Source organism: Erythrolamprus reginae, chromosome 5 (assembly GCF_031021105.1).
Source record: "Erythrolamprus reginae isolate rEryReg1 chromosome 5, rEryReg1.hap1, whole genome shotgun sequence".
Taxonomy (NCBI): Eukaryota; Metazoa; Chordata; class Lepidosauria; order Squamata; family Dipsadidae; genus Erythrolamprus; species Erythrolamprus reginae.
Window position 1 is genome coordinate 91,294,651 of NC_091954.1, and position 72,089 is coordinate 91,366,739.

The 72,089-nt window shown below is 38.0% G+C and overlaps 1 protein-coding gene across 1 annotated transcript; it reads right to left on the reverse strand.

Annotated features, from left to right (window-relative positions):
* Positions 1-757: 757 nt before the first annotated feature.
* On the reverse strand, positions 758-44,467 carry GPR149 (G protein-coupled receptor 149). Its single transcript, XM_070754124.1, has 4 exons — positions 43,517-44,467; positions 41,213-41,405; positions 32,868-33,319; positions 758-1,330 (listed from the first exon to the last, which is right to left on the reverse strand). The coding sequence occupies exons 1-4, from the start codon at positions 44,465-44,467 to the stop codon at positions 758-760; spliced, it is 2,169 nt and encodes a 722-aa protein (XP_070610225.1).
* Between the last annotated feature and the right edge of the window lie 27,622 nt (positions 44,468-72,089).

The window sequence follows — 72,089 nt, forward strand, 5'->3', positions numbered from 1 at the left end:
TTTCTCTTTTTTTCTCCCTTTTTCTATCATTTTTTTCTCTCTCTACCTTCCACTCTCCCCTCTCTTGCTCTCTCTCTCTTTCTCCCTCTCTCTCTCCCTCTCTGTGAGAACGCCTGCCCCACCTCTCCTGCAGCCCCCTCGCTGATAGCTGGGACGAAAGCGCTCTCAGCTAAGGGACTGCGAGAGGGGCAAGGCGGGCATTCTCAAAGCGCTCAGAGCGGCTACCGGCCAAATGAGGAGGATGAGAAGCCGTAGCCGCCAGCGCTGCTGCAGGAGGACCCGTGTCCCAAGAAAGCCGGTGAGAGGGGTGGATTGGGTGGGCGGGTGTTAGCGGCAAGGGAGCCGGAGGTGCTGGGGGGGTGGGGGGTAGCTGACATTCAAAACAAACTTTGCCGGCCTCCGCACTTTTGTCGCTCCCTGCCCCCAACTTCAAGCCCGGCTCCTTGCGCTGCCTTGAAAAAGGGTGCGTGGGGGTAGTTTTTGGCTGTCCATAGCCAAAAATGGTGTTTTTACTTCCGCACCGCTATTTTGCGGAAATTCGACTTTTCACGGGCAGTCTTGGAACGCAACCCCCGCGAAAATCGAGGGAACATTTAAAACAGCTTTTGAACAAAGTGTATGTAATTAATGCATTCTGTTATGAATGCATTTATATTAACCAATTGTTTCCTCAAATGCTATGAATAAATGATTCAAGGTCCAAGCAACCTTAAAAAATAAGTTTACAAATGATTCACAGTCCCATTTTTCCTCCATTTTAGTTGCCAAGACCATCTTCTTCTCTTTTCCGGTATGCTTTGTTTAACATTTGTATTTCTTCTTGATAACCTTCTTTTTCAAAGTGCTGTCTTTTACTGTTCTGTCTGTGAGCTTCGACAGTGTCAGGAATGGATATGTTGAGATCACTGTTGGGGTTACTTGACGGTATGAAGAGCGAATAAGACGCTGTTTCTCCTAAATCACATGAGACAAATCTATTTTCTTTCCGAGAATAACGTAAGGATGGAGAGCGGACCTGGGCAGAGGATTGGCTAATATTACTAATGATGGAAACAGTGTCCATGGCTTCTTCATTGTCACAAATTTCAAGCACCTCTAAATGAATCTTCACATTGGTGTCAGTAAATGTGGTTGGAGAATCCTCGGGATTTGGCTCATGGCCCACACTTTTGGAGCGATACACTTCAATTTTCTTGGACGTGGGGGTGATTTTTTGTCCTTCTGAGCTTACCTCATATGTAGATAAAGAGAGGGTTTTTCCTGTGGGAGCTTGGAGAGACACAGTTCCTTGAAATGCACACAGAGGAATAGCTAAGGCACCGCCTGAACGCTGAAATGAGAAAAATAGTTATTATTTAATGTTGCTTCCACAAGCAAAAAAAAAAAGTTGTCAACAATCCAATTATATCTTATTACTTTCACTGCTGTGTGGAGAATATCTTTTAAAGGCTGTAGATGTCATTTACAGTATAAAAATATATGCTGCTTTTTCACAGTTTTTATTCTGAATGTGTAAAAGAGAATTTATTTATCATGTATTGACTCCTTCTGTTTCCTACACAGTTGCACAAAACTCTCTATTCCTTTTTATGTTTTAACCATTGAGACAATTTTGTCCATGCAAGTATCAGCACCTGTTCTATGTTTATTTATTCATTCATTCATTCATTCATTCATTCATTCATTCATTCATTCATTCATTTATTTGATTCGACTTCTATGCCACCCAATCCCAATGGGACTCATTGGGATTGGGTGGTTGTTTAAATTTAGAAGCTAAGCAGAATTAGCCCTGGTTAATACTTGAATAGAAGATCAAGACTGTACACGATTTGTGACATTTTTTGTCAGTTTTCAACTTTTGCTTCTGTACTCCAGCAAAAAATGGGGCAATAAATGTCCCAGGTTTGCTTTACATTTTTGTTTAATGACTGTTGCAAAAATGTAATTTTTAATCTGGTCATGTGATGCTTTGACTTACGATCATAATGACTTATGACTATAATTTTGGCTTTGAAATAATTATGTTGCAAATTGATCACTACCTGTATCTCTATAGTAGAAAAATATGCAAAATATATTTGCAGTAGAAAAAATATATCAAAGATGGATTCATTTTCATTTTATTTTTTCATTACCCAGGCTGTTGAAAGCGCAGAAAGTTTTATTATTTCTAAAGACAGGAAGAGAGAGAATCAACTTTATGAGATCAAGGCTACAATCTGATACACATTTTTACTGAAAGAAAAACATCTCAATCTACTCCTGAGTACACATAAGCTTAGTTTATAGAAGACATGAATATCAAGGGGGAAAAATAGCCAGATTTCCATGCTATAGGGAATCAAAAAATTATGTTCCTTTTTCCCAGAAAAAAAATAATAGTTTTTTTCTGTACTGAGCGCCTTGATTATGATGACCAATACATTAGAGAAACACCTTTCAGCTGTGGCGAGGAGGGCGTTCGCCCAGGTTCGCCTGGTGCACCAGTTGCAACCCTATTTGGACCGGGAGTCACTGCTCACAGTCACTCATGCCCTCATCATCTCGAGGCTCGACTACTGTAATGCTCTCTACATGGGGCTACCTTTGAAAAGTGTTCGGAAACTTCAGATCGTGCAGAATGCAGCTGCGAGAGCAATCATGGGCTTCCCCAAATATACCCATGTTACACTAACACTCCGCAGTCTGCCTTGGTTGCCGATCAGTTTCCGGTCACAATTCAAAGTGTTGGTTATGACCTATAAAGCCCTTCATGGCACCGGACCAGATTATCTCAGGGACCGCCTTCTGCTGCACGAATCCCAGCGACCAGTTAGGTCCCACAGAGTGGGTCTTCTCCGGGTCCCGTCAACTAAACAATGTTGTTTGGCGGGACCCAGGGGAAGAGCCTTCTCTGTGGTGGCCCCGGCCCTCTGGAACCAACTCCCCCCAGAGATTAGAATTGCCCCCCCTCCTTGCCTTTCGTAAGCTACTTAAAAGCCACCTCTGCCGCCAGGCATGGGGGAATTGAGATATCCTTTCCCCCTAGGCCTTTACAATTCTATGCATGGTATGTCTGTATGTATGTTTGGTTTTTTTTATATTAATGGGTTTTTAATCATTTTTAGTATTGGATTATTATTGTACACTGTCTTATTATTGCTGTTATCCGCCCCGAGTCTGTGGAGATGTGCGGCATACAAATCCAATAAATGAATGAATGAATGAATGAATGAATGAATGAATGAATGAATGAATGAATGAATGAACCACCGATACATGGATCCATTTTGTCTTTCTGGTGAATGTAGAAAAGCATGTCAAATGAAAATGTGTGAAAAGTATATCTAGTTTCGCCAATAAAATCAGTAATCCAAATGGTGAAGAAGTTATGAAATGTTATTCAGCTCTAGTGGTGTAGTGCTTAGAAAGCGATATTGCAGGCTGATACTTTCCCCAACCAAAAATTGACCCAAACTTCCATCCTTCCAAGTTTAGTAAAATGGGGACCCAGATTGTTGAGGGCAATATGCTGACATCTGAAACGATTTACAGAATGCTATAAAGCACTATGAAGCAGTAGTACTATTGCTATTGTATCCTAGACAGATTGACGCGTATTGCAGTGTATGGGCTGCCATTTAAGGAGAAAGAAATGCCGGCTGTAAATGTTGAAAGATTCTTCTGCACTTTATTTTCTTTCTAAAATACTTTTGTATTCATGTCTGCAGCTTGGAGCCTCCATTTAAAATCTGTTCAGGACATACACCTACTGAGATGAAATGTTCAAACACCCGACTGGATACAAAGGGAGATTTTGACTTCAGGCTTACTAATTAGATTTCTGGCAGAAAGTAGTCACTATTGCAGGCTATAAAAAATTTCTGGAGGTATTAGAAGCAGTTCAGGCAGAGTGAATCTTGTTGAACAGAATGGAAATCTAAAACCATCTGTGAAATGGATCTCTGATTCAGTTTCTGTGATGGAATATGTATATGACCGTGGAGGATAAGGGGGTAGTTACTGCCTTGGACAAGAGTCCGAAACCCTCCACTTCACTCCTCCACTCGAAACAGAATACCCTATGAAAATAGACTAACAATCCTGGGTCTAGAAAGCTTAGAACTACGGCACCTAAAACACGATTTAAGTATTGCCCACAAGATCATATGCTGCAACGTCCTACCGGTCAATGACTACTTCAGCTTCAACCGCAACAACACAAGAGCACGCAACAGATTTAAACTTAATATTAACCACTCCAAACTTGACAGTAAAAAATATGACTTTAACAATCAAGTTGTCGAAACGTGGAACTCATTAGCGGACTCAATAATGTCAACCCATAACCCCCAACATTTCTCCCTTAGACTATCCATGATTGATCTCTCCAGGTTCCTAAGAGGTCAGTAAGGGGCGTACATAAGTGCACTAGTATGCCTTTCGTCCCCTGTCCAATTGTCTTTCTTTTATTTCATATATCATGTATATTCTCTTCCTTTCATATATCTTCTCCTCTATTTTTACATATTATCTTTATATGTATTACTTCATGTCTATTCTCTTCCATATGTATTGTGTATTGGATAAGTAAGTAAGTAAGTAAGTAAGTAAGTAAGTAAGTAAGTAAGTAAGTAAGTAAGTAAGTAAGTAAGTAAGTAAGTAAGTAAGTAAGTAAGTAAATAAGCAAGCAAGCAAGCAAGCAAGCAAGCAAGCAAGCAAGCAAGCAAGCAAGCAAGCAAGCAAGCAAGCAAGCAAGCAAGCAAGCAAGCAAGCAAGCAAGCAAGCAAACCCACCAACCAACCAACCAACCAACCAACCAACCAACCAACCAACCAATCCCTGGTCTGTGGTCTGTTTGAAACCAGTCCATGAGAGAAATGGACAAGCATGCATGCATGAAGCTCCAGTCGTGCAAATGGACAAGTGTGCACACACACGTGCAAAGGTCCCTCTGCACATGTGAGTGAAGCTTCATGTGTGACTGCAATTGCCTGCTGCTGTGCATGAGTAGAGCTTTGCACATGGACAAATGGATTTCTGCACACTCATGTTCACCTGCCACTCGTATGTCCCCCTGTGCCAGACTAGGCTGGGTCAGGCCTCCAAGCTGGAAAGTTTGGGGATTACTGGGCTAGGAAACAATCCGACAAGTGAAGGATGAGCCTCCAATGGATTAACAATCAGAGAAAGAAATTAAGGAAGTACCTGCCCGAATTAATCAGGTGGTTACAAGGAATGGTGGGGAGTTGGACCTTTAGATTTGCAAGCTTCTGTTAATGTAACCTTACAGTAAAGTAGAATTAGCTCATCTAATCATGTATCCTGTTTAGTTTGCACAGGTAGGCTGACAGTTTCTAATTATGGAATTATGTGCAAGACCATAATTAGGCAAGAACTAACAGATATGTTTGGGAGATCTGTTTTTATCTCTTTCTATTGTTAACCATGCCCTTTCATTGCTTTTCCTTTTTACTTTTCTTCTCTCTCCTTGCAGTATCTCTCTCCCCAGCAAGAAAAGAAGGAGGAAGGGAGGGAGGAGAAAAGAAGACAGGAAGAGAGGACAGGAAAGAGACAGAGAGAGAGAATATATATATATATTTCTCTGAAAAAGAATTATGAGCAATCATGTAATGAAAAGATCTATGGAAAACAATGACAATGTCTATGTGGAACAATTTAATTTAAAGAACATCTTTCATTTTCCCTGGTGTTGAGTGATAGTCTTAATTCAACTCCCCCCCCCCCCCACATACAGTGATACCTTGTCTTACGAACTTAATTGGTTCCGGGATGAGGTTTGTAAAGTGAAAAGTTTGTAAGATGAAACAATGTTTCCCATAGGAATCAATGGAAAAGTGATTAATGTGTGCAAGCCCAAAACTCACCCCTTTTGCCAGTTGAAGTGACCATTTTTGCACTGCTGGGATTTCCCTGAGGCTCCCCTCCATGGGAAACTGCACCTCCGGACTTCCGTGTTTTTGTGATGCTGCAGGGGAATCCCAGCAGGGGAATCCCAGCAGTGCAAAAACGGGTGCTTCGCTGGTAACGGAAGTCCGGAAGTGGGGTTTCCCAGCGAGGGGAGCCTCAACGAAATTGCAGCATTGCAAAAACACGGAAGTCCTTGAAACCCCACCTCCGGACTCCTGTGTTTTTGTGATGCTGCAATTTCACTGAGGCTTCCTTCACTGGGAAACTCCACCTCCGGACTTCCATTGTCAATGAAGCACCCGTTTTTGCGCTGCTGGGATTCCCCTGCAGCATCGCAAAAACACAGAAGTCCAGAGGTAGTGTTTCCCATAGAGGGGAGCTTGAGGGGAATCCCAGCAGCATAAAAATGGACGTTTCACTGACAACAGAAGTCGGCAGGCGGGGCATCCCAGTGGCAGCGGCTTGAGTTTGTAAGGTGAAAATAGTTTGGAAGAAGAGGCAAAAAAATCTTAAACCCTGGGTTTGTATCTCGAAAAGTTTGTATGGTGAGGGGTTTGTAAGATGAGGTATCACTGTATTTATCACAAGGACATACTGCAGTGCCACTCAGCAAGAGGTAAAAAAGAACTTGGAGAGAAGATGAATGGAAAGAATAAAGGATGAATGCATAGATGAGAGATTGTTTGGATATACTCAGTAATGGGCAGCCAAAATTTTTACTGCCACACTGTGGGTGTGGCTTATTTTGTGGGTGTGGCTTAATGGTCACGTGACTGGGTAGGAGTGGCTTGCCGGCCATGTGACCAGGCGGAAGTGGCTTGAACAATCATCATCGTTCAAATGAACTGTTAAGTCCTCAACTTACAACCTTACTAGTGTTGCTCGCTAGGGTGACAATTTGCTTCAAGTTTCCCATGCTCTCCTTCCTGGGTCACCTTCCCACCCCAAGCTGGATAGCTAGGCAAACAAGTGCTGCCAGAAGCATAAATGCTGCCAGCACCGCTTCCACCCAGGCCTTCTGCTTGCACCTCAGGCGTGAGCTGGCCGTGTGAGGCTGGAGGGGAGACGGGCAGGAGAGATTGAAGCTCGTCAGGAAGGAGGAAAGAGGGAAAAAGCAAAAAACGCAGCAGCAGGGAGGGAAAGGAGAGCCGAGACGAGACCAGTAATCCATGAAGTGACAGCTGCCAATCAGCTGGAGTTGCACACACCTCTTCATTTCCACCAGTGGAACTGCATTCCACCCCATTCTGCCTGCTACCCATCCCTAGATATACTGTATATTAATGCATTCACAAGCTAAACACTTTCCACTCTTGCAATCTATATATTATCACAAGCTCACATTCTTGTAGGATAGCTAGAAAATGGGACTATGTAGCAAATCACACAGAAGGAAGCATGGAATTGTACCGTTAAAAGCCTATTTCAGTTTCAAAGGAACCTACCACAATCTGGGTTTAGTTCTGTTCAGCCACTACTTGGAAGGAAAACTTTTGGTCTGAGGGAGAGAAAAACTCTATCAAACACCAGAGTGATTATTCTTTAGGTTACAAGTCTGAAGACCTACATTGATTTGTTCCTGATGAGAATTCTGAAAATGTCAAAATGAATCCTTGAAGAATATTTACAACTTTGTTCCCGCAACACTCTTTATTTCCATGTGTCTTCTCACTTGCCTCTCCCACAAATCAGATCTTCACTATTTTCTTGTTTGACTGTTTCAAAAGGATATTTATTATTATTATTTATTTATTCATTCATTCATTCATTCATTTGTCCAATACATAATACATATGGAAGAGAATAGACATGAAGTAATATAAATAAAGATAATATGTAAAAATAGAGGAGAAGATATATGAAAGGAAGAAAATATATATGATATATGAGATAAAGGAAAGACAATTGGACAGGGAACGAAAGGCACACTAGTGCACTTATGTACGCCCCTTACTGACCTCTTAGGAACCTGGAGAGGTCAATCGTGGATAGTCTAAGGGAGAAATGTTGGGGGTTAGGGGTTGACACTATTGAGTCTGGGAATGAGTTCCATGTTTCGACAACTCGATTGTTAAAGTCATATTTTTTACAGTCAAGTTTGGATTGACTGAATATAATATTGACTGAAATGTATTTATTTATTTATTTATTGGATTTATATGCAGCCCCTTTCCAAGGACCCGGAGCAGCTTACAACATATAAAAGGAAACAATGAAATACAGTAGCTAAATCAATTAATTAAAACTAGGCAAACTAATCTAAAATCCCCAATTATGTGAAAAATCAACCATGCACAGTATCATTACTTCTGTCTTTAGATCCTTTTTATATAAAAAAAGTATTCTTTTTTCCTGAGAACTGCCTAGATTTCTGTGATGATTGGCAAGCAATAAATATCCTAAATGCAACATTTTAGAGATGGAGACAGATGGTTTTGGAGTGATGTGCACCATAGCCATAGTCGCACAGTGGTTAGAGTGGAGTACTGCAGACTACTTCTGCTGATCACCAGCTGCCAGCAGTTTGGCAGATGGCATCTCACCAGGCTCAAGGTTGACTCAGCCTTCCATCCTTCTGAGGTGAGTAAAATGAGGACTCAGATTATTCGGGGCAATATACAGTGGTCCCCCGATTATAGCGAGGGTTCCGTTCCAGGACCCCTCGCAATGATCGGTTTTTCGCGAAGTAGCGGTGCGGAAGTAAAAACACCATCTGCGCATGCACAGATGGTGTTTTTACTTCCGCCGCAGCAGCGAGGAGCCGAAGATTGAGGTTTCCCCGCCGCCCACGCAAACTCCTCGCTGCTGCCGCGCCCGCCGCTTGTCTGCCCGCCGCTTGTCCACCGCCTGCCCGCGCGCCCGCCCTTCGCCCGCCCACGCCGTTCGCTCGCACCGCTTCCCAGCTGAGTCCTGAAGTGAACTTCCGCGTTTGGCTTCAGGACTCAGCTGGGAAGCGGCGCTGGGGTTTCCCTGCCGCCCACGCAAACTCCTCGCTGATGCCCGCCACTCACCCTCCCGCCAGCAAGAGGGGGAAGACCCAGGGAAGCCGCCCAGCAGCTGATCTGCCCGGCGCCATCTACGCATGCGTGGCCATAGAAAAAAGGGCGCGCATGCGCAGATGGTGTTTTTACTTCCGGGTTGAAAAATCGCCATATAGCCGTTCGCAATGATCGGGATCGCGATACCCGGGGGATCACTGTATGCTGACTCTGTATGCCACTTAGAGTGGGTTACAAAGCACTGTGAAGCGGTATATAAGTCTAAATGCTAATTCTAATTACTCCATAAAGTAGCTACTGTAGCCACAATTGGGTAAATGAATGAGACAAAAACAAAGGTAAAATTTAATGAAATGTATTTGATGTTTAAATTAATTGAAATTATATCAAAGAACTCCTGTGGAGTTAATTTTTTTTCTCCTTATTAGGAAAGGATGGAAAAAACCAAGGGGAGAGAATCAGTTGGACAGCTAGTAGTTATTGTAGGAAAGTATTAAAGGAACAAAATTGATTTCTTTGTTTAGGAATAGTGGGAGAACCCAACAGTGTTCGGGTTCGGCATGTTTGGACGAACTTTAGGCAAAATTCGGCCGAACCTAAACCAAACCCGAACCTGAACGGGGAATCCCACCAAGAGATTCCAGGGGCAGAGCTTTGACATCACGTATACCGGCAGGTTGCTAAGAATGCCAAGGTTATCAATTCCTGGATATCCATGGAATCCAGGAAGTGATCACCTTGGCGTCCTTAGCAACCTGCCGGTGATGTCAAATCTCCAAATGCCGAACACGACCCCCAACTTTGCCTGAAGTTTCAAAAAATTTCGGGTTCAGGTTCAGCATACTGAACACTGCAAAATTCAGTACAGACCCGAATTGTGCGGGTTCGGGTCGCCCATCACTATTTAGGAACCCAAATAATGGCTTTGTTTTAGTTTGCTGAAGAGGAGAAGTTCGAAGTAATTCAATAGTTAATTTCTCATAGAAAGATATTCCCACAGGAGAAGAAGGATTTGTTGAGCTGGCATCAGAGGTGGAATTTTAAATTACAAGAGGAAAGCAAAAAAAAAAGAACAAGGAGTGAAGAAGAGATGTAGCATCTGGCAACTAAGATGGACCTAAACAGCAGTGACTGTTATAGATTGATGGTTTTAATAAAGAGTGGAGACGGCTGTTAATCTAAATGTGACTAGACAGTGCTATACTAATTAAGGTTTGTTTTGTTTTCAGGATATTGGTTCAAGGTGAATGTGAAGCCTCCCGAAACAGACCTGGCTATGATCCAGAAAAATGTATCAGACAAAGAGCATGAAACTTTAATCATTAATTACCAATGAGACAAATATTTAAAATCATCAATGAGATAACATTTGTACATAATTTCTATTTTGTATACTCAATTAACTTTTTTGAGGAAGGAAGTACATTTGATTGAATGGCCCAGTGTTGCACAATTATTTGCATCCCAAAAGTGCTTTTTAAAAGGCAACTGCATTTGCTTGCTTGCTTTTTTTTCCTCCTTCAAAATGTTATGCTTGTCATTCAAGAAACTTTTTCAGTTACTGAAGAATAAAAGAGTGATATTGCATCACTAAGGAGACATCTCTCCGATATCTTGGTTGACCCCCAGATAGAAAAAAAAAATGCTAGGAAGGCCACAGGACCAAGAGAAAGGGGTGAAGGAATGTGTCAGGAAAATTAAGAAGAGCAGGGTTACCGAGTACAGTCACATTTTTAAAATTAAAATTTCATGGCAACACTTACAGCCCCAGACTTAGATGAAAGGATAAATTTTTGAAAGATATATCATATATGGAAATTATTTGTGGGCGAAAGACATTATTCTACAAGAAAAATAAACAGAAAATGGACATTTTTAAAAAATAAAGGTAAATTGATTTGATGATACTTTGCTCTATCAAAACAAGGATGGAACTGGAACTCTGGATCCAACCTGAAAGTTTTCAAAGCATTTAGTTTGGAATGTTGACTTTTCTGCTGCGTATGGCTTTGTAACCAGTACATGCAAGTCTCTCCTTATCTCATATATCATATATCTTTTCTCCCTTTCCTATATTTTCTCCTCTATTTTTATATCTTTTCTTTATATATAATACTTCATGTCTATTCTCTTCAATATGTATTGTGTATTGGACTAACTAACTAACTAACTAACTAACTAAATAAATAAATAAATAAAATAAGTTTGCAAGATCAATTTCTTATGTAGGGAACGGAGGTGGGTTCCTCCTGGTTCGGAACAGTTTGCCTGAACCAGTAGCCAGCCGCTGGTGGCATCACAATGGTATCACTATTTTTTATAATACTTTTTATGGGGCTTTAGTTTGTTATGTTTTAACTTTAGATAATGTTCGACTTCTTTTACTGTTTTGTATTTCGTTATTTATATTCTTCTCATACTATTATTGTAAGCCACCCTTAGTCCTTCGGAATTGGACGGCATAGAAGTCGAATAAATAAATCACACAACCGGTTTTGTTGGAGCCAGTCTGTACACGCCACCATCTTTTGGGGAGGAATTTTTTCCTGTATTTTTTTTTCTTCTGTGCATGTGCAGAAGCTGGGTTTCTGGCACTGTGTATGCATCACCATCTTGTTTTCAGCTTTTAAATAAAAAATTAAAAAATAGCATTGCACATGCAAGCACAAACAAAGCTCACATGCGCCCATGAGGCGTGGCCACGTGGTGTGGGAGGAAGTGAACCGGCAGTGAGGTAAGTTTGAAACTACCCCTGGTAAGGAACACAAAGAAAGGCAGTTGATTGTTGTGGCAGACTCAGCCATACAAGTAGCTGGCCTGTGAACTTTACTTTAAGAGACATCCTTGAAGAACTATTTGAGGGATGGACATTTTTTGTTTGTTTCTGCTTCTATTTTCTCACCTCACTTTAGTTATTTCATTTTATTTTATTTTTATATTTATTTATTTATTTTATTTTAGTCTTTGGAAAGGGGCGGCATACAAATATAATAATAATAATAATTATTATTATTATTAATATTTTATTTTATTTTATTTTATTTTATTTTATTTTATTTTATTTTATTTTATTTTATTTTATTTTATTTTATTTTATTTTATTTTATTTTATTTTATTTTATTTTATTTTATTTTATTTTATTTTATTTTATTTTATTTTATTTTATTTTATTTTATTTTATTTTATTTTATTTTATTTTATTTTATTTTATTTTATTTTATTTTATTTTATTTTATTTTATTTTATTTTATTTTATTTTATTTTATTTTATTTTATTTTATTTTTTATTTTATTTTATTTATTTATTTTATTTATTTTTATTTTTTTAAAAAAATTATTCTATTTTTTTTATTTTTTTTATTTTTTTATTTTTTATTTTATTTGCCGCTCAATCAAAATTGGACTCAGAGCAGATTTGTTAAGATTTGCTTGCTGTGCAGGTTAATCTGCTGGGAAACGGGGAAAGGGGGAGAAGGAGAGGAAAATGGAATAATTGAACAGTTATTTGGTGGGGTTTTGCTTGCTCATGTCTTCTTATATATGATCATACATTCCTCCAAGTTTATTTATTCAGATCTTATTTTTAACTTATCTAATTTTTTGTTTATCTTAGTAGGTCTGTCTAGACTGTATTATTTCAGTTCCTCATTCATTTATCTTCATTCTTCCAACTCATGTTTAATTCCCTTTCTAATTCATTTGCTGTTTTCCACTTGTACATATCTATCTTGAGTAAATGGGCCCAAGACATGTGTGAGATTAGGTTACTATAAACTGAATTAGAATTAACTATGTTTTCCTTTGTCATGTCTTTAATTATTCTGTTATTTATTTGATTTCTATGGTACAAGAAATCTGAAGCCTAAGTTACTCTGAACAGTATACATAATTTAAAAAATATGATCTGTCACTAGAGCCACAATGGCAACACAATTTGATTGGAGCTGATTTCAAGGAGAAAACTATAGGCTATAGTAGTAAAATTTCAGTATTGGAAGCTATTGATTAAAATAGTGACACACATCATGTTTCTTGCTCCCTTTCTGCTTTATTATGTTGCTTATCTGGAAAAGAAATAGTTTGATTGGTGTGCATGTTGAATCTTGAATTTTGAATCTCCAAGTGGAATAAGGGCTGGTTTACACCTAATAATTTAAATTTCTGAAAAGAAGGCAACATACGGAAGCGTTTGATTTTCTATTTATTTTTTCGGAACCTCTGCCACTTCAGAACAGCACATCTGCCTGTTTAGTATCACTGTAAACAGATAAAATCTGAGCTCTGTTGGATTGTGAAATGATTTTTTTTTAGTCTGCTGCCCTATGAGAAATCTGAGAGATGAGAATACAAATCATCTTTTTTAATCACGAACCCCAAATTATTAGTTTTTAAAAGGTATGCCAATCTGATTTAATAGGTAATATTTAGCCACTCTGATCCGTTTCCATGATCAGTTCCTATTAGCTCTTTGTTTTATAGATCCAAGCCAAAACATACTCCATCATAGAATAATAGAATAGATGAACTGGAAAAGACATTATAGATTATATAAACCAACCTCTTCCTCTGCACAGGAATCCATTAAACCTTTTCTGACAGCTTCCATTTGAAAACCAAAGTAAGAGTGTCCAACTGTTCTAGACAGACTGTTTCTATCTGTGGGGAAGTTCTCCTAATTCTCAGACTGAATCACCTTGCATGACCAGTTTATTTAACCATTTTGGACTTAGTGTCCAGACCGTTTAACATCTTGGTCTCTCTTCTGACCTCTAACTAATTCAGATCTCTTGAAACACTTCGTCCATGATAGGATGTTGCTCAGTGGTGGGATTCAATTTTTTTAACTACTGGTTTTCTATCTATCTATCTATCTATCTATCTATCTATCTATCTATCTATCTATCTATCTATCTATCTATCTATCTATCTATCTATCTATCTACCTATCTACCTATCTACCTACCTACCTACCTACCTACCTATATATCTATTTAGTCCAATACACAATGAGGGTTTTAGTGGGTATGTATCTATATACACATAGTAAAAATACATGATGAAGGTTATAGAGGAGATATTCATAATAAAATAATAGAAAAGAAGGTATAGTAATAGAACATATCAATGAAAGAATAGAAGAAGAGATATAGGAATAGAAGAAAGGTATAGGAGATATAGGAGAGCAATAGGACAGGGGACGGAAGGCACTCTAGTGCACTTGTACTTGCCCCTTACTGACCTCTTAGGAATCTGGATAGGTCAACCATAGATAATCTAAGGGTAAAGTGTTAGGGGCTTGGGGATGACACTATGGAGTCTGGTAATGAGTTCCACACTTCGACAACTCGGTTACTGAAGTCATATTTTTTACAGTCAAGTTTGGAGCGGTTAATATTAAGTTTAAATCTGTTGTGTGCTCTTGTGTTGTTGTGGTTGAAGCTGAAGTAGTTGCTGACAGGCAAGACGTTGCAGCATATGATCTTGTGGGCAATACTTAGATCTTGTTTAAGGCGTCTTAGTTCTAAACTTTCTAGGCCCAGGATTGAAAGTCTAGTCTCATAGGGTATTCTATTTCAAGTGGAGGAGTGAAGGGCTCTTCTGGTGAAGTATCTTTGGACATTTTCAAGGGTGTTAATGTCTGAGATGCGATATGGGTTCCAAACAGATGAGCTGTATTCGAGGATGGGTCTGGCAAAAGTTTTGTAAGCTCTGGTAAGTAGTGTGAGATTGCCAAAGCAGAAGCTGCGTAGGATTAGGTTTACAACTCTTGAAGCCTTCTTGGCTATATTGTTGCAGTGGGCTTTGGCTTGGTGGGTGTGGTGTGGTGTGGTGTATCTTGGTGGGTCTGTCTTGGTGGGTGTGGCAGGAGAAGGATACTGAGAGTCATCAAAATATATTATATTGAAGATGACACAACAGAACAAGAAAAAAAGAGCTACAAGTAAATGTGAATATGTTCCGCGTACGTGTTTCAAAGTAGAAGCCATTTCTTGGAGCTCTGAGAATTGAGACTGTAGGTTTCTTTTTCAAGGTGAATTCATTCACATAAGAAAATCAATTATTGTACAACTTTTGTAACACTTTTTATGGTAGGTTTACAGTAAAGTTCTTATGTATTTTTGTATGTTTGAATTTTTTTTGTATTATGCTGTCTAATGTCTGTTAATAAGTTTTTTAACATTTATATTCAATTAAATTTTTTAAAAAAGAAAATTAATTATTGTAACTGAAGAGTAGATAACCTCAACAAGATAAATATTGCCATTGTTTAGAAAACCCCATTGTAACAGTGCCACTCATAGAGAGCCTGTCCTTCAATTGCTTCAGGCAGGATGCCTAGCTACTCAAGCTTAATTCTTTATTATCGCACTAAAGACATGGTAGAAAATTGTGGAAGCAAGAATAACAGCTTCCCTTTCTCTATGTCCTTCCAACACAGAGAATGCAAATACATACATATCAGACATGATTCTCGATTCATGAATAAAAGCACAGGAAGAAACTCTCAAAATAATTTGGTAGATAATATAATAAGCATGGATTTTGACCATTCCATAATTCAAAGGAACAAAAACTATAATTGTATTTTTGGATAAAGAAAAGCATGCATTTCTCCCCCTTTTTACACCCCCCCTGCCCCCCTGGTTAGTATTTCAGACATTCATCCAGCTTAATTACTGACATCTCTAAAGAGCCCAAAATATATGCGGATCTTATTCAGAACTGGAAGAAATATTTCAGGCTATCCCAAATCATGTTACAGTAGCGATCAAGCAAAACAGTAGCAATCTGTTTGTATTTATATCTCGAGCCACATTCATGTTAAAATGGAAATCAGATGCCAAATTACATGCCAAGAAAACTAAATTTACCTCCTATGACATTTGCATGATTTGTATATTTTTCGTACAGAATTATTAGCTTATTCTTAGGGTATTATATTGGCCTTAAAAGTGCTTCTAATGGACAGACTGTTCAGTTTTTAGAACAACACATAATAGGGATGGAATAAGTAAACTATCCTGGGAAATCATAAACTCCATTTTAAGAATGCAATGTACATAATTCAGGCTGAAATATGACAATTATTCTAGGAGAAGTTGAAGTTGATGAAATTTTAATTTTTATGTAGTGGTTAACTATATTACTTGAACATCCTGGTTTAAGAGCCAGGACATTTGGGAATCTATTCACAGAGTCACTTCTTAGCATGCAAGTATAAGCTGGAATGGCTGAAAACGTAATGTAGCATATTAAGATAGAATAAAAAGTAATTTACTACAGTTTCCTGGTCTACTCCTTGCCCCAACATAATATTTTCTTACATTTGTTGGAATTCATTATGACTTTTATTGTTTTACCAATATATAAAATATAAAAATAAAAATAGGAAATTAAGGGAAGGAAAAATAGGGAGGGGAGGGAAAGGAAAAAGGGGAAGGCATAAGAGAAGAGGGAAAAAGTGTTGACTTTCAACTCTTTTTAGCACAGTACAAGATAACATTCCATCTTTTTACTTACATTTGTTGAGCTAAAGAAGGCTGTATTGTGTGCGTGAATGTGAGTGTGAATGTACATACATTGGCAGTTCTGTGTTAGCAAAAACTTCAGAAGAGAAGGATTTAGGGGTAGTGATTTCTGACAATGGGTGAGCAGTGTGGTCGGGCAGTGGGAAAAGCAAGAAGGATGCTTGGCTGCATAGCTAGAGGTATAACAAGCAGGAAGAGGGAGATTGTGATCCCCTTATATAGAGCGCAGGTGAGACCACATTTGGAATACTGTGTTCAGTTCTGGAGACCTCACCTACAAAAAGATATTGACAAAATTGAACAGGTCCAAAGACGGGCTACAAGAATGGTGGAAGGTCTTAAGCATAAAACGTATCAGGAAAGACTTAATGAACTCAATCTACATAGTCTGGAGGACAGAAGGAAAAGGGGGACATGATCGAAACATTTAAATATGTTAAAGGGTTAAATAAGGTTCAGGAGGGAAGTATTTTTAATAGGAAAGTGAACACAAGAACAAGGGGACGCAATCTGAAGTTAGATGGGGGAAAGATCAAAAGCAATGTGAAAAAATATTATTTTATTGAAAGAGTAGTAGATCCTTGGAACAAACTTCCAGAACACGTAGTTGGTAAATCCACAGTAACTGAATGTAAACATGCTTGGGATAAACATATATCCATTGTAAGATAAAATACAGGAAATAGTATAAGGGCAGACTAGATGGACCATGAGGTCTTTTTCTGCCGTCAGTCTTCTATGTTTCTATGTTTCTATACAAGTAGTACTCGATTTATAATAGTACATTTAGTGACCATTCAACATTCAAAAAAGTAATTTATGAGCATAGTTCACACTTATGACCCTTGTAGCAACCCCAAAATGATGTGATCAAAATTCAGATGCTTGGCAACAGGTTCATACTTACGCCCGTTGCTATGTCCTAAGGTTGTGTGGTCACCTTTTGCAACCTTTTGACAAGCAAGTCAGTGGCGAAGCCAGATTCACTCAACGGAGGGTTTACTAATTTATCAACTACACTGATTCACTTGTCAACTGTGGCAAGAAAGGTCATAAAATGGGGCAAAACTAACTTAATAAATATCTCACTTAACAACAGAAATTTTGGGCTCAGTAGTAGACGTAAGTGTCTATTTCCACATGCGTGCAAGCAAAAAAAGGTTGCTGGAAAACGGGCGCATCTACGTTTCCGTGCACAATTTCACTATGTGCAAGGGCACAGCAGCGTAACTCTGCTGAAACTCATGGAACTTCCAGAGCCGTGGAAGGGAGCCCAATTAGGCATTCCGGCTAGTAGCCCACCCCTGATGAATCCGTAAGAAAATACAACGTTCAGTTCATTTTGTTTCTATCAACTTTGTGAATATCTGGGTGAGTTTAATTTGTATAATAAGCCCACTGAACTGTTCTGATGAGCTTGTAGATGAAGAAAAAAAGGGACAGGGCTTTTTCCAGCACCGTATGAATGCTTCAAAGTCCTGATAAGGCAAGAACTGGAGAATCAATCAATCAAGATTTTTCATTCTTGGTTGCTTTTGCTCATTTGAAGGCAAGTTCAATTCAAATGGGAGGTTTTTCTTCTTTTAAGGACAGTATTAAATGTCCATAAAAGAAGGAGCAGATTTCATCAGTAAATGTAAATGTATTTTTGTTGGCAGTTTCCCAATTTTCAAATATCTTTCTCTAATGTAATATTATTTTTCTCTATTATTTTCTCACATATGCATTTTAGCACATTTTGCTCTAATGCATCTATGAATATTATTTGTTTTTTTTTAAAAAAATAGCAAGCAGCATTGTAACCTTTGGAAAGTTATTATATTCTGATTTGAGTATTGGTAATATCTGAATAAAATAAAATAAAACCTTGTATCCAAATGCAAACTAAATAAATTGATATCTTTTCCCCCCCAAAGGATTTAGCTTGAGTCTAAATCGGACAAAAATATATTTGTTATCAATCTATCTGGCAACATAATCTATTATTTTAAATAGTGGAATGTTTTTGTAGATAGTACATAGATATGGAAGAGAGAGGGGGGAGGGGAGAGAGAGAGAGGAGATAGATGGTAGAATAGAAAGAATAGCATAGCATAGCATAGAATAGCATAGCATAGAATAGAATAGAATAGAATAGAATAGTTGGAAGGGACCTTGGAGGTCTTCTAGTCCAATTCTCTACTTAGGTATGGAACACTACCCCATTTCAGACAAATGGTTAGCCAACATCTTCTTAAAAATTTCCAGTGTTGGAAGATTCACAACTTCTAGAGGCAAGTTTTTCCACTGATTAATTGTTTTAACTGTCAGGAAATTTCTTCTTACTTCTAAGTTGATTATCTCCTTGATTAGTTTCCATCTATTGCTTCTTATTCTATCCTTAGGTGTTTGGGAGAATAGTTTGACTATATCTAGATAAATAGATAGAGATATATACTGTATATATTGATATTTTGATATGTCGCTATGTTGATAGATGGATGGATAGAGGGGTGGATAGATGGATGGATAGATGGATGGATGGATAGATGGATAGATCTGAGAGAGATAGAGATAGATAGATAGATTGATTGATTGATAGAGAGAGAGAGAGAGAAAGAGAGAGAGAGAGAGAGAAAGAGAAGGAATATTCCAGTTGCACAAAAGAAAAGTAAAAACTCAAAACAATGTACCGTTCCTCAACAAATTTGTGAATACAGACATACTTAAAAGTTCCATGTACAAAAGGCCTAAATATATTTGTCATTTTGTCAAACTTTAATGTTAAAAATGATGTTAGGTAGAAAAAGTAATACTAATTTTTAATGTGTTTAATGTGATGTTTGGCATATTCCCAGTGTCTAATAATAGGAATGCAATGTGCATTTTCTGCTCTCTGGAAAATATCTATTTAGATGGAAAAGAATTTTAAACAGAAATGCTTTTCTTTCTACGATATCCTTTTATGCTACTATTTTAAGAGACAACTATGAAGAAAAATAGGATAGATTGTCTCTTTAAAATTGAACACTCTAATTGGATGAATTCCTCTGGCAGTCCTAACAGCACATTTTCAGAATGGTCCATATGAATTTGACATAAATAAGAGAGGTAGCATTTCAAAATGTAATACTTATCTCATATTGCATTAAAGTAATAGAGTGGAATATTCTAAATGGCTTGCTTTTGCTCTAACACAATTATAGCACAATTAAATTAAATTAAATTATATATAATCATATGGGAATTAGAATATACTGTATATGGACATTGTATATAATTATCTATGCATTTATGCATCTATCTATCTTTTATTTATTTATTTGTTATACAAATATAATATTGTAGTATGTTTAACATAATACAGTGGTACCTCTACCTAAGAATGCCTCTACTTAAGAACTTTTCTAGATAAGAACCGGATATTCAAGATTTTTTTTGCCTCTTCTCAAGAACCATTTTCTACTTAAGAACCTGAGCCTGGAAAAATTTCCCAGGAAATTTGAGAGCGGCACGAAGGCCCAGCCAGTGTCCGGCCATTCCCCCTTTAATCCCAGCCATCTCGGGCTTTTCTGGGCTACCAGAGGAGCCTTTCGGTGGCGATTAAGGAGGCTTCGGCAGTCCAGAGCGAACAGAGCGTTTTCCTTTCTCTGGACGCTTGGAGAGGGAACAAACCACTTCACTATGGTGACTCCCTCACACTGCCTCCCATACACCGGGCACGAGGTTCCCTCCGGGGAAAGGCAAAGGGGGGTGCTTCACCCCAACTGGATCAACTCGGCTTCAGCCAAACCGAGAAGTCACCACAGTGAAGGAAAGGCACTGGGTACAAAGTGAATGAGGGAGAGGAGAGGGGAACCCTTCAGCATGGGAAGGCAGAGGAAGTAGGTAGCAGCAGCAGCAGCAGCCGCTGCCTTTCGGTCAAAGGAGTGGGAGATTCCCTCCTCTCGCCCACCTAGGTTTCTCTCTCTGGTGCAGTGTATGGGAGGTGCTGCTCCTCCTCGCCCCCTCAGAGTCCCTCTTTTTTTTTTAAGCCTTAAAGTTTTGGATTTTTTTTTATTCCCCTCACCTCACTTTCTTCCTTCGGCAGTGACTGTCCTCCTCCTCCTCCTCTTCCTCCTCATTCTCCCACCCAAATCCTGAGCTTTTATTTCTTTCCTAATGGGTTTGCACGCATTGTTTGCTTTTACATTGATTCCTATGGGAAAAATTGCTTCTACTTACAAACCTTTCTACTTAAAAAACTGGTCATGGAATGAATGAAGTTCTTAAGTAGATGTACCACTGTATAAGTATAAAGTAGAGATAGAAAAGATCTATCTATCATATCACTTTATGCATTCTAATAGTTTTGGTAGCTACTTTAAATTTAAAATCATTGTTTGAGATGTGAATCATTGTCTGACATATAGAAGATGTGGCTTGCATACTTTTTTACCATTTCATGTATTCTTTTCTAACCTTGAGATACCAAGCTGAATCCATTGGGAGCCACTTCATTTAATATATTGTAATGACATTCCAAATGTCAATACCTTTGTTTCCTTGAATATTTTCTTGATTGTCTGGGGCTCATATTGCTTCTCTGTTATTGTTTCCTACTAATGGGTTTGTTTTGCTTTTAGAATATTTGTGCATTCTGTGTTGAAAATGTGAAAAACAATAGGCCATTGCTTTTAGCCTTCAAAGCCACATGATTGCAGCAACTGAAATGGGTGACAATGATAAGTGTTTTGTTACTATCTTTCTCAAAAAGAAAAAAAAATAGGCATTGTATCTCCTGTAATTGACTTGTAGGAGAAGTGAGTCCAGAGCTGCTATCCTATAAGAATACAAGAATAAAGCATATTAAATTGAGACCTGTTTCTGAAAAGGCATATATAAAATTTAACAATAGTTCTGAAAGAAATAGGAGATACAACTTTCCTGATCAAGAAGTATGTAGAAAACCGAAGCCATCTTGGAGCTTCAGTGTTGCCACGCTGGAGCGGGGGATAGGCAGGGAGGATTAGAGATAGCTGAGGTTATATAGCCAAAATAAAAGAATTTATCTTGGGAACCAAGGAAATTCTCCCACCTGGTTGGAGGAAGGAGGATGGATGAAATACTCCTTTTAAACAGATGCAATTCTGATTTTTACAAAGCATCTGCCCTATGCTTTATTGAATCCAGGGTTTCAGATATTTAAAGCAGACAGGATTGTAGAACTATCGGGGGGGGGGGGGGAGAAAGGGGTGAGGCTAATGTATGTATGTATGTGTGTGTGTGTGTATATATATATATATATATATATATATATATATATATTATATATATATACACACACACACACACACACACACACACACACACACATATGACGGTCTTGGTATATTTGGGTTTCTTCCCGTGTAGGATTTGGACATTTCTGGCGACGTTTCGACGAGGTCTCACTCGTCATCTTCAGGCTGGTGTTTCTGTCCTTCTTCTCAGGCGAAGAGAAGGACAGAAACACCAGCCTGAAGATGACGAGTGAGACCTCGTCAAAACGTCGCCAGAAATTTCCAAATCCTACACGGGAAGAAACCCGAATATACCAAGACCGTCATACCTGTACCCGTGAAAATCTACGAAAACAAATATATATATATATATATATATATATATATATATATATATATATATATATATAACAGCTGGTTTCAGGCCATAACTATAATATACAAATCCTGTGATGAAGTTACTTATCAACTGCAACCATGTGAATTTACATCATTTCTACTAATTGCAGTATATATCCTGCCACAAGCCTGTGTAAACAAGGCTTTATGAACTCTAGCTGATCAGATTATGGAGGCTGAAGCCAAATACCCAAATTCACTGGCCATTATTTTAGGCGATTTTTACAAAGGTAACTTAAGCAAAGAGCTTCCAAAATACTTTCAGTATGTCAATTGTCCAATACTCTAGATAACTGCTACACAACCCTAAAAGATGTTCATTGGTCCTTACCACGAGCAGCTGTGGGCCACTCTGATCATTCCATAATTCACCTTATAATTGCTTATAGACAAAGATTTAAAACCACAAAATCAACAATTAAATCAGTGAGGACATGAACTGAAGAGGCAGAGTTAAAGCTACAGGCTTGCTTTGACTGCACAGACGGGAATATTTTTGAAGATACCTCTGCAGACCTGGATGAACTCAAAGATACTGTAACATCAAAAACCTGTTTCTCAAAAACAGCTTTCTGGATTAATCTTTCCTTAATCTGATGCTCCCTAGATGCAACTTCTTCAATTCTTCTGCTTCTCTTTGATGCTTTCTCAAAATGCCCAAAATTGCCCCTCAAAGTGTTAATTTCATACACACCCTCGCTTTCCTGGAGAGTGAAACATATTTGGCAAAAGACACTGCTGTGCAGTCAATCACCATTACATATAAAATGACAAATATTAAAAGAAGAGTTCCCTAGAAACCATAATCTTGAAAAGATTATGTATCATAATTTTTATGAATTTGAGCATTCAAAACAGTAGGAATGACATATATTAAAGATATGGAAACAATATCAATAAACAAACTTGCTGTTGACAAATATGACTACTATAGTAGTGAAATGCAAAGTTATTACTATTATTTTTTTAAGTAAAGAAAACTCTTCAAGGCTATTTATCTTTAATAAATTTTTAAAATGCCGGCTAAAGTCCTAAGATTTTAAATTATTTGTTATCTTTAATAATTGTTTGATGGCCTACTGGGAGAAAGAGTATAATCACTGGGAGTTGGGCAGCACATAAACAAATTATTATAAATTCAATATAGGAAAGAGTTGTAAACCTAATTCTATGTAGCTTCTGCTCTGGCAATCTCTCACTACTTACCAGAGCTTACAAAACTTTTGCCAGACCCATCCTCGAATACAGCTCATCTGTTTGGAACCCATATCGCATCTCAGACATTAACACCCTTGAAAATGTCCAAAGATACTTCACCATTCACTCCTCCACTAGAAACAGAATACCCTACGAGACTATACTTTCAATCCGGGGCCTAGAAAGCTTAGAACTAAGATGTCTTAAACATGATCTACGTATTGCCCACAAGATCATATGCTGCAACATCCTGCCTGTCGGCGACTACTTTAGCATCAACCACAACAACACAAGAGCACACAACAGATTTAAACTTAATATTAATGGCTTCAAACCTGACTAAAAAATATGACTTCAGTAACCAAGTTGTTGAAGCGTGGACTCATTATCGGACTCCATAGTGTCATCCCCAAACCCCCAACATTTTACCCTTAGATTATCCACGGTTGATCTCTCCAGATTCCTAAGAGGTCAGTAAGGGGCGAGTACAAGTGCACTAGAGTGCCTTCTGTCCCCTGTCCTATTGCTCTCCTATATCTCCTATACCTTTCTTCTATTCCTATATATTTTACTATGAGTATATCCTCTATAACCTTCATTATGTATTTTACTATGTGTATACCCACTAAAACCCTCATTGTGTATTGGACAAAATAATAAATAAATAGATAAATAAATAAACCAACCAACCAACCAACCAACCAACCAACCAACCAACCAACCAACCAACCAACCAACCAATCAACCAACCAACCAACCAACCAACCAACCAACCAACCAGATATAAGTAAATGTAATAAACAAATAAGCAAGCAAATGAGAAAATTGCTTTTTTTTCTTTTTTCCTTATCACCAGAACTGTGAACAAAATGTGATGGATCTGCACTTTCGTTTTTTGAATCCCTGTGATGAACTAAATTGAATTGTTTGCATGGACTTGTTTTCATGATTGATAATATGTGGGGCTTCAATCTACGTATATCTCAGTAGTGTAAGAAGTAGTATTTTTATGTCGTCACATAAAGAGTCCTGCACAGAAGATGCCATTCTTACAAGTCTGGGTGATGTAGCTTCAGGTAGAAGTCTGCTGAAGATTAATTTCTGAAAATGAGTGAAAGATCCCCCTGAGACCAAAGTCACACTAAGGAATAGCTAAATTTCAGCGAAAGCTCCTTTTGATCAAGCCTTCTTGTAGCTAAAGCTCTACTTGAGTGAATAATTGCTATAGTATAATAAACCTTTCTGAAAGAATAGAGTACAAGGCCCAATCAAATTCATTTTGCCTAATGTATATGTACTGAATGAATTTTGCCATTAGAGAAAAATGCTACTGAATAATCATGAGAGGAGCACTAACAGCATCAATTTTGCAAGTTCAAGATGACCCTGAGAGAAGGGTGAAGGAAAAGGCTGGTAACACAGCCCATTTCTTTAGTAAAATGCCAGGTTCTTTTGTTGTGATTTAGTTCAGTGCTGAGAAGGGAATGCACAATACCCTCTTCAGAGGGCAAAGTCTAGTATTTGAAAGTCCCTTAAATAAGGGAGCTCCAGGCAAGAGTCAAGTGGACAGCTGAGCCCTAGGAAGGAATCTATTCTCCACCATCCTCTAATAATAAACTTATTGAAGCAAACATGAAGTACGTTACTATTTGTTCTGTTGGGCTCCCTGGTAGAATCCTCCCGAAAATTCAAAGGTACAAATTTCAGACACACACACGTTTGTAAATTCAAAACAATGTTCTTTATAATGGAAATTCAAATAAACTAAGCACTCTTTTTGTATAGCAAAGAGCACTCTTCTCCAAACAACCTGGTAATTTGTACAAGTCCCTTATCAGTTCTTAGGTACTTAGCTTGCAGCTGTGAGGTAATTCACAGTCTTTCTTCTTTCACAAAGTGAAACACACTTTGCTCTGCTTTAGTTTCAAAGCGGGAAAAATCAACACACAAAGGTCAAAGTCAGCAAGACAGGCACAAAATACAATGATCAAATAATCCTCCACAATGGCAAAAACCACACGCTGCTATTTATAGCAGCCTCACTAATTACAACAGCCCCACCCAACCACAGGTGGCCTCATTTTCTTTGATAATAATCTCTCAGTTGTTGCTGCCTATGCATCGCTCTCCTCATGCGTGGCTATATCATTAACTCTTGTTCTGAATCTAAGGAGGAGACAGATAATTGATCTCCTTCTGAGCTGTCTGCCAAACTTTCCTCCTCCCTGTCACTCATGTCTTCTTGGTCAGAGGAGCCTTCATCAGCAGATTCCACCGGGAGCAAAACAGGCCTGCGGCATGTGGATGTCTCCCCCACATCCACAGTCCTTGGGGCAGGAGCTGGGCCAGAGCTAACCACAACACTATTTTTGTTTCAAAACCCTCTAACAAGTAAAATATTACCATGGGGAAATCTATATGCTGCCTCGTATGTATGTATGTATGTATGTATGTATGTATGTATGCGTGCATGCAGGCATGTAGCTATCACTAAACTTCAACCAGATAAAAAGAGATAACAAAAATATTCTCATCCTCCTTTGTAATGGCCAAAAGTAGCATTATGCTGAAGGAGTGGGTCAGCAATAGCATGAAGCTTTTGGAATTAATGCTGAAAAAGATGTCCATATTCTTTCAAGTTAACTAAGAACATGTATAGTATGTATTGACTAGAATATGGTTTTGACATTTATTTTTTAGAAGGCAAATTGGTGAGGCTAGCAGGAAGTAATTTGCTTACCTTCCTAAGCAGAAAAAAACCCCGAGCTCCAATTGCAAAACTACATATTTCTGCTTCTAACAAACTGTTATTTAACAGCAAGAAAGAACAAGCAAGGGAGAGAGATTGGCCTGGAAGGCAATAGGGGCAATTGCAGTATTTATTTATTTATTCATTTGGTCGGATTTCTATGCTGTCCTTCTCTGCAGATTCAGGGCGGCTTACAACAAAGGAATACAATACAATATAATGCAATGAGTGAAATCCACCCAACACTAAAAACTAATAGTTAAAATCCAGTAGTATAATAAGCATTCATTCAACAGCCATCACACAATCGCATCTATGACCAGTGCAAAATCTAACACTCATTAAGTCGTCTTAGCCATAATGTTAGCAATATGTAAGTTTAGGTTTATATAATCAAACATAATAGTCTTTGAAACTGCAAAGAAAACTAGAGGAGCAGAGAGATGAATTTTATACCATGAAGAGGTTCAAATTTATTTATTCAATTTTAATTTCAAAACTTCTTCCTATATTTTCCTCAAGCTTTCATGATGATTTAGTCCTAGTGGATTTAATTAAAAGTCATTAAGTCAAGCTCTTGATGAGGTTCCTTTAAATGAAATGGATCCGTACCATTCTTAAACTATGATTAAAGTTTAAAAATTCATGGAATATTTCAAAATCAGAACTAGTCCCAGCTTTAATTTCAATTTTATTTAGCACTATTAGCAAGAGAAAATGCTGTTTATTATTACTATGTATTTTATTCATTAAACATGAAACTCAGTCAACCAAACATTTTATAAAGTGTCATAAATACTACTGATGATATTCTGAGTATCACAGGGTTTTTTTCAGTTTCTCTGTTGTTATTGTAGGAAGCTGCAATTTCTTGATGTGTTTTGTGAAATTCTTGGACATAGTACCAAGTGCTCCGACGACAATGCGTATCACCATTATTATTGTTGTTGTTGTTGTTGTTGTTATTATTATTATTATTATTATTATTATTATTATATTCACAACCCCCCCCAGTAATACACAGAAATTGATATGCTTGGTTTTGTATCACAATATCACAAGTCAAACACTTCCCAAGCATTTAGGACTGTGAGATATTATTATTATTATTATTATTATTATTATTATAATACTTGATTTTCTCACTTTCTGAGTTGAAAAGCAATTTTTAGACATAATTCTGCATTTTTAAATCTATGTGCTCTATTGAAAATCATTCTCTTGACTGTGTTGCAGTAAACTGTTAATTAGAATGCTTTAAAGAAAAACCACAGGATAACATTTGTGATGTCACTAAAAGGGGAACAATTTGCTTCTCTCCATGATACATAGGAAACAACATTTACTCAAAAACTGAAAACAGAAAATAATGACAAGGAAATTGTCATATACTGTACAATTTACTAGAGTAATAAACCAGTCATATAGAAACCAATATTACTCCATCTATTTTTCCATAGCCTTTGAGATCAGGTCTGGGTTTTTTATTTTCTGGTTTTTTTGCCATTCTCCTAATTTTATTTCAGGGAATATATGACAAGCCAATATTTACTCCTGGATTCAGAAGATAACTGATCTTGCAGAATGAGATCTTGAACTTCAGATACTTCAGTGGAAGAGGGCATAATGTCAGTGACCTGAATTATGCTCTTGAAAACAGCAAAATAAAAGACATGATAAAACAATAAATTGTAAGGCAGGGAAAGCAGAGGAATAGATTAATTATTCAAAATTTAACTTTTTAAGACAGAAGAAATTTTAGTTGCTTCTGATCAGTGATGGACTACTTAGGTGATAATATTTATAGCAAAGTGAATTTAATTTTTTTATAAGAACTTTTTAAAGAAAATTTGCATTAAAATGAAAAGACTAGCTATGCCAATGACTGCATCTCTAATGATTCATCTGTTAAACTACTGAAGTTCACAGATGATACAACAGTGATCAGACTCATTCGAGACAATGATGAATCCGCATACAGATGGGAGGTTGAACAACTAACCTTGTGGTGTGCCCATACTTCCACCTCTTACAATATTAAACAACACAGCATCAATAGTAGAGACCTTCAAATTTCTAGGTTCCACCATATTGCAAGATCTAAAATAGACAGCTAACATAAAAAAGTCATCAAAAAAGCACAACAAAGATTATTCTTTCTGCGCCAACTCAGAAAGCTCAAACTGCCCAAGGAGCTGCTGATACAGTTCTACAGAGAAATTATTGAGTCTGTCATCTGCACCTCTGTAATGGTCTGGTTTGGTTCTGCAACCCAACAAGACACAGACTTCAAAGGATTATTAGAACTGCAGAAAAAAAACAATTGCTACCAACCTGCCTTCTGTTGAATACTGCATGAGTCAAAAAGAGGGCTGTGAAAATATTTACCATCCTGAACACTAAAGGCTTCAACTCCTACTCTGAAAATGATACTGTAGAGCACTGCACACCAGAACTATTAGGCACAGGAACAGTTTTCTCCTGAAAGTCATCATTCTGCTAAACAAATGATTCCCTCAACACTGTCAAAGTATTTCCTAAGTCTGCTCTACTATTAATCTTCTCATCATTCCCATCATCCATCTCCTCCCACAAATGACTGTTTGACTTTAACTTTGTTGCTTGTATTCCTAAAATTTATATTGACTGGATTCTAATATAATTTGATTGCTTGTATGTAACCATACATGGTATGTCTGAATGTATGTTTGGTTTTTACTTTAATGGGTTTTTAATTGTTTTTAGTATTGGATTATTTTGTGTATACTGTTCTATTATTGTTGTTAGCCGCCCCAAGTCTCCGGAGAGGGGCGGCATACAAATCCAATAAATCAAATCAAATCATACTATCATTAAGTGTTGTCCTTATGATTCTTGATGAATTTATCTTTTCTTTTATGTACACTGCGAGCATATGCACCAAGACAAATTCCTTGTGTGTCCAATCACACTTGGCCAATAAAAAATTCTATTCTATTCTATTCTATTCTGTCCTATCCTGTCCTATCCCACAAAACACATTGGTTGTGGCAGAAGATAGGATCTTGAAAAAAGTAAAGAAACCAACAGCATAGGTACCATGACTGTCTGTGGATCTTCTCTTAAAACCACTCTGGGTGGTTTTAAATTGGTTTTAAAATAACATACCTTTCTTATGATTTTCTTAGGCAGATAAGTGAGCTCAATGTCTGTTTCCAAAATGAATTTGGTCTTTAGTTATTCATCATTAATTTTAATAACAAATATCCCTGAAAGCACTAAGGGCATTGCACATAGTATTTTTTTTCAGTATGGTGAGTTCCAGTGTTTCTCCTTTCTGTGACATGAAAAAACAAAAAATGTATTACTATGTTCAATACTTAAGCAAAATAGACTTTCTTTCATAGTCCTACATTTTTATTTATCTGGAAAGTTTTTCTCATTTCCATATCCATGGTAGATCAGTGAAAGTGGAATGGTTTCTTCTTTGTGTGCCCTTGTCAACTACACCTCCATATTTCTCTGGTGAGGCAAATGCAAGTTATTGTGCCAATGAAGGGGGCTGTTGTGTGGGAAAAATATGTCATTAACTTTGTTCTTACGTATCTCACACTTGCAGATTTAGCTTTCTGATTACATTATATAATAGGGCTTTCATAATATGTCAGGTTTGAAGGTCATAGAAGATGTCTGCAGTTGGTTCTGATAACTGAGGCTATTTCTGGCCTTAATAACTGTGGTGTTATTGCCACCTGGTACTTCTCCTGACCACATAGTCTACTGTGGTGGGAATTGAGGTACTTTTCTAGTCTGTATGCATTTACAGGGGGATATAAAGGGGAGTAATTTTGATTCTCATCCTATTCTATAAGTGTTTATTTTCATTTCATTTCACTGAGAGAACTCTGAAGGCCAATTTTGTCTTTTGGGGAGTGGTGGGATAATGATAGTTTTGTTTCTTGCTCACTCACTATGTGAACTCGCTCATTTGAAAATATTTCTTAATACAATCAGTTTTCCTTCTATGAACAGATTGCCTTTAGATTTTATAAATGAAGGAATCCAAACTCATAAAACAGAAGAAACCCCAGAAGTCTAATTTTTAAGTGAAATAATGCAAATTTACACAACAAAAACTATTGTAGGCCTGTAAAGCTATATTCACAGAAAATGCTAATTTGTAAAGTATGGTTAACAAACCACAGTGTTCATGTTTCCATAAGATACTAGACTAAGACAAAGTTAAGTATTAACACATGTCATATAACATGCTAAGACAATGAACATGTGTTCACTCACATGCACAAGCAAGGTTTTATCAAAGTACCCCGTAAGCCACATCTTATTAGCCTGTTCAACCTCAGGTAAAGAGACAATAGCATATATTAATTTGGATAATGAAACAATATTGCTCGATATTGCTTCTCAATAGATGTGGCTAAGATTTCAGAACATTTTCAAGAGATTACACTATGATCTTTCCATTATAGACCAAAGCTGAAAAACTAGCTTCTAATAGTTGTTGATATTTTACAGGACTTCCAAAATATTTGAACAGGCATGCAATGAGACAAAATAGCTCAAAGGTACTCAGAATATAACTGCATTTGAGTATCATAATGAAAATCAAATAAAGGTCAGTCTTCCCAAGACAGTGTCGGTTGGCGGGCCCCAGGGGAAGAGCCTTCTCTGTGGCGGCACCGGCTCTCTGGAACCAACTCCCCCCGGAGATTAGAACTGCCCCTACTCTACCTGCCTTCCGTAAACTCCTTAAAACCCACCTTTGCCATCAGGCATGGGGGAACTAAGACATCTCCCCCTGGGCATGTTTAAATTGTGTATGGTATGCTTGTGAGTGTGTATGTATTATATGGGGTTTTCTTTTTAAATCTTAAATGTTTTAAATGTATTCAGATTATTTATGATTTGTTTTTCTCTGCTGTGAGCCGCCCCGAGTCTTCGGAGAGGGGCGGCATACAAATCTAAATAATAAATAAATAAACAAATAAATAAATTATTGTCAAATGCATGACACTAAACCATCACATTTTTAATTTAAATTATGGGCCAGTGTCCAAATATATAAACCAAAATAATTTCTTCTGAACCTAGGGCTTGGAAAATGATTAAGTAGATAATACAATTTTTAAATACAGTTTTTATTGTGTTCTTATTTTAAAAAAATGTTCATATAATACTTTCTAATGATACAATATAATTGTTCATTTTGTTCTGTTCAGCCACTCTACCTATTTTTTCAATGTAAAGTTTATAAAATATGTATCCATCCTGTGCCTATAGGCCACATGCATCCCCAGATAGCTAGTAATGCAACTACACAAAATGTATAAAAAGCAAAGGAAGTTGTTATTTATATACATCAATTGTATTATATATTTTAAATGGGGCCATAGACAGTTTCTTTTTAGTCAATGTGGTCCAGACAGTCTAGAGTAGACTCATGGTCTACTCTACAACTATCCCGTGCATTATTACTGCTTTTTTTAAAGGTTATTTTCTGTACAGCAAGAAAGTACTTTTAAAAGAAGTGTATTTCTACCCTTGGGAGCATAGAAATGAGTGGTGCATGGGGTCAAGTCAAATATTAAAATTCAATTTTTAATTTAAACTGGAAATTAACTTTTTTAAAAAAAAGTTCCAGCCACTTGGACTATTGGCTGAAAGCTTAGAAATGCATGCCCTTGGCTCAAAACGAATTTGGATTAAGTATCAAGTATAAGCTAAGAATCTTTTATTTTATACCTGATACTTAATCCAAATTCATTTCATTTTACATGGAAGCTAATTTGCTGACACATCCTTATCCACACTACATCTGTCTTAAAAGAGGTACAAAGGAAATAGCTTTTTAAAAATAATCGGAGTGAAAGTATTCATTCCAAATTTAGCAGAGGTGAGTAAAAGATCTAACATTCCTGGTATTTTTATATTAATATCCTTCAGAAAATAAAGCAGCTGCAGGTGTTTTATGTTTCCCTTTATAGTTTGCAGGGGGTTTTTTTTTTTTTGGAAATCAGGTGCAGAAACTTGATGCTACTTAAATTAAATATTTGCCCTCTTAAATCACACATTCAAATTAAACCATGCCTTCTATGAATTATACTTATATTTGAATGAAATCAGTACTAATTCATATATAACCAATCTCCCAGTTTGCATCTTAACTGCCAGAATAAATTACAGACCTATCCTATCTGCAACAGAGTTAAACTAAAGTATCTCTGATTTAGGTTGTCTCAACCTTCCATCCTTCTGAGATGAGCAAAATAAGGACCCAAGTTATTGGGGGCAATATGCTGACTCTTTGCTTAGAGAGGGCTGTAAAGCACTGCAAAGTGGTATATAGATCTAAGTGCTATTGTTATTACTATTTCACAGTGAAATACATTGAAATCTGCTCTACTATGCTGAGTATATTGCCTTGTCTGATTGTAATTTAGAACATGGCTCTGTTGTTATTTTTTTGTAACCAAAAGTGACATATCACTTAGAAAGTTTAGACCCTAAAATTCTTAGCACTTGTTTACACTTACAAACAAATCACCATGTGCAACCTTTTGCTGCCAAACATCCTTTTCTTTTCAATGATATACTTTCCAAAGTAGACAGGGCGAGGACTAAGAAGTGATCAATTTGGGGACAATAACTAAATTGTTTATATTTGAGCTGTATGAAATGAAGTAAATATAATGATATGATTGCTCCCTTAATCATCTCCTCCCTTCGTTTTATTTTAAAATTTGTTTTGAAAGTTCTCTGGAATAACATTCAAAGATTTGAAAGGGGCCCCAAGTTATGAACCTTGGACGTAAAAGATTTCAGTACTAAATTACACACTACCTGTCGAGGGGTCCTTTCCGACTTACTTCTGCACCACTCCCAGTCAGAGAGTTCCGGCTTGCGGCCCTCCTCATGAGACAACCTTCTTTCTGGTCCTTCAAAAAAAGGTCCTTTTTCAACATTCCGGATCTCTTCTTTCTTATATGACATTTTATCAGACATTAGGCAGTCTATGAATTTGTCCCTGCTTAAGTCTTTCCTGGTGTCTGAGCTGTCAACGGTTTTGCAGCCAGTAATATTTTTACACGTGGAGCTGTCCACCACGGAAATGGTGCTGAACTCCAGTTTGCAGCTTTCTTTTTGAGTTCCTTTTGTGTTCTCACAATCGCAGTTGAGCAAGCTGTGGTAGGATATTGAATTGCTACCATCACTGTGGTGATTGTCATGAGATATCTTATAGATTCCATAACCTTGTTGGAAGGACAAATTGAATTCAAAGCCTCTTCTTTTGGCTAAAGAAAGAAAGTAAATAATTGCATTAAAACAACTAGAAGCCAGCAGCACACTTAATAGTAGATAGATAGATAGATAGATAGATAGATAGATAGATAGATAGATAGATAGATGATAGATAGATACATGCATAGATACACATGTTTACACACACACACACACACACACACATACACCCTAATATTTTAATAATTGGGTTAGCAGTGAATTTTATCAAACATATATTTTAAATCAATGTTTTAAAAAATTAAATGACAAAATAGGAAATAGTTGAAGCCAAATGTATTTATTTGCACAACATTCTTTACTAAGGCAGGAAGTAAATCAGACTATATTGTATAAACACCACAATCCAATTAGCACCAGACAGTAGAGGAAATTAGTATTAGCTGCAAACAGACTATGGTTCATCCCTGTGCAAACTGGAACAAAGGTTAACACAAGGTTTACCTTATTTTTCATTGCTGGCAAGGAGATAAAAGTTCTACAATGATTGCTTCAAGGACCTCTTGTCTTACTTTCTCTTTGCTTTTTATTCCTTTGCAGCTCATAGAGGGATTAAATAAACATAGGCTGGGGTGAATGAGCCTTCCCCAAATTTCCTCTGGCAGAAATGTTGACCAGGCCAACATATTTATTTTAATGCTTAAAAAAAAAGCAGCTGGAAGTAATTATCTCCCAGACAGTGTGGCAACTGGGCAACCATCCAAAAAAGTGTCCTTCATTTGATCATGTGCGGTGGATGCACAAAGGGAAATTAGTCATATATTTATTAAGTAAACTCAATGAGTTTTATTCTAGTGAATGCTTAAAATAGTATTAAATTTAATTAAAGTATTTTGCACCTTTATTGTATATATTTATGTATGACTTAAAGAGAGAGACATCATAACATTTGGAATGTGAAATAAAAATTTCTTAGACACAGTTAGGCACAGTTATTTCCCAACTATTAGAAAACATTTTAATGTTGGTTCTATTAGGAACTGTATACACTTTGAAAGTCTGTTAAATCTACACTGGAAGAAAATTAAATGACCTTATTGTAACAGAAATAATATAAAAATAAAGTATAATTTGACTTGGAGCTTGCATTAATAATATCCTGAAAAATGTTCTGAAAAGGAAATGTTTGCTATATATTTGTACAATATATATTACAATATAATAATATACTATTACTATACTTTTACTAAAATATATCCTATCCTATCCAGTCCTATCCTATTCTATCTTATCCAGTCTTATCCTATAGTTTTACAATTTTCTGCATATTTTGTTGGTTTAATGATTCAGCCTTCAATTTCTTTTCAGGGCTTGAATATAGTTTTATTTCAGTGTCACAAGTCCAATATATATATCTCCACAAACAAAGCCTATTACATTCTAATGAATCGCAGATCCAAAATGAATCACACTGAACTCAAAGAGATTTACTTTTTGGTAACTTAATATAGCATTGAAGCAAAGTAAATTAACTTGTCCCACTGATGTAAACTTAGCTTCATCCTCATATTGTTGGCTGTTTAAGACAATTAACTCTGAAAATATTCTGATAATGTTGAGATTATATAAATTAGTCATAAAAAGTCACATTGAGTTAAAACTGAGTTAAATATACGTAATAGGATTTCATTTTTATAATAATGTGATGTTTAATGTCTTGTGAGTAATACAAGTAGGAATAGAAACTTCTGAAAAGACCACTCTTGCTTGTAGAGTTAGATAATAAAGTTAAGAGTAATATTCAAAGCAGTGAGGTACAAAGAAAAGTATTATGCCTAAGTGAAGAATATTCAAAATTAAGTCTGGAAAAAGGCGAACCACTTTGTACAATACAATAGTATAGGCATTGTATAAGAAAATAGTATAGGCATTGTTAAAACTGCCAGTGGAGGTTGTGAACGCCCCAACTCTCGACATATTCCAAAGGAGATTGGACTGCCGTCTGGCTGGGGAGGTGTAGGATTTCTGCTTGAGCAGGCGGTTGGACTAGATGACCTACAGAGACCTATAAAGGGTAATTGCCAGCCTAACATTGGAGAAATTGAGGAACTGAGAACTGTAAGAAAATTTGAAGAAATGCAGTAATGGAGGGGAAGTGGTAATAAATAAACACATGGAAAAATATTTATTGCTATCCTCTTTTTCAAGCAACATAAATGCAGATTTTATATAGGCATTACTGGATGTACAATAGCAGAATCAAGCAAACTATGTGTAGGGTTTCCTGCCTAAGCAGGGGATTGGACTAGAAGACCTCCAAGGTCCCTTCCAACTCTGTTGTTGTTGTTGTTGTTGTTGTTGTTGTTGTTGTTATTTTAAAAAGAGATGGAAAAATTCAATGCAATGCAATCCAGGCAGCCAAGCAGTTTCAGAAAGAAATTGAGGAAGATACTATAAATATTTGGATTAAAGGGAAAAGAACATGGAAAGAAAAATAGAAGTGTTAAAAAAAATAACAAGAATTCACAAGAAATAATGGGAAAATAATATTTAGATAGGAATACTAATCACAAAAGAGATATATAATTGAATCAAATAAGATGGAAGGAATATGAGAACAAATCTAATTATACAATTATAGAAAGCATTTGTAGAATATGTTCAGGAATTAGTCAGGTATGATAGAAAGCAAACCAAGTACCAGGTAAGAAAACAGTGGAGCAAGTTAATACATATTCGCACTGATTAAATTTGCAGGAGAAGAAGCAGTCACTATGCTAACAGAGCTGTGTCAATAAATATAAAACAAGATTTTATAGCCTAAAGATGATAAAATATTGGTGAATATACCCATGCTGACATGGTCCATTAATTATTTATGCAAGCAAAGTTCAACTTCCGATTTTACAAAGCTGTTTATACAGATTGGTACAAATAGGAGAAATCAGATTATTTTCTTTATCTCTGATTATTCTTCTGAGGAACTTTTAGAATAAACAAGAAGTTGTTGCAGAAACCAAATTTGGAGAAAAATAATGAATAGGAAAAGGAATGAGATAAGGATATTGCTTGTTTCATGCATGTCTAATAGAGGTTTAGTGTCTTAAATAGTAAATGAATGGAAAGATTAACCATTTTTCTGTTTTGATTCTAGATAACAATTTAAGATGTGAGAACATTGCCAGTAGAGAGTGAGACAACTTTCACAATGAAAATATGCATTGTGAAAAATCTGGGTTAATGTTATTATTAATCGTAAAGGGTTTGAAGTGATAATTTTGTTTCCTTGGGCTCAAGGATAGATAGACAAGATCAGTGTGCTGTAGAATAAAAAGCAGATTAATCCTAATGAGAAAGGCACTGATAGTGTCATGAAGGGATAGTTCTCTGACAACAAAGATCAGAACAATTACAATGATAATCTTTCCAGTGGCAATATATAGCTGTGAAAACTGCTTTTGAAAAAGAGAAAGAAGATAATTGCCATCAAATTACAGATCTGAAAATTATTACTCAGAGAATCAGGGATTTTAAGAAGAACTCATCGATCCCTGCTGTCCCAAAATGAATTAGAAATACCATTTTATGTTTGGAGATGCATTTAGTTTCTGTGGAGGCAAGAGGCTGGCTTTTCCTTGTCAACTTTTGCTAAAATTAATTTTCTTCCCTATAAGTCTGGCCTTTTTAGCCTTTAGGGACTGCTTTAAATCAATGTGGCTTAAGAAAGCTACTGATAAAATCCATTTATTGAGTTTTTCAATAGAGAGTCTTTGCTCCTTAGGCTTTGAAAATGACAGACATGCTCTCAAGCCACAGATATCGTTATTATGAGTAATGTACAGTTAAATTCCCAGTCTGAGTCTGGTGATAACGTAATAATTCAAGATCTAACCAAGGACCTAATAATTTTTAAGGTAGTGACTAAATATATAGGCAGTTCTAAATAAGCCGGGTTGGTTTTTTTTGGGGGGGGGATTAGAGTGTTCAGGTCCAATTAATTTTTTTAAAATCCAAATATCGAAGGAGTCCTTTGGGCATTGCTCTGAGGGCTCCAATCATGATTGGGATAAGTAGAGATTTATTTTTTTCATAAGTATACAATATTGTGGTTTGACTCAGTGATATTATTATTTAAATTTATACACTAGCCAATTCCAGGGAATACACAACTTCAATCTAATTCAGGGTTTAATCGACTGTGAGATGTTCCTTCCATGGAGAGGTTCAAACAGGGTCTGGGAAAGTATGGATATTTTTTTAGTTACATTGTTATAATAAATCTGTATTTCCCATTATTTCAATCTATTATTTTTGTTATTAATTTAATATTAATTTATTAATTTTCGTCTTTAGATTTTTAGGGGAGGTTTGTACATTAAAATAAAGAAAGGTAGAGTGACAAAATGTTTAGGAACCCTTGACCTAATCTAGGGTCTAGTCCTAAAACTTGGGAGATTCTTCCAAATGGATTGAATCACCCTACTATTTACTATCTATTCCAATATCAAAATATTGTAGGTCTTTTACCTTAACCAGGTTAGATGCACTGCAATAGGTTTACTTGTGAAGAACTTCAAGGTGTTGAAGATTTGTCCACGCAATTGTCAGGAATCAGGTTTGATTTACTGATACCTAACTAACATGTTAATCATCTATCTGAATGTCTCCAGTTCAAGCCTTTTTTTTCTAATTTTGTTTGTTTGTTTGATGCACAATTGGCTTGGAATTCAACATCTGCTACATTTTTTTCTGTCTAACTGACTTTAATTCTTCATATTTGTTTTATGTAGTGATTCAGGAAGAACAATGAAATCCATCTCTTCAGAATCCACTGTGGCTCAATCACCATCTATGGTTGAGTCCCAGATTTGGATTGAACAGTTTTATCTACATCATTTTTATGTTTAATTGGGACCTATGCAGTTATTACTAATAACAGAATTAGTTTATTTTCCTGCTCTATGCAAAAGAAGGAAATAATATCTCAGTCCTGCAACAGTTTGGTCCGGAAAGCTTTCTGCTCTGGGATAGATAAATCCTGTTCAATCCAGCTGCTTAAAATATTAAATAATAAGTCTGGTGTAGTGGTCAAGACATCAGCCTAGAAATCAGGAAATGATTTATAGTCCCAACTTAGGTACAAAGTCAAATGGTGATTACAGTCCAGTCAGTTTCTCTCATTTGTGGGAAGCATCCAGTGGCAAACCACTCCCAAAATGTTGCTAAGAAAAATGCAGGGACATCTTCAAACCTGACTTGAAAACACATACACACACAAATATCAAAGGACTTCAACAGAGAAAACAGTAAGCTGCTTAAGTGTCAGCCTCTAACATTATTTGTATTCATAAGAATGTTTTCAAGTTCAAATAGCTCATGCACAGTAGGTGTTCTTAAAAGAATCAAAATGACAAGGAACTGCAACAAATACTCTAGAGCTGTATCCACTTGCCCAGAAAAAGAAAAGGCTAATTAAGTTGTGAATTGTAGGTGCTCTAAATAAATTGAAGGGAATGAACGTTTGACATCTAGCTATCTTGTATATAACTATCTTAACAGCCATCTTGTGAGAGCTCTCGTTATATGAATTCCAAATCTGCCATTCCTGCAAATAGGTTGATTAATTGCAGGTAGTCTTTGACTTGCAACAGTTCATTTAGGGATTGTTCAAAGTTACCTTTGCATTGAAAAAATGCGACTTAGGACCATTTTTCACACTTACGACCATTGCAGCATTCCCATAGTCATGTGATCATAATTCAGACTCATGGCAACCAACTGATTATGGTTGCAGTGTTAGGTCCCACAGAGTTGGCCTTCTCCGGGTCCCGTCGACAAAACAATGTCATCTGGTGGGACTCGGGGAAGAGCTTTCTCTGTGGTGGCCCCGACCCTTTGGAATCAACTCCCCCCAGAGATTAGGATTGCCCCCACCGTCCTTGCCTTTCGCAAACTCCTTAAAACACGTGAGATGTATGATTGCTTTTATATTAAGGGTTTTAAATTATTTTAACTATTGGATTTGTACTGTTTTTATTGTTGTGAGCTGCCCTGAGTCTTCAGAGAGGGGCGGCATACAAATCTAATAAATAATAATAATAATAATAATAATAATAATAATAATAATAATAATAATAATAATGTGATCACTTTTGGTAACCTTCTGGCAAGCAAAGTCAATGGGGAAGTCACACTCACTTAACCGCAATGTTAACTAACTTAACAAGCGCCGTGATTCAGTTAACAACTGTTGCAAGAAAGGTGGTAAAATGGATCAAACAAATGTCTCACTTCGCAACAAAAATGTTGGGCTCAGTTGTGGTTGTAAGTTTTGGACTACCTGTAACATTGTTTCTGGAATACAGGCTTACTGGTAGTGATCCTAGTCTCCCCAGATGTTTCAAGCAATAGTCCTCACAATCCCCTCTCATTAGCTACCATAACTGCATCTGATTGGAATTACTGTAGAGTTTTAAACTTCTAAAGAGCACCAGGAGCACTCCTAGCCTTTGTAACAGGATATGTTAGAAATAAAACTGAGCTTTAGCTGCCACCAAAAGTAGTCATAAAAATAAAATATTTTAAAGTATTGGTTTTAGATATTGTGATTGTATGTTTAACTATTTAGTTCCACCTCGAGCCATAAAAATAGGGTAAATATTTATATTTTGGGGCAGGGGAGTGGAATAATCTTTTGCATAAACAAAATGAGAGAAAAGGTTTAGCTTTACACTGTTAGATAATCATTGGATGATCATCTGCTATAAATTTCTTTCTGCAAATATTTGATCAACACCAGAAATATGCAGAAGGTGAGCACATTGTTTCTTGACATAAAGCAAACACGGAAGCAGGCTCTAGAACAGGGATATCAAACTCAATTTCATTGAGAGCAGCATCAATATTGTGTTTTATTTCAAGGGTGTGTGTGTGCTAGGATAGGCTTGGCCAGGATGGGTGTGGCCTGCATGTCATCACTTGTGTCAGAGACAGCTGTGGTGGCCCGAGCACTCTGCAAAGAAAAATAGGCTCCTGAGCTATGTTTTCACAGGCAGAGGCACCGCAGCTCAGTCCTTCGCTGTTTGCCTGTGGGCCCAATCTAATCACCATGCAGGCTGGATCCAGCCCGTGGGCCTTGAGTTTGACACTCCTCTCTATTAGATCCAGAGGATACATCTGTTTTGAACAGAACAGATCCATTTTGCTTTGGGCCTGGATTGTGAATAAAATTGTATTTGATAAACTCTGAAATGTACTGTACATGGGTTGCCTGCATGGGTAATTTGAAACTTTGGCTGTTTATGAGACATGGAGAATCCATGGTTGACCTATCCAGATTCCTAAGAGGTCAGTAAGGGGCGAGTACAAGTGCACTAGAGTGCCTTACGTCCCCTGTCCTATTGCTCTCCTATATCTCCTATACCTTTCTTCTATTCCTATATCTCTTCTTCTATTATTTCATTGATATGTTCTATTCTTATATCTTCTTTTCTATTCTTTCTTAGATATATTTTACTATGAGCATCTCCTCTATAACCTACATCATGTAATTTACTTTGTGTGTGTGTGTGTGTGTGTGTGTGTGTATCACCATTAATTTTGTGTGTGTGTGTGTGTGTGTGTGTATATCACCATTAATTTTAATGAAAGAAGAGTGTAAAACTATAGCAATCCCCACCTCCACCTCATTTGGTCTTGTTTTATGTAATGGATAGCTTTATCTTCTGTTAGCCAGAGACCACATTGATCTTCCAATACCACATTGGAGTCTCCATTTGAAAATAAGATCAGATCAGGCCCAAAGGAAGCGTTCTAATGAAAAATGTTACAACAATATAAAACTACAGAGTTTACATCCCCTTGGGTCTGCAGTAGGTGACAGAAAGACTTGATAATGTCCCTTTGGAAGAAGCAGTATAACCTCTTTCCCCATCCTTCCTTCTTACCTTTGTTTTCCTCTGATGACACTGTATAGATGTTCTTTCTACAATTGATAATGCAGCCACAAGGCAGATGACTCCAGTGCTCTGACAAGACAAACATCGGAGTGACAGTGACAGCTAGCAAAGTTAGCAGGAAGCTGAATATCTCAAAGGAAAGATTGTGAAACCCAACAGTGTATTGAACAAGCATTTGTATCTGAAAGAGAGAGGTATTCCAGAGAAATTAAGTAACAGACAGCTGATTTGTACAGAAGCGATTACATATTATATTCCTCTCCCCAGACTTGAAAATTTGGCATCTTAGAAAACAAAGACATGATCCAGACAGGTATACAGGACTCTTCTAAACCTGCTACTCACAAATAAATGCCACTGAGATTGGTAGAGCTGACTTTTACTTAGTGTTTCAATATGTATGTCTGCCATATGTTGCAATGCCATGGAAGTATTACAAGGGAGCCTATACCTCCCAACAACCTCATTTACTTGGGGATGATTTTCTACAATCCACATAATATGGCAAAACCAAAGGTGAAATTGCACACACTATATCATTACATTCACAAACATATTTATGAACATATTTATGAACATACTTATCTATGCTCTGCTCATGGTAAGGGTAGGACCCAGATTTGGATGGCCCATGGTCCATTAAGTCCTGCGCATGACCTAATGTTCTTTGTCAGGCTCATCCAGTAGTTAATACAGATATTTGGCTGATGATATATTACCAGGGCCATTGAAAAATAATGCACGTAACAACAAGCCGACATACATACATCTGCTGCCTATCAAAAGACATCCAAAGACATTTGCTCTTTGAGATACAGTTGATAAACATTCCCGTTCTCCTGGAATTTGTCTCAACTGAGCTTTCACATGTCTTTGAATCTTGACAGATGTCTACAAGGAACTGTTCTAACACAAGTTCCATCTGTGTCTCTCAGAAATGCCAGTTGCTTCAAGTGAAACAATAAATATTGATGCCTGTTCTGTAGTAGAGAAGTAGCTTCAACCCTGAGCTATTAATAAAGGGCCATTTGAGTTATTGCAGAGAGGTGAAAAGGTACCCTTGAGAAGATCATGTTGATAGATGATTTGCACAGTGCTTTCATTATGCAGAGCTTCATAAATAAAGAAGCAAGTCCTTGCCCCATGGATCTTACAATTTTAATCTCAACAGTAAGGGCAAAGGGAGGATTGCTAGAGGGGGAAGAACATGAATGAATGCAGCTCTGACTACTGGAATGGCGAATATGCGTTGCTTCCTAAATAAATTCTTCAATGTCTAATAGGGCTTATTTCCAGGACAGAGTACACAAGTCTTAGACCAAACTGATGTAAAGATTAAAGTTCAGCAGTGAATGTAGGATTGAAAAACAGCTCTGAAGAAATAACAGATTTCAAATTATTTCTCCCTATGTGCTGGAAAAAATAGGATTCACAAATGCAATAGGTCACTGAATATGGTGTAAGAGATACATGACAAAAACAACAACAACTGAACAGATTCCTCTATTTGCAATCTAATATCACAAACTTCAAGGCAGCAATTCTTATTTTTTTTAAAAGGAAATAGAAAATAATGAAATTCTTCCAGTCATTTGTGACTACTTCTGAATTACATAGCTACAGGCAATTCACCCCAAAAAGTGGTGTCTTGCAGCTAATAAACAAAGCAAGGAAATTTTGGAAGATGCCAAAACAGACAACCTAATGCCCATCTGAACTGCATGTGGAATAAGAGCTTGGTCAATTCCACCTAGTTTTTTTCTTTTGGAATAATTCAACAAGATGTATTTGTAGAACACCTATGCTAACATAGAACTGGACCCATGAAGTAGTTGTCTGAAATATTTCTTTCATCTGACTATTACAAACCATTTGGCAAAACAATTCTCAATCATCTGAGAAGTATTTAAAATCTTACTTATTCCTTTAAAAATACACTAATATATGTGCATTTGGAGTTCCTGATAGTTAAATAAACCAGTATTAGAAATATACAGTGCATTCAGTTGAAACCGCAATAATATACTCAACTGTGTGATTAGACAAGGAATACTTCAAATAGTAGCCAAACTGAATAAAGAAATACAAAGCAAGTAACACAGTAACTCATTAAAAAATATTAATTAACCAATGTTTCCAAAACAAGATACAAGTTTTCAAGCTGAACACAAGCCATAGCTTAATTTACTCTGTTTTGCTGCTCCCCACTTCCAAATATCATTAGATACCGCTTAAGTAAACCTGTAGAGATATGGAAAATAAATTTGGGCAAGGTTTTTTTTTTTTTTTTACCATCATTGGGAGCCAAAGAATGACTTTGGTCAGAGCAAGAATTAGCGAGAAGCGTTTCTGGGCAAATTCCACAGTGATATTCCTGTCGTTAGGTGGCACGTTTTGTGTGCCGTAGTGGTCCAAGTGGCAGTGGTCTGCTGGACTTTGTCTGGTAACTGTGTCAGAGTTCTGACAATGCTTCTGGGTTTTAATCATAGCTTCTTCTGAAGGAAGAGAAGATGTTTGGCTCTCAAATGGAAGTACCCCAGAAGAAAAATGGATACCAGCGATTTGATGATAATCATCATAAAAATGCTGTTGCTCATTTGAACACAACAATTGATAAATAAGAGGAATGGAGAGTATAATTAGGAGACAGAAACCCAATGAGTAGATTATAAAGAGAAACAAGATATACGAACTGGAACAGTCTGCAAAACATCCCCAGGAGGTAGGAGCATAGCTGCCCCAGCCACATAAAGGCAAAATACAAATCAGCAGGCAGACAATCCAGATAGTAAGAACAGCCCATATTATGCTCACTGGCCTTTTGGTGGCCCCTTGGCTCGGTCCCATGTTATTGAGGCTGTAGAAGTTATAGGAAACTACAAGGGATCCCATCAAGTTGCTGGAGAAGCCCTGAAATAAGTACAGTAGCGCTGAAGTGGTACACACAGTCTGCGGAAGCATCTCATTCAACCAAGGCTTGAGCATAAAAATTGTTGCTGGTACCACACTAATCAGATCATCCACACTTAGAGAAGTTGCAAGCATCGAAACTGTACTTTTATTCTGCATTCTCAGCAGGGAAACTAATGAATAGACGCTACCCAGCAGGGTTAGGCATGTGATGACAAAAGTCAAGCAAAAAATAAAAAGATTCAAAGATTTTTGGTCTTTTGGCATATCCACTATTCCCTGGTTTGGGGAGCTTGTCCCATTTAAGGAAACATTAATATGGGTGACTGACATTGTTGCCAGGATGGTTGGGATAGCTGAGGTTGACGTTACTTTACCTTCTCAAAGATTCTTTGAATTCTCATCCGATGAAAACATTGTTAGCTCCACAGTAGATTCCTCATCTTCTCTACCAAGTTTATTCTTGGACTGCACAGTTTTTTTCCCCTTCCTGAATGCCTGCTTAGGATGCTTCAAGTAATGCCCAGCTCACACTGTTCATTAATGTTAAGTCCCAAAGAACAAAAAAAAAATCCAGCCAAGAAAACAAAGCACAATAATTTCTCCTCTCCTCCGTTCTTTGTCAGTCGTTTATAATCCTCAGAAGCGATCAAGTTTAGCCTTAAAGTAAAAAGCCGGTGTCAAAAACGTGCCGTAAGAGAAAGCAAGCAGAATACCAGTCTCGCACTGCTGGCTTAGGAGAAACTATAGCAGAGAGGAGGGAGGGAAATAACCACCAGAAGCTCTTTGGTTCAGTCTGCACAATTCATAGCTGCAGGAGGGAGGAGTCAGTTATAAGCAGGATAGCAGAAGAGAGTGGAAGAAGGATATCTCAAAGCAGAGATCTGCTCTCAGATTATAAGCAAGGAAGATCCTTTGCAAAGCCACACCTTCACCTTCAGGACTGATGCACAGAGTCAGTGCAAACACCAATCCAACAATAAGTGTCATCTTTTTCTTCCAGCCCCAGAGCTGTTGCACAGCTGTTGGTGGACTTGGGACACACAGAAGAGAAAATCCAAGTGCAACAACTTTCAGAAAGGCTCTGAGGTCACAGCCAAAGTATTCACGGGGTATGGGTTCTCAGGTTGTACATTGCTGCACTAGAATTTGGGAGGTGTTGTGGTTAGCTCTGGCCCAGCTCCTGCCCCAAGGACTGTGGATGTGGGGGAGACATCCACATGCTGCAGGCCTGTTTTGCTCCCGGTGGAATCTGCTGATGAAGGCTCCTCTGACCAAGAAGACATGAGTGACAGGGAGGAGGAGAGTGTGGCAGAAAGCTCAGAAGGAGATCAATTATCTAGCTCGTCCTTGGATTCAGAACAAGAGTTAATGATAAAGCCACGCATGCGGAAAGCGATGCATAGGCAGCAACAACTGAGAGATTATTATCAAAGAAAATGAGGCCACCTGTGGTTGGGTGGGGCTGCGGTAATTAGTGAGGCTGCTATAAATAGCAGCCTGTGGGTTTGGCCATTGTGGAGGATTATCTGATCGTTGTGTTTTGTGCCTGCCTTGCTGACTTAGAACTTTGTGTGCTGATTTTTCCCCACTTTGAAACTAAAGCAGAGCAAAGTGTGTTTCACTTTGTGAAAGAAGAAGGACTGTGAATTGCCTCACAGCTGCAAGATAAGTATCACAGGACTGATAAGGGACTTGTACAAATTACCAGTTTGTTTGGAGACGAGTGCTCTTTGCTATACAAAAAGAGGGCTTCGTTTATTTGCATTTTCGGTATAAAGAACATTGTTTTGAATTTTCAAACGTGTGTGTGTCTGAAATTGTATCTGTGCATTTTCGGGAGGATTCTACCAGAGAGCTCGACAGAACAGGGGCGGGGGGGATAATTTTAGTTGATGTCAACATTATTTTTAATCATTGCAACAGGTTCTTGAACCAAAACTGGAGGCAAACCATCTGTTGAGTGAATCACACCTGGGCTCTTTGACTCTCTAAAGCTGCCTCTGTTGCTGCCTCCTGTCATAAAGCAGAGAAAAAAGCAAATGAAGATGGTTTGGGGATGATTTGATACATATGGCTTTAGAGCAACGTTTCCACTTTGGCACTCTTCATCAATGTTGGAATCGGAGATTCCATAATTCCTACATTGGCTTCACATTCACAGTGTTGTCTTTTTGCATTCAACATATCAGTAGTCATGTCATTATGATAGTCTCTGGATGCCATTTCTTGCTCACAAGCTGCATCTGCTCACAAGCTTGGGGGAGCTAGGTATGAAAAATGTGATCAATAATACAACATATTAAAAAGAACTAAAAGATGTATCATTATAGGATATGAACTAAAGGCTAGTATTTCTAGATGACTTTCAGAGAGTTCCAAAAGGACTGTATTAATTTGGTGAAGAAAGTGTTGGTTATGACCTATAAAGCCCTTCATGGCATCGGACCAGAATATCTCTGGGACCGCCTTCTGCCGCACGAATCCCAGCGACCGGTTAGGTCCCACAGAGTTGGCCTTCTCCGGGTCCTGTCGACTAAACAATGTCGTTTGGCGGGACCCAGGAGAAGAGCCTTCTCTGTGGCAGCCCCGACCCTCTGGAACCAGCTCCCACCGGAGATTAAAACTGCCCCCACCCTCCTTGCCTTTTGTAAAGTTCTTAAGACCCATCTCTGCCATCAGGCATGGGGGAACTGAGACATCTCCCCCAGGCCTATACAGTTTATACATGGTATGTTTGTGTGTATGTTTGCTTTTAATAATGGGTTTTTTAGCATTTTTTAAATTATTAGATTTGTTCTTATATTGTCTTATATTGTTATTGTTGTGAGCCGCCCCGAGTCTACGGAGAGGGGCGGCGTACAAATCTAATTAATAATAATAATAATAATAATAATAATAATAATAATAATAATAATAATGAATTATATCTTACTCTGCTCCCGTCATATTTTTTAAGGGAATTCTCACAATCTTTACCAGAATGGCTCAGCTATAGCCCTGTTTTTTTCTGGAATTGAAATCAATGCTATGTTGCTATGTTGGAAAGACAGGGCAAGAAAAATGGAAATGATCAAGGAAAAGTTTCTCAAGAGTTCTGTTTCTCTCTCTCAGAGTACTCAAAATCTTAAATTTTACTGTTCATTATATGCTAAGTAGATTCTGAAAGAAGAGAATTTAATTGGTAGTCAAGTTTTTTGCCCATCCGCCCCCGGCAGATGGATTATTGTTATTGTTATTGTTGTTATTTATTAGATTTGTATGCCGCCCCTCTCCGTAGACTCGGGGCGGCTCACAGCAATAATAAGAACAATATACGGTAACAAATCTAATAATTAAAAAACTTTTAAAAACCTTATATAAAACATACACTGAAACATACCATGCATAAAATATATAGGCCAGGGGAGATGTCTCAATTCCTCCATGCCTGACGGCAGAGGTGGGTTTTAAGAAGTTTACGAAAGGCAAGGAGGGTGGGTGCAATCCTAATCTCCAGGGGGAGCTGGTTCCAAAGGGTAGGGGCCGCCACAGAGAAGGCTCTTCCCCTGGGACCCGCCAGATGACATTGTTTAGTCGACGGGACCCGGAAAAGGCCAACTCTGTGGAACCTAACTGGTCACTGGGATTCGTGCGGCAGAAGGCGGTCCCGGAGATATTCTGGTCCGTTGCCATGAAGGGCTTTACAGGTCATAACCAACACTTTGAATTGTGACCGGAAACTGATCGGCAACCAATGCAGATTGTGGAGTATTGGCGTTACATGGGCATACTTTGGGATACTCTAAATCCAATAGTCCAGTGATGGCGAATATTTTAGGAACCTTGGTGGCACATTGGTTAGAGTGCAGTACTGTAAGATGCTTCTTCTGACTGCTAGCTGTAGTTCACCAGTTCAAATCTCACCAGGCTCAAGGTTGACTCAGTCTTCCATCCTTCCGAGTTGGGTAAAATGAAGACCTAGATTGTCGGGGGTGAAATGCTGACTCTATAAACCGCTTAGAGAGGGCTGTAAAGCACTGTGAAGCGGTATATATGTCTAAGTACAAGTGCTAGTGCTATTTTCTTCTTGCATGCCAAAAATGAGAGTATGTATGTATGTATGTATGTATGTATGTATGTATGTATGTATTCATTCATTCATTCATTCATTCATTCATTCATTCATTCATTCATTCATTTATTGAATTTGTATGCCGCCCAACAACAATGATAAAAACAGCATGTAACAATCCAATCCAATACTAAAATAACTAAAAAAAACCCTTATTATAAGAACCAAACATACATACAGACATACCATGCGTAAATTGTAAAGGCCTAGGGGGAAAGAATATCTCAGATCCCCCATGCCTGACGGCACAGGTGGGTTTTAAGAAGTTTATTAAAGGTGAGGAGGGTGGGGGCAATTCTAATCTCTGGGGGGAGTTGGTTCCAAAGGGCCAGGGCCGCCACAGAGAAGGCTCTTCCCCTGGGTCCCGCCAAACGACATTGTTTAGTTGACGGGACCCGGAGAAGGCCAACTCTATGGGACCTAACTGGTCGCTGGGATTCGTGCAGCAGAAGGCGGTCCCTGAGATAATCTGGTCCGGTACCATGAAGGGCTTATGCATGTGCCAGCACACAACTCCTTAATGCATGCCACATTATGCACATGTGCATCCCTATGCATGGGCTATTTTTCACCTTCAGGCTTCCCTGAAGCCTCTGGAGTGCGAGAAACGGTCCAATGGGCAAACCGGAAGTCCATTTCTCTGAACTTATGGTTTGCTTGTTGGGCCATTGTTCACACTATAGATGTCAGGCTGAAGTCTTAATGTGGAGTTAAAGAGTTCAGCCTGACACAACACAAGGGGGAATGGGAGGGGTAGTGAGTAGTCAGAGGGGAAAGTTACTAGACACAACCAAAGATTCCTTTCTCCAAGCCAAGGCCACCGTTTGTTCTGCCTCAACTGAAGAGAAGAGGAAGTTGATAAGCCCTTGCACACAGACTGGCTCTCGTGATGAACTTGTGCATGTGGGAGATGTAAGATGAACCTTAACCTAGGTGGGATTCTGGGAAGGATCAGAATCGGAATGACAATTGCATAGCTAACATAGTTCTGTTAATAAACCAAGCTCTGATTGAGAGAATTGGACTGGGACTTGGTTTATTTCTCAGATGCTATTTAGAACGCTGACAGCCAGTGTTCCCTCTAATTTTTTTGGGGGGAGGGGGGGCGGAAAAGTATAGTGTCTGAGCGGCAGTCCCTTCGGGACTGGGCGCCACAGAAATATTAAATAAACAAACAAACCAACAAACAAAAAACCCACCCTGTTTTGCCTCAGAGAATTTCAAAATAAAATACTGTACTGTGTGTCTATAACAGTGAGCTCATAATAGGGCAACTCTATCAATATCAAAATGCCACTTAAATAGTTGAGCTAGTTTCAAACTAGATTTTGATTTTCTTTCTCCCATTCTTCCTTACTCCCATTCTTTTTCTTTCTCTTTTCCTTCCTCTCTTTTTTCTATCTGTTTCTCTTCCTCTCTTCCTCTCTCTCTCCTTCCCTCTCACTCTTTCCCTCTCAGCTTCTGGGCAGGTTTGGAAAACTCTGAGTTGATGATGATTTTTAAGTGAGCGATTGCTCACTGCTCAGCTTAGAGGGAACTATACTGACAGCAGAGCCTGGGGTAGGGCAAAAACAGTCTTCTCCAAGCCCCAAAATCAGCTGGCCTGTGTGCACATGCGCACTGGAGCTGATATAGAGCAATTTATTTATTTATTTATTTATTTATTCATTCATTCATTCATTCATTCATTCATTCATTCATTCATTCATTCATTTATTGGATTTGTATGCCGCCCCTCTCCGTAGACTCGGGGCGGCTAACAACAGTAACAAAAAACAGCATGTGAATCCAATACCTCATGGCCCCTCAGATATGGCTCCACATGCTACCTGTGGCAGGCATGCCATAGGTTCACCATCATGGCCATAGTCCAATATGATACTACAACAGTAGGATGCCCAAAAAGATCCATGATGTAAATTGTTACTCAAAGATCAACGTATTCAGAAAAATGAGTTGCATATTTAGATTTCTATTCACTATAAAGCCCGAAAGGAGTGGTAGATTTTATGACAGGGTCTTCCAGGAGTTAGATTGAGCTGTTTATTTCTTGAGTCAGTAGTACCAATACAAGGTGAATTGGGGTACTTTATGGGCTGTAGTTCTTGCCTGAAGATCTTTCCACTCATCGCTTCATGAGAGACATACTAAATGAAATATTAAAATTCAAATCAATTCCTCAGTCTGAACAATTCATTTCACACCCTGTAGAATCCAATAGCCAGGCTTTGCTCTTAGGTAGACTGAAGCAGTGACTTCGGTTTGAAGATGTTATGAATGAGGATCCATTATTAATTTCTTAATTTATTCCTGGAGTGGAAAGGAGACAGCTCCTTATTCCAATTGGATAATATTATGAAAAACAATTCTCACTCCCAGACAAAGTGTAGGCAATGTATGATTTATAGCTAGTACAAAGAATATATGTGTAAAAATGTGGTATGAGAAAATTCTGTGCGTGGCTTGCTTAGAAATATACATGACTATCAAGAAGAAAAATATGCCTGAGTTCTGCTGTGGCCAGATTTCAAGATATCTGTCATAGTAGACCTAAGATGGCTTCCTGTATTTTGTTCTCCAATAAAGGAAAATAACCAACATAAGCAGGGGTATAGATATGCAAACAATGTGTACATAAAAATCTAGAAACTATTGATATTTATTCATTCATTCATTCATATCTGTTGTGATTAGCTCTGGCCCAGCTCCTGCCCCAAGGACTGTGGATGTGGGGGAGACATCCACATGCTGCAGGTCTGTTTTGCCCCCGTTGTAATCTGCTCATGAAGGCTCCTCTGACCAAGAAGACATGAGTGACAGGGAGGAGGAGAGTGTGGCAGACAGCTCAGAAGGAGATCAATTATCTAGCTCCTCCTTGGATTCAGAACAAGAATTAATGATACAGTCACGCATGAGGAGAGCGATGCATAGGCAACAACAGCTGAGAGGTTATTATCAAGGAAAATGAGGCCACCTGTGGTTGGGTGGGGCTGTGGTAATTAGTGAGGCTGCTATAAATAGCAGCCTGTGGGTTTGGCCATTGTGGAGGATTATCTGATCGTTGTGTTTCGTGGACTCCAAATTGTATGAGTGTTTGTGTGTATGTGTGTTTATCTCCTCTAACAATTCACCTGCTACAATCAGATCAGATACAAAAGTGACTGAATTAAGAGAACCACGATCATTCCATCTTAGACATCAACCAGATTAATAAGATTCACATCTCATGTTGATTAACCAGGACAATTTGATGATAAATGGGCTACTGAAACAAACCATATATAAATGAGACAAGGTAACCTACCATTGAACAAATTCTAGAAGCTCCTCACAATGTATGGAGAGTTTTATCCCAAGCCCAATGCCCAACTGTATATAAGATTGAAAGAGAGCGGGCAGGATCTACTCAAATCCATTAGCCTTGGAAACTTGAGAATTTCAGTAAACAGGCACTGGGTTTTTTTTAAGCCCATACTGATAATATATTAAAACTTCTGGACTCCAAATTGTATGAGTGTGTGTGCGTATGTGTGTGTATCTCCTCTAACAATTCACCTGCTCTACAGTATATCTACAGTATATCTACATATACATATACTGGTACACACACACACACACACACACACACTCCAAAATTAAAATGGTAATTCAATCAGAAACATTTTAATTCATGTCAACTCTTGTATTTCAATTATTTTAGCACAAAAAGCCCATAATGTATTTAAGTTAATTAAGCATGCAGAATAACTCCAGATTTTTAGAATGACACAATCAGTTTATTCAGAAAAACAAAACAAAAGACAGGCAATAAATGGAATTGAGACACTTTAATGAACCCAAGAGCAAAAGCCCAGTTTTTGGGAAGAAATCAGCACATCTGCTACCCTAAATTGCCTCCTTTTATGTAGAATAACGGTGAATGCTCCTATTTTGTATGTTCTCAGGTTTATGAAGCTTGATGTGGTCCACCATAATTTTGAAAATCAATCCTCACATAATGGTGAGATCTGTTTACAAGGCAGAGTTAGGCTGTAGCCATTTGGCTTTAGTAAGAAGAGAACTGAAAAGGACAAATTGATACATTTAAAGGTATGTTCAGGTACTTTGTTCTGAAAAAAATATAACGAACAGCACAGAAAAGAGCCATTCATTTGGAAAATGGAAGAGAAAACCTAAAAAAAAGATAGTCTGGTAGAAAAGTCAGAATGATTCAGAAGTAATAAGAAAAAGCTTAAGAGACCATCAATTTTGTGAAAAATTCTTAGAAAATTTTAGTGAGATGACTTGCAAAATGCAAGGAGGTTAAATTTTCAAGGGAAAAAGTTATTTTTTTAAAAAAAAACACCAGGTTATGCCTAAAAGATGTATCATAGGAAAGTACTTTCTGTGATAACTGTCCTAAGATAATGCTTCTAAAGGCCAGGAGAAGGAGAGGACACTGCATAATGACCAATACAAATAGAAAAGATACCAAATTGGAAAAATCAATTCTTTTCCGAAGGACTAGAGATGTTAAGAGGTACGGCTGAGGGGTGACCAACTCTGATTCTTATGCCAAAAAGAGATTGTTGCTAAAGAGACTTCAAGTTTGTAAAAAAAGGAGAAAGAGAGAGAGTGAGAGGGAACACAAAATCTATTACTTTGAACAGGTAGAAGAGTCCAGATTTGAAATCTGAAACTAACATATACAGAAAAATGTTTTCCTGAGTACTTTATACACAAAAACGTCTTTGCCTGTGTGAACTTGTTGGATCTGTGAATATAAAGCTGACAGAGAATGTTTTAACCCATATCTAGCAATAACTCGTGACAGGAGACAACCCTAAAATGTGCGCTTCAAAATTTATTTTATTTTTTCCTCTTTTCCATTTTGTTCTTTATATCATAACTGGTCATTAGAATATAGATTTTGAAAAAAATAAATTCCTTTTCCCTGCCTGCTTAAATATTTGTTCAATTCAATCATTACCCATCATGTATTGATTGATTTAACCAATCTATAACTTTCTTTTCTTTTATCATGGTATTCAAGTGCACAGCCATAGTAATTGACTAATTCAAGGATGTCCAATCTTTTTGGAATCAAAGGCTCCAAGGCACTTTATTTCATGAGTCACATTCTACAAATATATACTTAGTTTAAGTTTTAATTAATGCAATTAGTATAATTTTCCCACATGCCACATTTTTTCCTGTTATATGTATTCATGAAAAAAACTTTAGAAGGGCTGTATAGGATACATACAGCATTGTAAGGGCCAACTGAAGTCCTAAATTCTGAGTGGTGCTCTAAAGTAGATATAATCTGCTTGATTTCAACTGGGTAAATCATCTATCTACAAAATCAGGCCCTTTCTGATTTCCAATGCTATTGGGTAGACATGGTCAAAGACTGTAATTCAGAACAATATCAAAGCAATGGTCAAAGCAATGGAAACTGCAGTTGAATGTTTCCAAATGTAAAATAATGCACTTGGGGAAAAGGAATCCTCAATCTGAGTATTGTATTGGCAGTTCTGCGTTAGCAAAATCTTCAGAAGAGAAGGATTTAGGGGTATTGATTTCTGACAGCCTCAAAATGGATGAACAGTGCAGTCAGGCGGTAGGAAAAGCAAGTAGGATGCTTGGCTGCATAGCTAGAGATATAACAAGCAGGAAGAGGGAGATTGTTATCCCGCTATATAGAGCGCTGGTGAGACCACATTTGGAATATTGTGTTCAGTTCTGGAGACCTCACCTACAAAAAGATATTGACAAAATTGAACGGGTCCAAAGATGGGCTACAAGAATGGTGGAAGGTCTTAAGCATAAAACGTATCAGGAAAGACTTAATGAACTCAATCTGTATAGTCTGGAGGACAGAAGGAAAAGGGGGGACATGATTGAAACATTTAAATATGTTAAAAGGTTAAATAAGGTTCAGGGGGGAAGTGTTTTTAATAGGAAAGTGAACACAAGAACAAGGGGACACAATCTGAAGTTAGTTGGGGGAAAGATCAAAAGCAACATGAGAAAATATTATTTTACTGAAAGAGTAGTAGATCCTTGGAACAAACTTCCAGCAGACATGGTTGGTAAATCCACAGTAACTGAATTTAAACATGCCTGGGGAAAACATATATCCATCCTAAGATTAAATACAGGAAATAGTATAAGGGCAGACTAGATGGACTATGAAGTCTTTTTCTGCCGTCAGACTTCTATGTGTCTATGTTTCTATATACACTATACTTTGCAGTTTAGGCAACAGCAGCTCTGCTATTTTACTTTCTCCCATGTTTTTCTTTTTTTGCCTTGTTTAGGAAGAAATTTCCTAAACTCGATAAAATGTTAAAAACTTTTTTTTTAAAAAAAGTTCTTCTATTTCTGCACTGCCAAATGAATAGATACATTTGTTCTCATCAGATTATGCATTACTAGCCTGCCATGCAGAGCTGTCAGAAAAGAGAATTTACAACACTAATAGAATCCAGCAAACATAGCTGAATACACAGAAATTCAAAAGCAGACTTTTAAGAGCTGTGAATTTAAAACTTATTTCCAAATAAATGAATCAGTCAATGCTGTTTTCTACCACATTCGATTTTTGATTTTGTTCTATTTCTTTTATGAACAAAGCAAATTAGATGATGAAGGTGATTTATAGCTTACTTTCCCTCTAAAATCTCAAAGCATGTATGTAGGAAGCTGACGCCTTCTCCTATTATATTTCTTTACAGCAGCAATTCTATGGGGTAATTGAACCAAAACGTTCTCATACATCCCCACAACAAATAAAATGTTAGACATCGGTGTTTATGATGCCTTTGGGCAATGTCAACCAGGCATCCTATGAGTTTCACATTTAATATAATACCAAGGCTACCTCACTGGACATTTTTAATGTCTTCATAACACCACACACTAGTAATCAAAGTGGCAGAAACCTTACTCTTTTTTTTTCTGGCACAATGAAGATTACATGATTCTAAAATGCTAGTTGGGAAATGAGGAACAGATTATTTTTACTGCATTATGAGAAGAAGAATTGTATCTACCCTACCAATACTAATATCTAAATGATTAAATTGAAATACAGTATTAACATCTTTCACAAAATTATCTTGTGGATCTAATGCATAACTGGAAGGTCTTCGTGAAGAATTTCTACGGGAGTCAGTTCTCCTTTGTAGTTGCTTCCTCAGATAATTTCCACAAGTTCTCTAAAATAACACAAAACTTTTAAAATGCATTCAGTTTTAGTTTAACCCTCCTCCTCTTCATTGTTCTCCTCCTCCTCTTCCTCTTTATCCTTCTCCTCCTCCTCCTCCTTTTCATCCTCCTCCTCCTCCTCCATCTCTTCCTCCTCCTTCTCCTCCTCCTCTTCCTCCTCCTCTTCCTCCTCCTCTTCCTCCTCCTCCTCCTCTTTCTCCTTCTCTTCCTCTTCCTCTTCATCCTTTTCCTCCTCCTCCTCTTCCTCCTTCTCCTCTTCCTCTTCCTCCTCTTCCTCCTTCTCCTCCTCTTCCTCCTTCCCTTCCTCCTCCTCTTTCTCATCCTCCTCCTCTTCCTCCTTCTCCTCCTCTTCCTCCTCCTCTTCCTCCTCCTCCTCTTCCTCCTCCTCCTCTTCTTCCTCCTCCTCCTTCTCTTCCTCTTCCTCCGTCTCCTCCTCCTCTTCTTCCTCCTCCTCCTTCTCTTCCTCCTCCTTTTCAGGGCAACACATGCTAAAATATTTATTTCTGAAAAAAATAATAGCATGCTCTTGAAATTATAAACAAGCAGAACAATGGCACCATAGACACTGTAGGCCTTTACCCTGTGATGCCAAAAGGTGCTCTTCAGAGCCACTCAGGCTGCTATCTTTAATGCAGGATCTCTGCCAAGATATAAACTGTGTATGGACATAGAATTTATGGCTTGATTTCCCCCTACATTCTAAAACTTTCTATTTAATTAAGCCAGTTGCAAACTCCTGCCATTTCACAGAAGGAGCTCTTTCATACAAGGAGCCTTCCTCAGTTTCAAAGCATGCATGAATATCAGAATGTTTGTCAGCCCTTAATTATTTGCTGTCCACAAATATAATTTGAATATATCACATTCTATTTTTATGCACCTATAATCCAGAACAAAGGAACAACTGACAAGCAAACACCCTCTGCTTTTATTACTCTTCAGAAGGAAGCTCACATTTCTCCCCTTCTCTTGCCTGATAGCTTTCATAATAGAAGGAAATCAGTTTGGGCAAGAAGCATTTTGGAATTCTGGAATAAGATGTTCTATAAACATACTAACCGTGTGATAGAAACATAGAAACATAGAAGACTGACGGCAGAAAAAGACCTCATGGTCCATCTAGTCTGCCCTTATACTATTTCCTGTATTTTATCTTACAATGGATATATGTTTATCCCAGGCATGTTTAAATTCAGTTACTGTGGATTTACCAACCACGTCTGCTGGAAGTTTGTTCCAAGGATCTACTACTCTTTCAGTAAAATAATATGTTCTCACATTGCTTTTGATCTTTCCCCCAACTAACTTCAGATTGTGTCCCCTTGTTCTTGTTCAATAAGAATACAAGAATGATCCTGTTGGGTAGTGATGGCAAACCTTTCTTTTCCTTGGGTGCCGAAAGAGTATTGCACATATGCGAATGCCCACACCCAAAATTCAATGCCTGGGGAGGGCAAAAACAGCTTCACCCACCCCCCGGGCTTATTTCCCAACTTCTGGCGGGCACAGTAGACTCGTTTTTGCTCTCCCCAGGCTCCAAAGGCTTCCCTGGACCTGGGGGAAGGTAAAAGCACCCTCCAGCATTCCTCCGGAGGCTCTCTGAAAGCCAAAAACGCCCTCCAAGAGCCTCTGTGCAAGACAGAAATCAGCTGGCTGGCACATACATCCACGCTGGAGCTGAGCTAGGGCAACAGCTCGCGTGCCAGCAGATATGGTTCACCATCACTGCTGTTGGGTAATGGTCCCTTTAGAAGGGGGCATTATCCATGTTTGCTAAGTGGGTATACTCTTTCCCCTCTACTTTTTAGATTTCTGAGGACAAAGTCACCACATCAGAAGAGCAGGAATTTAGAGGAGCCTAGGTGGTCTGGGTGATTTTGTAGAAATGTTCTACAAAATTATGCAAATACAGATGTTGCTAGCTATCTCCTCCCAAAAGCAGAATGGGAGAACGACAATATGAGTTTTGTGGATTCTGGAAGTTGCAAAAAAGGAAGTGGCATTAATGGAAGCGCACTGCTTTGTACTGTGTAGAAACTAGTAACATAAGTTACTAGTGTTATTATAGCAGGCTTCATCTTACATTACCCTAACATTATTGTTATTGTTATTGTTACTGTTACTGTTACTGTTATTGTTATTAATTAGATTTGTATGCCGCCCCTCTCCGAAGACTCGGGTTGGCTCACAACAATATTCAAAAACAATATAACATTGCAACAAATCTAATATTAAAAGACAACAATATATAAAACCCTGACAATTTAAAACCCATGCAACACATACATACCAAAAACATAAAATATAAAAGCCTAGGGGAGATGTCTCAATTCCCCCATGCCTGCCGATATAGGTGGGTCTTGAGTAATTTGCGAAAGACAAGGAGGGTGGGAGCCATTCTAATCTTCAGGGGCCGCCACAGAGAAGGCTCTTCCCCTGGGGCCAGCCAAACTGTTTGGTCAACGGGACCCGGAGAAGGCCAACTCTGTGGGACCTTATCGGCCGCTGGGATTCATGCGGTAGAAGGCAGTTCCAGAGGTATTCTGGTCCACTGCCATGTAGGGCTAACATTAAGAATGAAAGTATGAACTACATTTCCTCCTTTCCCCTTTTCCCTCATATCATAGCTTTTTGGATTATATGATGTCTGATTTTTATTATTCTCTGAATCCCTCTGATAGATTTCCAGACTAAAAGAGCAATGTATAAATAGTTCAGATATACCACAAATAATTATAATAATACATGCAAGGATATGTTTTGCTGCATTTTAAGCATGTGGTTGAGCAATTCCAGATAAGTTTTATCTGGTGTAAAAAGAATAGTTGCCCAAGTATTATGACCACATCTCTTTTGCCCAATTAACACAGCCAGTTACAACTCTTCATTCCCAAAATTACTATTCTGCGATTGACAAATCTTTTGTCCCAGGCTGTAACAGTGCAGGCTACAGAGACCCTGATGTGAAGTTGCTTCATGTCTACCTCTTCTCAGTTCCTAAAATCAAAGCCTTCCTTTGTAAACCTATTCAAGAATTGAAATGGAGATTTCCCCCCCCAAGCAGTGACAATACCTCGGTAACTTTAATAAAAGGAGAGAGAAGGGGGGGGGGGAGTCGAGTAAAAATATACCTATACAATATGTTCTTCAGAAGATGCTGAACCTATCAAATCTAATTTTTTTTCCTCCAAGGATTTTAAATCAAGGGCAACTTCAATATACAAAAGAAGCCTCTATTAAATATAATTTCTTTCTTCTCTGATTTGCATAGTAATGCTACATATGAAAAAGCAAGCTTGCTGTTAGGGAAAGCGTGATTACCAGACAAGAAAGTGTTGAAATCACATCAGAAAAATCTTCAGTTCCATTTTAATCCAGAAAATTTGAAAATGAGATCCAGTTCTCACTATCATTTGGAGAAGAGGGAACTTGGTTCACATAAAATGGGCAATGCTGCTTGGTATACATAACATAATACTGTACTTTTTTTTTTGCCAATCTGGTTCTTTAAAAGTATTGGGCTGTGACTTCCATCATTCCCATTGGAAAAATACAACACGCAGGTTGAGCATCAAGTTAGGGAGATGTTTGATTATGCAATGACTTACTTACTTACTTACTTACTTACTTACTTACTTACTTACTTACTTACTTACTTACTTACTTACTTACTTACTTATTTATTACATTTGTATGCCGCCCCTCTCCGTAAACTCGGGGTAGCTCACAACATACAATAAAACAATTCATAACAAATCTAATAAATTTTAAAAAACATTAAAAAATCCCATTATTAAACCAGACATACACACAGACATACCATGCACAAATTGTATAGGCCTGAGGGGGGGGGGGAAATGCCTCAATTCCCCCATGCCTGACAGCAGAGGTGAGTTTTAAGGAGTTTACAGAAAGCAGGGAGGGTGGGGGCAGTTCTAATCTCCAGAGGGAGTTGATTCTAGAGAGATGGGGACGCCACAGAGAAGGCTCTTCCCCTGGGACCCACCAGACAACATTGTTTAGTCAACGGGACCCGGAGAAGGCCAACTCTGTGGGACCTAATCGGTCGCTGGGATTCGTGCGGCAGAAGGCGGTCCTGGAGATATTCTGGTCTGATGCCATGAAGGGCTTTATAGGTCATAACGAACACTTTGAATTGTGACCGGAAATTGATCGGCAACCAATGCAGACTGCGGAGTGTTGGTGTAACATGGGCATACCTGGGGAAGCCCATGATTGCTCTCGCAGCTGCATTCTGCACGATCTGAAGTTTCCGAACACTGATAACATTGCTTGGTCATGGCCAGAGATGTATAATTGAGTATCATTAGAATTCTGATGATCCTTCACCCCAAAGCAATAGATTAACTCACCTAGCAGCTTAATTATGTATATGGTGAATAGGAGTGGAGAGAGTACCAACCCTAGGGCATACTGGAATTAGAGGATGAAGGCAGGATCTCCCTTCCACCAATTACCACCAACTGGTATCAACCCCAAAGAAAGGATAAAAACCAACTTAATACTGTGCTGTCTACCCCTGATCCCCAGAACATGTCCATAAGGGTGCCATTGTTAAACAAGCAGAGCAAGGATAAATGCACAGAAAGACATGCTGAGAAAACAAGCAGAGAAAGGATGGATCCATACCACTCCTACCAGAGATTGTCCAAAAGAGTGACCAATGTCATTTCCATCCCATGCTCATGTATGAATCTTGACTGAAAGTGATAAGTGACTAGAAGAGAAAGGAGAGTGGGGAGCACAAATCTTTTATACTAGTACTTTTTCGAAACATTTGCACCAAGCAAAAGTAACCTCAAATATATATTGATCTCTTGTTATGTTCATGTTTAGCACATAGATATATTTACTTAAAAAGATGCGAGATATAAACTGGTAAATACAGTTATGCTTCAAAATGATCTGGAAGAAGTTAGCTGTCATACAGATGCAAAGCTTTGCTATTTTTTCTGCCTGGGCTTCCACGTGAGCATGAAAAAAGGATGTGCTAATTTATGAGACTCAGCAGTAAGCTTTTTAAAGCAGTACATCTTTTCTGAAAACAGTTAAGTGCTGTGCTCACTCTTGTGCAATGCCTGAAGCACTTAGTTGAGCCATATTCAAACCCTGCGTAGCCCTAACTTGACATGTAAATTTAAGTGCTTCCAGAATTAGCCCTTGGAAGAGATGACCACAGACTATTTGAGATATAGGGAATGTATAACTCATTGAGGAAAAGGACCACATTGATGAATTAAATATAATTGTGGACCACAAATGAATAGCTGCCATGCAAATCAGTTGTTGGTGACTAGGGTCAGTGAGGCCTTGAGAAATTGCTGGGGCCATTGAAGGCAATCGGAAGTTCATTTTCTTTGGAACTAAAGTGGGACAAAGGACAAGGACAAGAGATTCTATTCTATTGAATCCAATATTATTTTAGTTTACATAACGATATGTGCCTAAGATATAGCTTCTTATTTGAAGGGAAAAAGTGCCAGTTAAAGAACATTATGTGGGAGGCTGCGTTTAGTGGGTTGGCCTATTGGAAACTTGTTATTTAAAAACAAAACAAAATCTGATTTATCATGCTCCTCCCCAGCACACCCTGAAAAGCAACTGGCTGTTGGGAGGGGCACACAAACACATAAGTGGTGGAGCTGAGCTGGGTGATGGCTTGCATGCCCGCAGAGTGGACTTTATGTGCTAGCTGTGGCACGCATGCCAAAGGTTTGCCCTCATGGACATAGACGATCCACTATGAGGTTCAGTAGATATGTTGCATTATTTTATTTTATTTTATTTATTTATTTATTTATTTTGTCCAATACACAAATGAGGGTTTTAGTGGGTATATATCTATATACACATAGTAAAATACATGATGATGGTTATAGAGGAGATACTCATACATGATGATGGTTATAGAGGAGATACTCATAGTAAAATATATCTAAGAAAGAATAGAAAATAGAAGATATAGTAATAGAACATATCAATGAAGGAATAGAAGAAGAGATATAGGAATAGAAGAAAGGTATAGGAGATATAGGAGAGCAATAGGACAGGGGACGGAAGGCACACTAGTGCACTTGTACTCGCCCCTTACTGACCTCTTAGAAATCTGGATAGGTGAACCATAGATAATCTAAGGGTAAATTGCTGGGGGTTTGGGGATGACACTATGGAGTCCGGTAATGAGTCCCATGCTTCGACAACTCGGTTACTGAAGTCATATTTTTTACTGTCAAGTTTGAAGTGGTTAATATTAAGTTTAAATCTGTTGTTTGCTCTTGTGTTGTTGTGGTTGAAGCTGAAGTAGTCACTGACAGGCAGGACTTTGCAGCATATGATCTTGTGGACAATTTCTAGGCCCAGGATTGAAAGTCTAGTCTCGTAGGGTATTCTGTTTCGAGTGGAAGAGTGAAGGGCTCTTCTGGTGAAGTATCTTTGGACATTTTCAAGGGTGTTGATGTCTGAGATGTGATATGGGTTCCAAACAGATGAGCTGTATTCAAGGATGGGTTTGGCAAAAGTTTTGTAAAATCTGGTAAGTAGTGTGAGATTGCCAGAGCAGAAGCTACGTAGGATTAGGTTTACGACTCTTGAAGCCTTATTGGCTATGTTGTTGCAGTGGGCTTTGGCACTTAATCTTTTGTTGTTAGTATACTGAGGTCTTTAACCGAGTGGGGATTATCTGTGATAATTTTATTATTCAGTTCGTATTTGGAGTTCAGATTCTTTTTCCCAATGTGTAGGACAGAGCATTTTCTAGTTGAGATTTGGAGTTGCCATGTGTTGAACCACTCAGAAACAAAGTTCAGGTCTTTTTGGAGAGTAGTTGTGTTATCTGTTGTGAATTCTGTTTTTATTATGTGCCTGTTCAAGAAAGCTCACAATACTTGTAGTAATTTTCCACACAATATCCAAACCAGTTTTAAAAGGGATATGAACTATAATTTTCCATTTTTGTGCATTTGAAATTCTACCTACTATTGCAGTAGATTGATATAGTGTTGTTCCTTTTTTCCTTCTGATATAGTGTTTCCTTTTGATATAGTGTTGTTCCTTTAAAAGAGTTTTAAATCAGAGTCTTTATTATGAGTTCTGTCCCAGGAATTAAAATATTGATGATCCATCCTCATCAAATATCTGCAAGGCAGCCAACAAATATCAAAACAGAATATTAAGAATTTACTTATTTATTGTTTAATTATGTTAAAATATATATCAAAATTTAAAAGGACTGGAGAGAATCTAATTAGTCACATTACTCACAGCAGCAGCATCAGACAAAATAGAGTTGGTGGAGGTTATGTAAAAAGGAAATGGTTATCTTCAGCTTCTATAGACAATACAAAGAACTGAGAGTAGATTATGTATGGCTAGTAGGTTTATTAGCTATATCTCTTCTCCAGAATCCAAGAAAACATGATCTTCCCAGTATCAGTTGTTTCACAGCACCAATAGAAGATAGCTAGTATCCCCAATTCTGGCTTCCTGAAAGTAAATAGTTTCTAAGCCAAGTAACCAGTGCTATCCAAATATGCCTCTGTGATCATGTGGCTGACATAATTAAATGCTGAAGGTGCATGGAGCACTGTTACCTTCTGTTGTGGTTGGCTCTGGGCCAGCTCCTGCAATGGGGAATTTGGACGTTGGTTTAGGAGAATCTTCAGGTTTCCAGAGACATGTCTTATTGCCATCGTCTTCTGATAGTTAAGATTCATTCCCAAGGTCAGACGCTGGGGGACTGGAATCGGACGGAGAGGTGGATGCAGCCAGTCCATTAGGTAATGACCCCATTAGTGAGTCATCAGACTCGGAGGAGGATCGGTTGATAGATGCCCATATGCATAGGCTCATAGCTAGAAGGGACCAACTGCGCAGGTATCATAGAAGATAAGGGAGAACACCTCTGGTTGAGGTAAATTAGGTTAATGAGGTTGCTGATAAATTACAGGCATTGCGGAGTGCGCATGTGGACATTTATACATTTGGAGAAAGACTATTGTTTTGGTTTGAACTGTTCCAGGACTTACACAGACTTTTTGGACATTTCACAGTTAAGTACATCTTGTGAACTCATTGAAGGGGGGAAAGCTGTGACGCTTTCACAGATGCCTTTATCTGCGCTGTTTGTTTTTGTCTCTTGCAGCATTCCAGGACTGTAATCTGTGTGGGAGTAATTTTGGCTCTGTTTAAAGTGTGTGCGTTCAGCACTCTTTTTGGATAAACGGATTTTCTTTTTACTCGGAAATGGTGTGTGTTTGAATTTACATTCATAACTCACTAGGGGGGCTCTTAGTGAAGGGCCCAGCATAACACCTTCCCTCCAAAGTGGTCCTTATTTTTTTACTTGCATTTTCTACATGATTTCAAATTGCTAGGTTGGCAGAAGCTGGGACAAGTAATGGGAGCTGTTGTGGTTAGCTCTGGCCCAGCTCCTGCCCCAAGGACTGTGGATGTGGGGGAGACATCCACATGCTGCAGGCCTGTTTTGCCCCCGGTGGAATCTGCTGATGAAGACTCCTCTGACCAAGAAGACATGAGTGACAGGGAGGAGGAGAGTGTGGCAGACAGCTCAGAAGGAGATCAATTATCTAGCTCCTCCTTGGATTCAGAACAAGAGTTAATGATACAGCCACGCATGCGGAAAGCGATGGATAGGCAACAACAACTGAGAGATTATTATCAATGAAAATGAGGCCACCTGTGGTTGGGTGGGGCTGTGGTAATTAGTGAGGCTGCTATAAATAGCAGCCTGTGGGTTTGGCCATTGTGGAGGATTATCTGATCATTGTGTTTCGTGACTGCTTTACTGACTTTGACCTTTTGTGTGCTGATTTTCCCCCGCTTTGAAACTAAACCAGAGCAAAGTGTGTTTCAATTTGTGAAAGAAGAAGGACTGTGAATTGCCTCACAGCTGCAAGCTAAGTATCACAGAACTGATAAGGGACTTGTACAAATTACCAGTTTGTTTGGAGACCAGTGCTCTTTGCTATACCAAAAGAGTGCTTCGTTTATTTGCATTTTCAGTATAAAGAATATTGTTTTGAATTTTCAAACGTGTGTGTGTCTGAACTTTGTACCTGTGAATTTTTGGGAGGAGTCTAACAGAGAGCCCGACAGAACAGGAGCTCACTGCATTACATGGCTCTAGGGATTCAAACTACTGAACTGTCCACCCTCTGTTCGACAATGTTACAGACAGCCACTGAGCCACTGCAACACTTTCGCTCGACTAGACGTATCCAATTCCCAATATGTTGTTTTTTCACAGTGGCTCACTAAATGTATTCAGGAACCGCATAAGATGGCAAGGGACATTGTAGCTTTCTGACAGCTAGGAATTTAGGTTATATGAACTGGGATTCTACAAGTAGTAAGCACCTATCACATTCATAGCCACTGACAGAATTAATCAAGGCTGCTTTCAAAATAACCTAAATTGGTGGTTGTACTGTATGTCTATGGAAATTCTCAGTCTATCTAGATCATGGTTGCCCCAAATAACTCATTCAAAAGGCAACTGGACCTTGTTTTTTCCTTGAAGATGGTTCACCTCGGGTTATATATGTTGTTGAAGGAAGGACAGATAATGCTGAGTGGGACAAATAGTAAGTGTATGGCCTAACTACCATGTATCTGTTCTGTGGATTTCCTTCAATTTAAGTACTACCACTGAAATGGTTCAGCTATGGATTGCCAGACACCATAATTTGGATAACTATGAAGGATGCTAAGGAAATTGAGTTACAAGCAGGAAGACACTGTCGAACTGATTACCAAATGGTTTATGATGCTATAGAAGATTTATACTGTAATGTGAGCTGTTTCCATTGATTTGACTAAGTCTTCCATGGTCATTATTCCAATGAAATTATTTGTTTTCACTCCCAGCCAAAGAGAAGTCACAGTTAATAATATTATCTTGTCACTGTCTCTTCCCACACTAAATCATCATATTGCCCTAACAATGACTTAGCAAACATAAGTTACAGTGGCAAGAATAACAGATTATAGGCAATACCAATTATCATTTGCTAAGCATATATTCTGAATTAGGACTTCTGGTTACAGGAATTCTCCATATGAAACCAGAAATCATGTCTTGTAAATGTGCCCAAAGTGCACTATTGATTATCTGATTCTCGGAGTCTTGGTGGATAATCAACTAAACATGAGCCAACAATGTGCACAGCAGCCAAAAAAGCCAATACAATCCTAAGCTGAATCAACAGGGGAATACGCTCCAAGACCAGGGAAGTCTTAATACCACTCTACTATGCCCTGGTCAGACCATACCTGGAGTACTGTATTCAGTTCTGGTCACCACACTTCAAAAAAGACATTGAAACTCTGGAGAAGGTGCAGAAAAGAGCAACCAAAATGATCAGGGGACTAGAAACCAAGACTTGCGAAGAGAGACTGCGGGAACTAGGCATGGATAGCCTAGAGAAAAGGAGGGCCAGAGCGGACATGATAGCAGTCTACAGGTATACGAGGGGTTGCCACAGAGAGGAGGGGATCACTTTATTCTCCAGGGCACCCGAGGGCTGGACAAGAAACAATGGCTGGAAGCTGACCAAGGAGAGATTCAACCTGGAAATAAGGAAGAACTTCCTGACGGTCAGAATGATCAACCAGTGGAACAACCTACCAGCGGACGTTGTGAACTCCAATACTCTGGACATTTTAAAGAGGAAATTGGACTGCCATTTGGCTGGGATGCTATAGGGTTCCTGCTTAGGGGGTTGGACTTGATGACCCGCATGGTCCCTTCCAACTCTAACAATAAATAAATAAAAAATAAATAAATAATTGTGCATACTGTTTGCTGATGTTTGTGGGTAATATATTCCTGATCTATCTGTTTGGCTGTTCAAATATACATATTTGTTTTGGTTTTAACAGCTTGTAAAACTGAGGAAGTATTATTTTCCAAAGGATTGGTAGAGGAGCCAATTCATAATTTCATTTTTTAAAAACGTATTTCTAATTCTGAGGAATTGTTTTACATAAAACAAAGGAAGGTATATGAAAACACTGAGTGTTCCATCTATTAAGCTGTCAACCAGATGAATAGAGCACAGTAAGCAAATGAAATCTAGAAGCTGATATACAGATTGTTCCTATCCATAATGTAGCCCACATTAACATGTTATTTGTACTATGGTCAAAACAATGTCATTAAAAGTTTGACAGTTCAGAGGCTGCAGGAATTATGACTGCTTTCTTTGCTTATTTCATGAAACATAAAATAACATGTCATTTTAGAGTGCAATCCTATCTATTTGTGCTAGCAAAAGGATAAACTTTGCTGAGATCCAAGGAACCATTTATTACGCCATATAACATTGCAGCATTTATATTGCTGAACTTAGTGATGGGGGCAAGAGACAACTTTTTCTCGCATTTGTCTATCTTGGAGTTGAATGTGGATTTATTCAAATGAAACTGATTTATAAGGCAAAGCTTCATATACTGCATTGTTAACTTCACTTTCATGAGATAAATGGCCATTATTTTAAGATGAATTGAAAAGGGAAAGGATTACAACAAGGAGTAGGATTATGGGTGCTATATTTCTGTTTAAAGACTGGAAAACAAAATGAGAGATTTTATACTTAGGAAATGCCTAGGGAGTTGCATGAGGGATTGAGTGGAAAAGTCATTTGCTTATTCAAATAGGCTTTTGGCCATTAAAATATGATATTTGTTGACAGCTATAAACAGAAGGACAATTCCTGATATGTTATTATTTGCATGTACAGTGGTACCTCTACTTATGAACTTAATTCATTCCGTGACCAGGTTCTTAAGTAGAAAAGTTTGTAAGAAGAAGCAATTTTTCCCATAGGAATCAATGTAAAAGCAAATAATGCGTTCAATTGGGAAAACCACCGGGAGGTGGAGGCCCTGTTTCCTCCCAGGAGATTCCTAGAGAGGCCCCACAGAGGCTTCTCCCCACCTTTTCCGGTTCTGTTTCCTCCCAGGAGATTCCTAGAGAGGCCCCACGAAGGATTTTCCAGTTTCAGTTTTGGAGGCTCAGGTTTATAAGTGAAAAACGGTTCTTCAGAAGAGTCAAAAAAATCTTGAACACCCAGTTCTTACCTAGAAAAGTTTGTAAGTAGAGGCGTTCTTAGGTAGAGGTACCACTGTGTATTTATATCAAAGTACAACGAATAGATATCATTAATCTCTCAACTGCCATGTTGTATGTACTTCACTGCTAGATGGAAGACTGGCCAATTAAAAATACACTGGCATAGATTAAAGTATTCCAATCTGGAAACAAGCCAAATTGTCATTAAATGAAATTTCAAGATTTGCCATAAGTGAAGGCAAGGATTCTATCAATAAATGGGCTAATCCTCTGCTAAGGCAGTTTGACACAGCAATATCTCAGGCAGTAGATTTATGCCTTTCAGGTATTGTAGATGGCACTTTATCATTGAGATTGTCCAAATAAATTCAATTATTAGTCAACTCAATTTCTATAAACAGAATTGAGGCAAGGGTGCTAACTTTGCCTCAGGAGACTAAATGTCTTGAGTCAGGAGAAATGAAAAGGTAGTAGTTGTCTGAAATTTCTCTATAATAGCAGAAAAGTGGCCATTCCCCCCACCCCAAGGACTTTCCATGTTCCACAAAATAAATGAGCCTGAAATATAGACCAATCTCAGTCTGATTTAGATACAGGTTGCTTTTTGGCATTATTATAAGGCTTATGGCAAATTGTTTAGAATCCCAGCTTAAATCCGAGACTTAAACAATAGTCTGCTCTATAAATCAATTTGCTCAATTTTTTTTGTCTCTCTTTCTCAATACTTGTGGAGAAAATGCTAGGTAGATATTATGTTTGGGTCTCTAATATAAAAAATCAATATTAACAGCAACATTTTTCATATCCTACTAAAATGAAGAGAAATAAATCTAATTGGATTCTATCTGCTTCTCTCTTTCCTGTTTACATTTGTTGATGTTACTGAGATTTACATTGGTTAGATTTTTCTAACCTGAGAACATTTCCAATCGATGTGGAATAATTCTCTTTAAATTATATAGGTGAATAATGCTCCAGGGAGCTTGACATTTAGACAATTATTTTTATGTGCCTCTGCAAGTTTACATATAGAAATAATGTATGTTGACACACTGAATCTAAAGCTTTCTGTACACAAGATTTTTATTTCTAAAACTTATTTCTTTTCATAAAGAAGAAAAGCTACTCCACCTGCTAAAAATTATTAAAAGCTTGTAGAACCTAAGAAATATAATGATAGATAGATAGATAGATAGATAGATAGATAGATAGATAGATAGATAGATAGATAGAATTTTTATTGGCCAAGTGTGATTGGACACACAAGGAATTTGTCTTGGTGCATATGCTCAGCGTACATAAAATAAAACATACATTTGTCAAGAATCATGTGGTACAACACTTAATGATTGTCATAGGGGTCAAATAAGCAATGAAGAAGCAATATTAATAAAAATCTTAGGATATAAGCAACAAGTTACAGTCATGCAGTCAACATGGGAGGAAATGGGTGATAGGAATGATGAGAAAAACTAGTAGAATAGAAGTGCAGATTTAGTAGAAAGTCTGACAGTGTTGAGGGAATTATTTGTTTAGTAGAGTGATGGCGTTTGGAAAAAACCTGTTCTTGTGTCTAGTTGTCTTGGTGTGCAGTGCTCTGTAGCAATGTTTCGAGGGTAGGAGTTGAAACAATTTGTGTCCAGGATGTGAGGGGTCAGTAAATATTTTCCCCGCCCTCTTTTTGACTCGCGAGATACTGGTTCTACCAATCATAATGCAGATTGTAGAAGTTTGCTTCCTTTTACCTCTTTCAGTAGATGCTTTTTTCTTACTGTTACACATTGAGTTACACCTGATAACACCTGATACACCTGATACTGCTAAACATTGAGTTACACCTGATTACACCTGATATGGGCTAAATGTGTTTGGCTAAGGCTAAGTTGAGAAAAGAGTATAGAAAAGAGTTGTCTATAGAGAACATGGGGTGATTTAATAGTCTGCTCAGTTGAGAACGTGGCTCCTCACTAGCTTGGATAGGAGAAATCTCAGAAGCAGAAAGAGAGATGTGACATGTATTCCAATGCAGCATTTTTCAACCTTGCTGACTTTAAGATGCATGAACCCACTTCCAAAATTTCATCCTGGTTGAGGAATTCTGAGAATTTAAGACTATGCATCTTAAAATTCTGAGGTTGAGAACCACTGGTCTTAGTAAATGAAGAATCCGGTTTTCCACAAGTTCTACAAAGCATTTATAAGGAATTCTTGTTTTACATTAATTATAAAGACACCACAGCTTAGCAGCCCAAATCAGTCATAATTGTGGGATCACAACTGATTTTTGAGTGATACATTTTTCTGTCTGGAAGGGCCCATTTATCGTATCTTATATTTTCTTGCCAAACATTCACCTAGTAAATTGGTCTCCTTCTCAAAAACTATCAATGAATTTTATCAAAAGCATGAATAAACTTTCAGAAGCAGCTTTATTTCCTTTCCATCTTCTGCTTTTCTTAAAAAAAAAAGAAAAATCTCATTACTTCTTCAAAATAAAAAAGATTGGCTATTAAAGAGGCAGATGGTTTATGTCAGATGAGAACAGAATTAGAGTATAGGGTAGGTGGTAAAATGTTTGTTAATGAGGCAAGACTGTTAATTGGCACATACCTAATGCAAAAGCATTTGGCTTCACGGGTCTTACAGTGAGAGACATAAGCTGTTTCAGCTTCATAATGGAACTGCTAATGATCAGAAAGATGTTTGATAATTTCTTTCAGAGCTTCTGAAAAAAGATGGGAGGCAAACTGCCTCTGAGCATCCTCTACTCACAATGCACGCAGACTTGCATGACTACTCTTGTAGAGCCAGAAAAAACAAAGGAGTTTTATTTTATTTTTTTTCCAAATATGAGGCATTCATACATCAGCTCTTTGCATTTTGGGCTGTAAAGCGGGGGAGAGGAGGGACAGCTATCTTTTGTATGCTGACAATAACTAGCATTTCATTCTCTTTTCATTGCACAACATCAGAAAGAGCTAATTCAGATAAACCCTTGAATTCCAAACAGTACAAAGAAGTAGCTAGAATGAATATTCAATGTCATATGGACAAGCAAACACAATCAATAATATATGGCACCAAAGAGGAAAATGATCTATCATTGAATCATAAAGTAGCAAAGGATGTGAGTGACATAGGGGAAGGTTTGGTAGGGAAGATTTTCCTATTTGCCGATGACTCTAAAGTGTGCAATAGGGTTGATATTCCTGGAGGGGTCTGTAATATGGTAAATGATTTAGCTTTACTAGATAAATGGTCAAAGCAATGGAAACTGCAGTTTAATGTTTCGAAATGTAAAATAATGCACTTGGGGAAAAGGAATCCTCAATCTGAGTATTGCATTGGCAGTTCTGTGTTAGCAAAAACTTCAGAAGAGAAGGATTTAGGGGTAGTGATTTCTGACAGTCTCAAAATGGGTGAGCAGTGTGGCCAGGCAGTAGGAAAAGCAAGTAGGATGCTTGGCTGCATAGCTAGAGGTATAACAAGCAGGAAGAGGGAGATTGTGATCCCCTTATATAGAGCGCTGGTGAGACCACATTTGGAATACTGTGTTCAGTTCTGGAGACCTCACCTACAAAAAGATATTGACAATGAACTCAATCTGTATAGTCTGGAGGACAGAAGGAAAAGGGGGGACATGATCGAAACATTTAAATATGTTAAAGGGTTCAGGAGGGAAGTGTTTTTAATAGGAAAGTGAACACAAGAACAAGGGGACACAATCTGAAGTTAGTTGGGGGAAAGATCAAAAGCAATGTGAGAAAATATTATTTCACTGAAAGAGTAGTAGATCCTTGGAACAAACTTCCAGCAGACATGGTTGATAAATCCACAGTAACTGAATTTAAACATGCCTGGGATAAACATATATCCATTGTAAGATAAAATACAGGAAATAGTATAAGGGCAGACTAGATGGACCATGAGGTCTTTTTATGCCGTCAGTCTTCTGTGTTTCTATGTTTCTATGTTTATATGTTTCTAAAGGCCATTTAATGTAATCTCCTGCTTACTTCAGGATCTGCTAAAGCAGTGATGGCGAACGGATGGCACATGTACCACAGGTGACACGCAGAGCCATATCTGCCGGGATGTGGACTGTTGCCCTAGCTCAATTCCAGCCCACATGTGCATGCCAGCCAGCTGTTTTTGGTAGCATGGAGGCTCTCAGAGGCCATTTTAGGTTTCTGGAGAACCTCTGAGGGGCCTGGAGAAGCTTATGGAGCCTGGGGAGGGCAAAAAATGGGCCTACCAGGCTTACCAGAAGTTGGGAAACATACCGTTTCCAACCATCAGAGGACCTCTGCAGGAGGCTGTTTCGCCCTCCACAGGCATTGAATTATGGGTGTGGACACTCGCACTATGCATGACAGTGCTCGCCCATGTGCTTTCGGCATCCGAGGGAAAAAAAGGTTCGCCATCACTGTGCTAAAGCATTTCAGTTAATGGGTTACCAGGCTGCGTTTGAAGATGTGAGCTTAAATGGACTCCAGAGGATGTTAGAGGTCAGAAAG

Coding starts and splice junctions, on each gene's coding strand:
- GPR149 (XM_070754124.1), bottom strand. CDS start 44,467: ATGTCAGTCACCCATATTAATGTTTCCTTAAATGGGACAAGCTCCCCA. Junction 41,406..43,516: donor TTCTTTGGCTCCCAATGATG/GTAAAAAAAAAA, acceptor TCTCTCTTTCAG/ATACAAATGCTTGTTCAATA. Junction 1,331..32,867: donor CGGAAAGGACCCCTCGACAG/GTAGTGTGTAAT, acceptor TTCTCATTTCAG/CGTTCAGGCGGTGCCTTAGC.